Source organism: Eublepharis macularius, chromosome 11 (assembly GCF_028583425.1).
Source record: "Eublepharis macularius isolate TG4126 chromosome 11, MPM_Emac_v1.0, whole genome shotgun sequence".
NCBI lineage: Eukaryota > Metazoa > Chordata > Lepidosauria > Squamata > Eublepharidae > Eublepharis > Eublepharis macularius.
In genome coordinates this window covers 59,026,669-59,098,757 of record NC_072800.1, presented here as the reverse complement: position 1 = coordinate 59,098,757, position 72,089 = coordinate 59,026,669, and the positions used below count along the sequence as shown (strand labels likewise).

The following is a 72,089-nucleotide window of genomic DNA, read 5'->3' as shown; positions in this document are numbered from 1 at the left end:
TCATGGAATTCCAAATAAAAGGGAAAGAGACCATTCCTTATTTACAAGCAGAGCTAGATTATGAGGAATGATCATACTCAAATTACTCTGGAATAGTGGTTGTCCCAAATACTAGTTTAAAGAGCTGTCTAGACATTAAATGGTCCCCAAAATATCTGCATCAGTTAGTGATCCCTTAGCTCTTCGGAGATTCAGGCTGAGCATGTTCTCCTCCAAAATTGTCATCAGATTGAATGCTGAGAACGTTCCTTCCTTTCAAACCATGTACTATAATTTGCAGTACCTTAAAGAGGCTATCAAGGCTTTTGCAGACAGAGCACAAGTGCTGCTATGATTGCCCAACTCAGCTTCCCTTTTTGTCCTCTTCTGGAGATGCAATATGCATGGAGACAGATTGAAGTTGGCAGCCAGCTGAGTTAGTAATGACAGGCCCTGAACCAATACTGGGCAAGACCTATGGCCGCCCACGTCTTCCTTAAACAAAGTTGTTGTTTTTTATAAAGGTCTTATCACAGTTCCTTTCAGGTGCTTAGGAAATTTTCCTCAAACCCACAACATATTCATCATCTAGACTTAAAGGCATGGGAGCTTTTCCCTGGCATGATTTAAATAGGGCAGGAAACCAGTGAGCAGGAGGTTGCCACAACTCCAACCATCCTGTCAACATCAGTCAGTGAAATAACCCCAACCCACCCATAAAATTCTGACAAGCACATACTTCTGATTCTCGTGTCACAGAATAAACTGGCCTCTAGGTTGAATCCAATAGGTACCTTATTAGCAAAGAACCCAACAAAATCACCACAGCTAATTTCCACACCAGATTCTACAGGAGACTCAAATCTAGATGTCACTAGACCATTAACCACCTTACATAATTATGCTAGATGGAATCCAGCTGATGCAATGGTCAAGACAGCAAACAAGCTTTCTTCATTGCCCTCACCACCATGCCATCGGTTTGCAAATGGGGTTTATGGCAGGCTTGGCCTAATTCAGCATGTGTCTTCTACCAACAATCCTCCTGCCGTTTTCTAGCTCTCTATAAATCCTCAAACTCATCAGTAAATCCTAGAGCTGGAACTTTACTTAGAAGCCTTTAGGAGCAAGTCTGTCTATTGCCTCCTGTAAACAAGCATTCCATGCTGTGACCAAGGCCGTACCTGGAAATAACAGCCATGGAGTTGGTGTGGAGAGTGCCATTAAGTCATAGCTAACTTATGGCGACCCCTGCTGGGGTTTTCAAGTAGAGTTGCCATCTGCATTCATGTGCTCCTGCCCTGTGTGATGACGTCCCTTCCAGGAAGTGACAATATTGTGCACGCCACCCTGAGAGTGTGCTTGCGCTCTGCAGGGGGCTGATCCAGGCCCAATCTGAGTCAATTCTGGCCTGATCTGGGCCGATTCTGCCCTGATTCAGGCTGTTTTGGCCTGGATCGGGCCACTGCAGAGTGTGGAGCACTGCTGCGTTCTGCAGCGGCTCAATTTGGGACTGAGCTGGGCAGTTGCAGTGTGTGGGAGCATGCATAGAGGCACATTCCCACATCTCCCCCCCCCCCCCGTTGGCCAAGTAAGTGGGGCAGGGGGTGAAGAGCAGGAGTGGGGGATCCCCCGCCCCCAGTGGGGGAGTGGCAACCGTATTTTCAAGAAACAAAAGATGGAAATATTGTTGAAGGCTTTCATGGCTGGAAAACGATGGTTGTTGTGGATTTTCCGGGCTGTATAGTCCTGGTCTTGGCATTGTAGTTCCTGACATTTCACCAGCAGCTGTGACTGGCATCTTCAGAGGTGTAGCACCAAAAGACAGAGATCTCTCAGTGTCACAGTGTGGAGAAGATGTTGGCAGGTAATTTATATCTACTCAGGAAGGTAGGTTTGGGCTGAGTCATCCTGTAAGAGTCAGGGCCGGATCGAGGGGGGGCAGGGGGTAGTCTGCCCCCGGCGCCGCCAGGGAGGGGGTGCCGGGAGCAGCAACCAGCTGCTGGAGCGCGGGCAGCAGCGTGGGCAGCCTCGCAGCCCCCCACACTGTCTTTCGCCTGCTCCGCAGGACAGGGGGTGGCTGGCTTGCCGCGCAGCCCCTGACCTGCAGGGCAGGCAAAGGGCAGTGCAGCCGCCCATGCCATTCACCTGCCCCACAGGAGAGGGGGCAGCCAGCCGCCTCCTGTCCTGCCGGGCAGGCGCATGGCGCGGGCAGCCTCGCAGCTCCCCGTGCTGCCTTTTGCCTGCCCTGCAGGACAGGGGGTGCATGGCAAGCCGGCCGCCTGTGGGCAGGCGAATGGCGTGGGTGGCTTCCCAGCCCCGCACGCTGCTTCCGCCACCCTGAGTGATAACATCATCAAAATGATGTCATTTTGCATCATGCAGGACTAGGGTTGCCCCGGGCGCCGGCAACCCTAGATCCAGCCCTGGTAAGTTTCCCAGGGTGTGGAATGCTAATGGAGGGAGGCATCACTGTATCTTGAGGAGGTTCTTTTGCACATGGATTGGTGCTTGATATGCTAATCTTCTCTGCAGGGCTATTGTATGGTATAGAGTATTTTGGTAGCCTGGTGTTTTTCAGGACTGGAAGCCATGCTCTATTCATTCTTAAAGTCTCTTCTTTCCTGTTGAAATTGTGCTTATGCTTATGAATTTCAATGGCTTCCCTGTGCAATCTGATGAAGTAGTTGGAAGTGTTGTCCAGTATTTTAGTGTCCTGGAATAGGATACTGTGTCCTGTTTGAGTTAGGCTATGTTCAGCCACTGCTGATTTTTCTGGATGGCCAAGTCTGCAGTGTCTTTCATGTTCTTTTATTTTTGTCTGGATGCTACGCTGTGTGTCCACAGCTGCAGGGTATGCGATATACTCCGGCAGAAGTGAGGGGGTCTCTACTGTCTTTTGCTGATCATAGCATCTGTTGTACTTTTCTGGTGGTTCTGAATACTGTTTGTAAGTTGTGCTTTTCATAAGCTTTCCCATCTGATCAGTGATTCCTTTGATATATGGCAAAAACACTTTTCCTGTGGGAGACTGTTTTTCCTTAGTTGTTTGATTTATCCTTGGTTTAATCACTTCCCGTCTGGCAGCAGCTGAATCCTGGCCATTTTTGCCTACTCAAGGGGCATGGCATATGCTAATGATTTATGCTAATGAGTTCTTGCAGCTCTTTTTCTACAAAATGACCCCTGCTGATAAATATGCAAAGATCATGTATTAAGTAGCCTTAGCATGTTTAAACATTTCTGAATAAGAGCCTCCTTTTTCATACCCAGAAACTCTCTTTTCTCTCTTTTAATTGTATTTCCTTCTACAATTGTACTAAACTTCACCAGATTATGTTCTCTCTTATAAATCCTACTAGTTCTTCTGTGTCTCTTTCCTTTCTACCAGTTCTATTTTCCTTATAGAATTTAACTGAACACTGTCTCCTTGGCTATCTGTCCTCTCAGAATGCTTTTCTCTCAGAGTGTTCCTTCCTTCCAGGATAGTCTATCCCACTTAAAATATTTTCTCCTCCTCAGGATGTTTGATATCCCACCACTAAGCCTCCACTTGTTACGACTAGAGATGGGCACGAACAGCAATACGAACAAAAAAAAGCCATGAACAACCCCATCTGCTGTTCGCAAACAGTTAGTGAGGCCTCATTCTAAATGAACAAGTGGTCGTTCATTGCGTTCGTCAGCTGTTCGTCAAGCCAGACAGTTTGGCACCTGCAATCAATTCCCATGGCAACATAGGCATGGACTCTCTGAACTCTGAACTCCTTCTGGCTTTCCTTCTGGCTTGTAAGTTAACCCCTCAAAGTAGCTTCCAGCAGACAGTCCAGCTTTTCCACTGTGAAAAGAAAATGATAGGAAAGGGAGGGACCCATGGATCCTATGGAGATTCTTCCCGCCCCTCTCACACTGGGCAGCAGCAGCCCAGTGGTGCTGGCTCTCCCGGTGCAAGAGGGATGGGGAGAATCTCCCTGCCCCTCTCGCACTGGGCTGCAGCAGCCCAGGAAACTGGAAATCCCCCCTGCCGCCTGCCTGCTGATAGTTTAAAGGGATCTTTAAAGGGCCACAAACAACAAACAACGAACATGTTCGGTAACAGGTCAGGTTCATCAATGTTCATTGTTCATTGATGTAAGCGTGCCGACACTGGTTTTGTGCCAGCACACTTACATCTAGGGTCTGGTCTGGGGACACTCTAGCATTTTACAAAACCATAGAGTGTTGGTAAATCCAAGAGCCTCTAACGATGCCACTTCCAGTTTTAACCAGAAATTACATCAGTGCCACCAGCACAATGCTGGCACAGCAGGCCCCGCCCCCAATTCCCCCCAGAGGTGGCAACCCTACTGCCAGTGGATATAGTGATGGCCAAGTGTACAGATGACTTTAAAAGTGGATTAGAACCAAATTTAAAGGCAATATATATTTTACTTCTAGTTGTAAGGTTAAGTAATGACAGTATTTTGGAGTTAAAACATTTGTAAACAACTTTCTTGTTTCTATACGACATTACCTTCTGTTTTCACTGTATACCTTTTAATGTCTAGTAATGTTTATTATTGTTTAAAATAAAAAATATTTTTTTAAAAAAAGCAGATTAGACAGATCCATGAAAGATGGGTCCATCAATGGCTACTATGGTCTAGTAGAAAGAGCCTTCTACTGGAGACCAAGATGGCTACACACCTGAAATTATAAACCATAAGTGGTTGTATTTTGGGTACTTTGTGTCATAATGTGCAAAAGCCCCTTCTCCATGCATTTTGCCAAAATTACTGAGGAAGAATTACACTCCAGAAAATTGGTATTAACATATTTATTTTACCTTTTTTTGAGGACGGGGGGCTTTCCTCTTTATTTTTCTCAGCCACTTCTGCTCAGAGCCAAAATGGTTAGGCTGTGCCTTGAGAAATATGCCTTGAGAGCTACAAGAGCTATATCAGGTGGGCTGCCAGATTACAGTTTCCTAATTCAGCTATTTAAAATCCTATCCACTTGTCAATTTTTCCTCCTGTTTCCTTTCATTTTTCACTCTGTCCCTCAATTAGTATATTATTTTCTCATGGATATCCCCCCCACTCCACCCCATGCGTGAAATAAATTAAACTCAATTTTTTTCTTATAAAAATACCAAGGGCCCTCAAAATGCAGATTTTATTTTGTTCGTCTGTCTCTCCATATATAATACCTGATGTCTGCTTTACCTTCTGTTCACTCACTCTGTTAAAATTCTTCAGACATACAGTCACAATGTTCATAATCTTCTGTTCATTATCTTAATTAGATCTGCCCTATATTGTCCTGCTGTTCATTCTCATTAGTTTAAAGGTGATCAGCCTCCGAAAGGAATGTGAACAGAATTCACTGAAATCTATTGTGGCTGCTTTGCTGTCATCTGTTTTGGGATCTTTCAGGTGTAGTAATGATAGTGAGGCTGGTACATTTAATTAAAAGTTGCTTTCAAATGATTTGAATATTCTTTCTGGAAAATGAAGACAAAATTAACTTGAGGGTGTAAAGATGCCTGTAATGGCCTGAGAGCCTGAACTTCATTGGGCTCCATATTAAAATATAAATGATGAGACATTTAAAAATGACGTAAAACTAAATTCGCAGACCTATAAATGTTCATTCATGTCTTGCCTAGGCTGAGAGTACTTGCAACTCTTCTCTTGTGTTAATGTCGGGGTGGCTTGGGAGGTTAAAATGATCCAGAAACAAGCCAAGATGAGTGACCCCAGCAAGATTGGAAGTACTGCTGGGGTGACTCAACTCTGACATGGTGGGGGGGGCACAAGATGATTGACAGGAGTGAGCCTATGCCACTCATCATTGCATCCATATGAGTCCAGTAGACACCAGTGGCACTGCCAGCTCCAGCCAGCAGCCCTATAGGCATCATCCTACCAGGAAATTTCCTGATAGAGATCAATCTCCCCCTAAATATTATGAGGTGTGGTGGTGTGAATATCAGATTAGCATCTGAGGGATCCAGCTTCCAATTTCCGATGGTATGATGCAGTCAAGGTTTTCCAGAGAATATCAGTCTTACTTTCCATCAGAGAAAAAGTCAGCCATCTAGGATCAGGAGATCTTGGCTGGACATGCCTTGGAGTGCATTTGAATGATGCTGACATTTACACTTAAGTAGCTTAATATTTATTTATTTGTGTGGGAAATTTTTCTGCTGCCTCTCCAGCTGGCAAGTAAGAACAACACCACAAAGTCATCCTGAATAATCTATAATTTGTGCCATTTTGTACAATCTTAGATGCTGAAATGCTTCTGTCCTCTTTAAAAGAGGACAGAAGCATCTGGTGAGTAAAAAGGTAAAGGTAGTCCCCTATGCAAGCACCGAGTAATTACTGAACCATGGGGGGACGTCACATCATGATGTTTTCTTGGCAGACTTTTGTTACAGGGTGGTTTGCCATTGCCTTCTCCAGTCATCTACACTTTACCCCCAGGAAACTGGGTATTCATTTTACCGACCTCGGAAGGATGGAAGGCTGAGTCAACCTTGAGCCGGCTACTCGAACCCGGCTTCCGCTGGGATCGAACACAGGTCATGAACAGAGCTTGGACTGCAGTACTGCTGCTTACCACTCTGTGCCACAGGGCTCTTATCTGGTGAGTACTGCCACACACAAAAAAGCGCTGTTCCTTTGTTTTTCCAAGTTTCTTTCCAGTGCGACCATTACATAAAGAGATGAATGTGATTAGCCTACTTGTTTTGAGACAGGACTTCTCTCTGCTTTTTAGACTTAGATTATTACATTTCTGACTGGACCAGATTGCCCATTGCCTGACAGTTACTGTCGAGTGCACAATTGAATAAAATGAGACTATAAAAAAGACCGCAAGGTTGCATCATGACTAGGATTGCATTGCATGAAAAGAAGTCTTTTTGTTTCTTCTCTGAACCTGGCGATAGAGAACTTTGATTTCCCTTTGCCAAGTGGCACTTGCAAGTGTTTATAGCATTGAGACAAGAGTCACTTTAAAGACAATATCTGGGTTTTCCCCATTGACCGCTGCCAGAAGAGACTGAAGTTGTACAGCCAGAGGATGAAATTTTCTTCTTGACAGTTGTTGAAAAAAGCATTGAAAAAACACTTGTGAGGTCATATGTCACAAAAGCTTCTTCCAAAGACTTGCACTACATGCAAAGGAAGATGATTGCTAATATTTTGAAAATGTGAAAAATGTGCAGTTGGATGAATTTTTTCCTCAAACTTTGTTAATTTCAGCTGTGAAAAATGCTTTCTTCCACCTTCATGTAACCCAGATGATCACTCTGTACCTTAATCCAGCTGATCTGGCCACATTGATCCATTCTGTAGTAACCTAAACTATTGAAATGCAGTCTACATGGATCTGCCGTTGAAGACAACATATAAACACTTGCTGCTACAGAATGCTATGAATCAATTACGATTTTAGCTAGGCCGAGTATGCATATTAGACTTATTCTTCAATCACTGCATTGGTTACCAATTAGTTTCTAGACTCAGTTCAAGGCACTGGTTATCATCTATGAAAACCTTTATGGCCTGCAAAATCATCTTTCCCAATACGTTCCACCATGACCACTTCATTCATTTTAACTGTTTTAATGGCCTTGATTTATTTTTAGTGGCTTGTTTTAATGGTGTCTCCTAATTTTAATGGCTTGGTTAATGGCTTTATTTTTAACTATTGTGCTTTATTGTTGTAAGCCACCTCAAGCATGTCTCTAGAGAGGTGGCATATACATTTTCTAAATGAATAATGAACAATGCTTTTTCAACAAGTCAACATGCAAAGGGGCAAGATCAACTGCTGCCCATATCTGAATGTTCTCTGTTGTTCCTCCCACCTTGTGAAGTGACCTGCCTGATGAATATGTAAAATAGAATTCTTCGGGCCAGGCAGAAATTCTTATGAAGTGAATAAGGTTGTAGTTAATGTCTGTGGAATTTGAGGAAGTTTCATTGTGCATATTGTGCTATTTTTTCTTGCATTGTTCTCTAATTTTGTAATCTAGCTTTATTACTCTGTTTATTATGTGCAATATAATGTTTCACTGTAGTATTTTCCAATTTTGTATTTGCTGCTGTATTATACTTTGTTTTTATGGGATCTCTGATTTTGTTGGTTGTATGTACCATGCCGTTCTTACCGTTTTTAGTTGTAGTCCACCCTGAGTCTCAGTGAGATGGACGAACTGTAAAGGAAAAAACAAACAAATGCACCTTCCTATATTTTGTTCTAGGATTATCTTTTCAGAATTGGAGATGGGTTGGGGGAGATAAAGATTTCATCAGAGATGGGAAGATTCTCAGGAAAGACTACTTTTGGATATGTTCAAGATGAAACTGTAACATTTTTTAAAAAGGAGAATTTATGTTTATGTTATATCATATAAAGGCAGCTGTTTTGATCAGTGGTTGGAGTGTTTGACTGGGTTTTGTGAAGACTTTGTTTAAAACGTTATTCTGCCATGAAACTCACTAAGTGACCTTGGTCCAGTTCCTTCCTCTCAGTCTAATTGCTAGATTGTTGTGATGATAACATGGAAATTATTAATGATGCATGCTTCCCTGAATTCCTGGGAGGAATTGTGGGATAAAATGTGCTAGCTGGGTAGATATACCTTATACCAACAATATACAATATACAGTGCCTTTTTCTGTTTTTTAAAAGCAAAAGAAATTTTGCCTTTGGCAGGCATACCAAGCTCATTTAAAATTGAATAGGCCTGGGTGACTTTGGCTTACGATTGCCAAGCTAAGCAATGCTGTCAAAAGGGGGTGTGTCATCTTCCCCGTGCCAGGGATGAGGATGCCCATGGGTCAAAACAGAAGCAAAGTTACAAACTTGCCAATGAAAGACTAAACTCACAACAGCTCTGATAGATGCCACCAGTCCTTTTTGTCTATCCCAACAGCACAGGAGCAAAAGGACAAATTAACCAGAAAGTCTACCCTGCAAAGTTGGTTTGCAAGTAGAATTTCTCTACAAAGTTTACCTGGTAAGTAATTTTTGGGACAAAATACTGATTCAGCCTTTTGAGGTTAGGAAGTCAAGAACCACAACAAGTTAAAAATATAATTATTTATTTGGTGCAAAGATATTCAAAAAGATAAGACAGACTGTGGGGAACAAAATAACAAAACTTAGTAGTTACCTCGAACTACACAATTCACATCAGCAGTAATTCAGAAGGCAGTCACAATCAGGCACAGATTCAAATTACCTCAGGTTCTCTTTCCATAGAGACAAACAGAAACATTGCTTTAAGTCCATATCAGCAAACAAGATGATGGCTGCATTGAGGTAGCCATCTTCAAAGGGAAGCTAGTTTCTCTCTCTACTTCTCCTAGTCTCTAGCTTATGGTATTGCTAACTAACATTGAGGGTCTTAATTGGCTCAGGCCTGTTAGCCAATCAGAACCCCCAGAATTGATGTCACTGTTGCTAGCATGGAATACATGAGTGGGAAGAAACAAAACCTATCTGCAGCTTAAGCCCACCTCTCTTTCCCACAGGCTCAAGGATATGTGCTCGGTTCTCAGGCATATTAATTGGTGCAAGGCACTTGGGAGTAGAGATGGGCACGAACTGGAAAAAAAATGAACAATGTGGTTCGTGGTTCGTCAAATTTCATGAACCACGAACCATGAACTTTCACGAACCTGCCCCTGGTTCACGAACCGGTTGATTTGGTTCGTGAAAACATCACATCTGGGTTAGAAAAATGTCACTTCTGGGCCAGCAGAAGGTCACTTCCAGGTCAGCAGAAGGTCTGCAGGAAGTCCATCCCCTGTTGCCTAGAAAACTGATAGATTGGCACCAGGCTATCTTCAGTCACGAACCAAAAAACGAACCAAACAAACCAACCTAAAAGTTCATGGTGGTTCGTCAGAAATGGGATCTGACAAACTACAGTTCGCGAACCGTGAACTGGCCTGGTTCATGCTTAATTTTGGTTCGTATTTCAGTTCGTGCCCATCTCTACTTGGGAGAGCCTCCCCAGCAATCTCTTATCTGCAAGGTCACTGTGTACTGGTCTTCTAACAAGCTAGGCCTTTCTCCTCTTGAACCAAAGATTTTAAGATAGTCACAGTTTTACAGGGAAGCCATTTTATTTACACCAGCAACTACCAGAATGGTTGAGGATGGGGACATGCTGGAGGCGGTGCCATGGACATGATGACATCATTTCTGGGAAACCTGAAAGTGACAGTGGGTAATTCTAACAATCATCAGAAAACCTATGGTTTTACCACAGAGTTTCTGGAAATTCCTAGAGATACACACTGTCACTTCCAGGTTTTCCTCAGAAGTAATGTCATCATGCCTGCAACACTGCTGGTTTTGAAAATCCTACCACCACCACCACTTGGAGAGGCAGTGGGCAACAGGAGCTCAGAGTAGGGGATCCCCAGCCCCAACTGGGACTTGACAGCCCTACTTTGGCTTCCTCCCCCATACAATCATCCGTTGAGCTTATGCCTCAAACTCAGATTGCTGCTTCCTTTTTGCCCCTCCCCCTTCAGGTAGTCTTAGGGTTACCAACCTCAAGGTTGGGCTGGGAGTTTTCCTGGAATTACAACTGATCTCCAATCTACAGCAATCAGTTCCCCTGGAGGAAATGGCAGCTTTGGAGGACTGACTCTATGGTTATACTATAGAATCTAACAGGAATGGAAGTCCTAGACTGACATCATATCTCCACTGAGCTCCCTCCCCACCCCAAACTTTGTACTCTCTAGGCACCACTCCTAATGTCCAGGAATTTCCCAAGCCAGAGCTGGCAATGCTAGGCAGGCTGTCTGCTTGTGTTTTGTGTTATGTGCGTGTTTTATTGGTTTCCTCTTCAAATTATCTGGCATGTTAATTGAATCAAATATTTGTTCAGCACTTTAAAAAACCCTTTAAAGGCTTTATATTATATGTTTCTATGTTCAGAAAATGTCACAGAGTGAAAGAAATTGTATTTATGTGACACAGGGCACTAGCCAATCAGTGCAGGGCAAGTCCATCTTCTAAAAATATAAAAGGTTCCCAGCTATTCCAGACTGTGTCTGCTTAAAAAGCTCCTACAAAATAAATGGCATCTTCTGTTATTTTTTGTGCATTTATAGAATTGTGGCATACACACAAAACCCTAATATAACCACTCATGAGGAATAATCACACAAGGTCTGTTTTTCTTAAATTGCATTCCTGCTGGTTTTGTGGCAACCACGAATATGTGGCAACCATGTTTTACCTGACACCCTAAGATTAATGTGTACTGAATATCATCTCTGCTACAGCATGTATTTTATTTTTCAAAAATTGTATTCTGCCTTTCTGCCATAACAAGGGCCACTAAGGTGGCTAAAAATTAAAACATACACAAAAAATAACATTTAAAAACCATTAAAACCACCTCCAAACATCATCAAAACAATCAAAACCAGAGCTAAAATACATGCCAAACATAAAAACATTAAAAATATTGTATACACTTACTATAATAAAACTGAGCAGATGTGTGGGGCGAGATAGGAAACAGCTTGTTGTAGTGGTAGTTGCACTCACTGCATCTATGCATCTAACAATGAAGCCTCCTTCTTAGAAGTTTGATGGCAGATTTGGGGTTTCATCGAGGTAGAATGTCTCTTGAACTGGCCAGATCAGAATCCAGTAGAGATACTAGAACATTCTGATTTCAGAATGTTCGCAGGCATTGCTACGAGTGAATGCCTCTGCTATGTCATATAGGACACTGGTTTGGAGGTCTCTGTGTGCATAGCTACAAAAATCGGGCATGTTGAAAATGTTCTGCTTCATCTTGACTTTAAAAACTTTTATAAAACCTGTGTTCTCTCTAAACGCCTCACTTTCTACACTGGATTTGCACTGCTAACTTTCTCTTTCTTAGCTAGAAGAAGATAACAGCTGAGTGAATCCAATGACCTATCTGTCAGGATGGAAACTGTTAACTCAAATATGCGACTTGGTGCTTTGAAAGGATGAAAATGCCATTCAACTAAAGAAGACCATTGCCCTTGTGGTGAACATAATGACAAATCTATTGTGAACAGGCTTTGCACTGTCTGGTCTGATGATAGTTCATGTGACTTTGACCCACTGAGGATTTTGGAGACAAAGTTAAGATCAGCAAATGGCATGAAAGCAAATGCCCTATTTACCATTTAAAAATGGGAGGGGGAACTATTGTGTACTCATTCAAACCAGCTCTGCAAGGATAAAAAAAAGTTTGATCACCATGCAAGGAAAATATCAAGATGGATAGAATGAAGAGATGAACACTAAATGTCAGTCTCTGGACTATAATTTAAATGGGCTGCATTCGTATTATTTCCTGTCCTTGAGTCTCATTATACTCATTTTCCCAATGAATACATACCTAGTATGCCATTTCCTTTTCTCATTACCATCTTTTTCATGGAAAGGAGGCTATCAGAATCTTAATGACTCCGTTATTTAAGCCATTTCTGTATTCTTTATATTTTGAACAACCTCTCTGTTTCACTTCTTCCCCACAGGTTATTAATGCTGAGAATAGGAATTGCCATCAAATTGCTGAACAATGAAAAGGCCAAAAGATCAGGACTGCTATTATCTCTGCAACAAAGAATGTAACAAGAGCGAGAAGAGAGCCTCTAGAATGAACTGAGCCTGTGCCTTCCCAAGGCAAAGGACAAATATTAGCAAATATTATAAAAGGCCAGATCAAAAGTCCATGGAAGTGAATGGAAAGTCTTCCAAGGTTCCCAAGTCACTCTCTGTGTTGTCATTCACGCAGTACTTGTTAGTCCATAATATCTGAAAATGGTAGCAATGCTACTGTAGTAAAGAATAACAAAGGAAGATGCAGTTAAGTTAATATTTGGAGGAGAGGACATCTGCCTCCTAGTGGTATCTGGGAAGAAATGTTTGATTAGGAGTGTGTGTACCAAGAAAATTTCTGTTTCAATTCCAGGGGTTTGGGAGTAATTATTTTTCATTACTAGTTTGTTCTGAGTTGGCGGGTGCTAGCCCAGAACTGATCTGTTTGGGTTTTTTATTTTCATGAGTTTCAGGCCATTTTCACATTCCTGTAAGCCTCCGGAAAATCGCGCAAAACTTACTGCATGACAGCATCTTCATAGCACGATTTCCCATCATGATCCTGTTTAATGGCGTGAATCGTGAATTTTCCGGAGGCTTACAGGAGTGTGAAAATGGCCTCAGTCTGTTGCATGCTTTGGCTGCACATGCACAAACGCACACTGTTCTTTTCAGGAGGTGTGGGGGAATGAGGCTCCTGGGCAACTTTGTAGAATTATGTGCTGTGCCTTGCACCAAGGTTGTTCCCTACAATAAGGACATTTGCTCAAAAATGTATACAGACAGAAATGAAGCAAAGGAGCAATAATCAAATATCTTCCTTTTTACCTGTCCCCATCTTGATTTGCATAAATAAAGAGTTATCTTGGGCAATGCTGCTGTATTACTAATAAGTTTGCAAGTCATTTTCATGCTGGTGTATTTCACCTGGTACAGTTTGCCTCTCAAATGGAATTAGAAATATACTGTCATTGCTTTCCTTTCTGCACTGATAGCCTCTGTGTTGTGGGTTCCATGTCACAGGAAACAGTCTGAGTCTATATCTCAGTGCATGGTTCAAATTATGCCATCCTTAATGACTTGTAATCTAACCTGTCCTATTTGGTAATGAAACATAACATGTTTTTCAGAACTGAATATATATTTATGTTCATTTCACACTCTGGTAACATGAAAATATCCTAAATTTGTATTCAAGGTTATTCTACTCATGCATTTTGCTTGGCCTAAAAGAGCCTGCAGATGTATATTCCTAATAACATCTGGCAGAGCGTAGTTACTCTGGTCAGGTTCCCTATCTGTAGTAATATCATGGCAGGTTCAAGATATATGTTAGGGTTAAATGTACTAACGATAGAAACAGTATTACTTAGATGTTATTCTTACTGTGCAATGCAGTCCTTGTCTCTTGACTGAATTGGGTCATTGGTCCATCTAGCCCAGTATTGCCCATTCCAGCTGGCTGTGGCTTTCTAGAGTCAAAGACAAAGAGAGGTCCTCCCTAGCACCTGCATTTTGAGCTCCTTTAACTGGAAATGCAAAGGATATAAATCTGGGATGTTCTGCTTTTAAATCAGGTGCTTTACCGCTGAGCAATTGCTTCTCCACCTGGGATGACTCGTCTCGACACCAGAAAGATGGGTTAATAGGCAAGAGTCCGCTGGGATTTAAGTGGTTAGCTAGAATTGTCATGGGTTGAGCCCTTTGTGCATCCTTGAATAGTTGGAGGGCTCTCCTGGCAAGGCCTGGCATCAACTCCACTCTCTGGTAGTAGCCATACTATAGCCTTGGTTGGGAGTGTCTCCTTTCCTCCTCTTTCATCTCCTAGCATGGGACAAAGATAGCAAACATGAACATTACACTCAACACTAAAACAAGATAGGTATTATGGCAGACAGGACAGCTTCCAAAAACAGCAGCCTCATGCCATCACCTTCACTCTCCCTTTAGCAGAGTTTTATCCCAGCTTTCCTCCAGGGCGGTAGCTATGGCTCCCCTTTCCTCCATTTTGTCTTCACAGCAATCCTGTGAAGTAGGTTAGGCTGAGAGAGATGCAGAGGCAGAGAGACTGGCTCCCACTCACCCAGCAAGCTTCTTTGGCAGAGGGATGATTTGAATCCAGTTCTCCTAGATCCTACAGCAACACTAACCACCACATCAGACTTTCTTTCATAATGTCAAGGGATATGATATGCATGATGTGATATCATGCTGCAAATTTTCCTTCTCTCCCATTCTGTTTATTTGGCTGCTGCTGAAGGCAGGAAAGGTGGAGTGATGATATCACATTCTTTGTATCACTAGATGCTTCTTGTAACAATATGTTGTGTAACAGTTAGCTGGAGGAGGGAAGGCTTGAGTTCAAAAACCACTTCCTAGCTCATCCTGCAGCCAAATCCTATGAACCAATCATATAGGCAACATTTCTCACCTGACTAAATAAAACCATACCATGGACTGAGTTGTGCCTGTGTTGATTATTGGCAGTGTTAATGCTTTGCATCGGGAGGACAGTGGGAGCTAAAAATGATGACTTTGATCTTTCGGTTCTCAGCATTAGGACTAGTTTAGATGCATCAGATAATCAGCTTTTGAAAACCCTCTAATAAAGAAAAATTTAAAAAAATGCTAGCACATCAGTCTTACCCTCCACTAAACCATGTGCTCCAAAGGTCACATCAGGACTCAGAGTAGATCGTGTTGACGTTAATGAGTCAGCAGTTTGGGTGTTAGATTGTCAGTGGATGAGAAGAACATCTGCAATGCCTGCTGCAATGTGAAATCCAAATGAGCCCTTGGGCTCTTCATGCATGGCTTGCCGTGCAAATTTGTTAAAACTTGCTCTCTGGTTGTGAATCTGCTGAAGAGTTGCAATCACCACCAGAACTTTAATGCCACATTGTAGATCTGAAAAAGGAGGATGCTGAAATTAAAAGTGACATTTTAAAAACCCTTCTTGTATTATCCAAATGTATATGTAGAGAATTTAATTAGTATCATAATTTTTCTAAGTTCAAACCATCCCCCGAGTAACCTTAATGTAACTTCTGAAATTAATTAGAGCATATTAATTCTCAGAGAAATAACCATTTCTCTTTGCAGTCACTGTTTCTTCATATTATCTTTTAAATATCTTCCTGATCTTCAATGGAAATACCAAATAATAAAGTTCTTAATATCAAGTGAGGCCCGCTGAATCCTGTCTACATTATTTCTGTATCCTTGCTAAGTAGGAGTTGCTGAAATTCTTATTAAAAGGGTTAGAAAATGAGAAAGAAATCAATGAGTCTATTATGAAAAGGATTTCCTCCCCCCTCTTCAAATTCTTCTAATGAAGCACCATTTATCATTTCCAACCCTTTATTTCCCTTGAAACTCAGTCGTAATTCAGTTATCTATTTAACTCACACTTTAGAACATGCACTTTCCTTGATGGCAATAATAATCAAATGACATAAATTAAATTAATAACTTTATTGAGGTAATAAATTAAATAACTTTGCCAGTAACTGTCTCTCTTTATCTGTCATCAGAGTACAATAACGTACTCTAGCATATGAAAATCTAAACAAATATTCGTTTTGGTGTCAGAGATTCATATGTTAAGTTTTAACCATTGCTCATTTAAGCACATAAATAGTAACTAGAAGGCTTTATTTTGTGTCCTTTTCAGTTACATGAGTTCAGTTTTCCAAGAGATGCATAAGACAACACTGGGGATCTTGCACTACGAAAGGAGCCGAGGCTTTGTTGTGTGGATTAGGTATAAGAGTGGAACATCCTTCTCCTTTCAAGATAATGACTATATCTAATGGTAAAGTGTATGGCTCATGCCAGTCACCAAAATAATTAAACTAGGGCTGTCATCCTAAAAATGCTTTCCTGGGAGTAAACAGCATTGAACAAAATGGAATTACTTCCAAGTAGATCAGTTTAGGATTGCTCTCCAGGCCATCCACAAGTAACATAGTGGGTTATACAGAAAACTGTTAAGTGTGTAAATAAATAAAGTTGCTAATTTTTGATCTGGCTTCTCTAGCTGTTTCGATGATATCTATTTATCAGGTGATATTATTTAACTTCATGCCATGAAAAACTTCACTAGCTCATTTCCACTCATTAAACTTCTGTTTAAGGAATGGGACATTTTTTCCTCCTCTCTGCCAGCTGGCAACCTTACAAATAATTCAAAAGAAAGGATAATTGTACCATGGTTTTGTAACTGATAAATTCTTCTGAGTGATTTAAACATATGTACAAGTACTGATAGTAACCAATAATATAAAATGGTGTATGTATATGGATTAAGTGTATTGGTTGCAGTTGTGCTACTTAAGCATTAGTGGTCTTTTTATCTTTTAGTCATTGAAAGCTAAATGGGGAAAAAAGGGAAAGAGTGAAACTTCTGAGTGCTTACAGAATCCTGGAGTGGGAGGTTTAGTTGTGTTTGGAGTGGGAAAATCTTATTTCTAAACTTCATGGCTGAGTATCTATCATAGAATCATAGAATCGTAGGGTTAGAAGGGACCTCTAGGGTCATCAACCCTCTGCACAATGCAGGAAATTCACAAATAGCTCCACACACACCTAGTGACCCTTACTCCATTACCAGAGTGAAGTCAGACAGCAAATGGCAGGATCCACAGACACGGAAGGGATGTCTGGCCACTTATGTTCCTCCCCACAAATGCAGAAAGATCATGACTTCGTAAATGAACCAAAGGGGGAAAAATTCAAGACAGCTTTATGAGAACTAACCATGCTCAACACCCTTTAGGAATGTGGAATGTTGAGAATAGTTGAGCATCTGTTAAGGACAAAAGAAAAACAGAGGCGGATGGGGGAAATTGGTCTCCTGACGTGCATTAAAGCTGATAGTATTCTGAAGGAAGAGATTTCAACTGGAAGTAAATTTTTCAGTCAGTTATCCTGGAATGGCGATGAAATTAAGACTGGAGGCTCTGTGATGTGAAGAATATGTTCTTCAGTTCCAGTTCTCTTGCTCTAATTCTCTTACAGAGCACAAGAAAAAAAAAGATGTAAACCCCCCACATCCCTTTTTTATGTCCGGGGCTAACTTGCTGTTCATTTAGCCCAAAACCTGAGCAGACAGGGCATTTATTCTATGACACTAAACTGCCTAATGTTCGGTGATTGAGTAGATTGAGCTTACCCTGGCACTCCGCTGAGCAGTGCTTTTGCACAGTTGAGTGGTGTTTTGCATCGTTTTTACCCCAATTCTTTGTGGGCCTTCATCTTGTACATGTCTGTTTTCTAATGGAAAATGGGGGCTCCAACTTTCTTGCTTACATTTTCTCTCAATGGCTCAAATTGAGAAGAAGGATAAGAGATGAAGACAAGCAATAAGAATTTCTTTAAATATGTCAGAAGCAGGAAACTGAGCCATGGAGGTGATAGAGCCCTTGGATGATAAAGGGGTGAAAGGATTACTAAAGAAAGGAAGGTAGATGGCAGAGAAAATGAGTAAATTATTTGTGTCAGGGTTCGCTGTGGAAAATGTCAGGCAGGTTCCCATGAAAGAGTTGTTGGTTTCAAAAAAGCTATTGGAATACTCAGTCAAAGAGAGGTGATAAGAGATGAAGTTCTAGGACCAATGACCAAATTAAAATTTAACAAGTCACTGAGTCTGGATGATAAGATCCAAGGGTTGTTAAGGAATTCCAGCATGAAATTCTTTTTTTTTTTTATATATATATAATTTTTTATTTTCAATATCTAACATACAACTACTACATACATACATACCCTACAGAACAGTAACTACAAACCAGCATGAAATTCTTGATCGTCTAACAAAAGTATGCAATGTCAGTAAAATAAGCCTCTCTTTCAGAAGACTAGAAGACAGTAAATTTAATTCCTATTTTAAAGAAAGGGATCCAGAGAAGGTCCAGGAAATTACAGTCTGTTAGCCTAACATCTGTTTGGGTAAACTGATGGAAGCTGTTGTTAAAGATAGGATAAGCATGTAGAAGGACAAAGCCTACTGAAGGAAGAATCAGCATAGCTTCCGTGACGAGACGGTCTTATCAACCTTTTGGAGTTTCCTGAGAGGGTTATATGGCCAAGACCGACCCAGTAGATGTTATATATTTGCACATCCAAAAAGCTTTTGAAAAAGTGTCTCACCAAAGACTCTTTAGGGAATGTAGTGTTGGGGATATTAGTTAACATAGCAAAGTTGCACAGTCAGGAAAGCATGGAATAACACTCTTCAAACCTGTATATTACAACAGATAAAACTGACTTTTATTGAAGCTGATTCACATTCATTTGTATTTATGTAGTCCTATCCGATCCAAGCCACACAGTCGCGGCCGACCCTCGGCTACTCTGTAGATCGTCCCCCTCCAGGCCTTTCTGTCCTATAGCGCGTCGAGAGAGATCTGCAGAGTCTCGCAGTGAAGTTTTTACAGGGTAGTTCACCATTGCTTTCCCCAACCCAACACACTTAGCTGCACAACAGCCACGAATGGTAAGTCATACGTTGTCACCCCCTTGGCACTTTGAGCCGGTGTGGGATAAGGGGGATTTATGTAGTAGCAGAAGAAAAATAAAACTAATCTAAATAACACTATTCCCTATTACAAATGGCCAGCCAATCTGGCTCCATGTGAATGTAAGTATGGGTATGCCTCTTGTAAGCTTGCAAGAGCTCTGCAGAACCATCTTGCTTTTTGCAAGACTATGAAGAGAGAGAGAACAAAGGGTCTCAGAAAAAGGAGGAAGAGTCAGGTGCTTCTAGATCAGACAAAGAGAGGCATAACACAATACACAGTCTGCTTCTAAGAGCCAAGCTACAAGTGACGAATTACACTTGAATGGCAAGTGAACAGACTCATATGTATTTCTCCCTGTTCACTTGCCACTCACTTGCGCTCCACTTGATCACTATGCGGTCAAGTGGAGCGCAAGTGAATGGCAAGTGAACAGGGAGGAATACACGTGAGTCTGTTCACTTGCCATTCAAGTGTAATTCACCACTTGTAGCTTGGCTCTAAGATAAAGGGGGAAATAGTGCCCCCCCCATGTCCAGGCATGCTGAGTCACTTCCATTCCAACACTACCAGTCTTTTTGTGAATTTGTAATTGGTTGAACAAGAGGGAACTGGAGTAAATGAACAGTTTGCACAATGGAGGGAATTAAGCAGTGGGTCTCCATAGGGACTGAGACAGGTGCTACTTAATTTGTTCCTGTTATCTTGAATCAGGGATGAGCAGTCATGCAGCCAAATTTGTAGATGACACCAAATTATTCAGGATGGTGGAAATGAAAACAAACTGTGAAGAGTTACAAAAGGATTTTTCCAAACTATGTGAGAAACAAATGGGAAATGAAGTTGTGTGAATAAGTGTAAAGTGAGGCACACTGGGTAAAAAACTACAAACTTTTAATATGTCCTGATGTGGTCTGAATTGGTGGTGAAGGACTAGGAAAGCAATCTTGGGGTTTTAATGGGTAGCTTAATGAATGTCCGCTCAGAAGTGAAAAGGGCAAATTCCTGGTCTTGAACACTATGACATCGTAGGAAAAGGACAGCAAGAAAAATGGGCCATAGTACTTTGATGTCCCTGCCTCAGGGTTGATGTCAGCATACCATGAGATGGGGCAGCTGCCAGAGCCCAGGACTTCTTGTGAAGCCATTGCCATGGACCTCCCCTTTCACCCATCTACATGCTCTTTGCTAACTTTGCATGAAGTGCCTTGCCATTTGTGTTCCCCGGTGCCCAGTATCATTGGGAATGGGGATGTGCAGGGGTCATTGCGTAGAAAAAGAGCTGGAGGAACTCATTAGCATAACTCATTAGCATATGCTACGCCCCTTGACATCACCAGAAATGTGTCATTAGCATAACTGATTTGCATATGCCACACCCCCTGACATCACCTATCCTGGCTACTTTGGACTCAATCCTGGCCATTCAGGGCCGAAATTGGGCCCAAAATGGCAAAAGGGGCTGAAAATGGCCAAAAAGGCCCCCAAAATGGTCAGGATTGGGCTGCTGCTGAACAGGAGAGTGATCCACCACCTGTCAGAGGCCCGATCCGGGCCGTTTCGGCCCCAATCCAGGACAAAACAGACTCAAATTGGCTGAGAGTCAGGTGGGCAGGGCCACCTGACGTGACCTCTGTGGGGAACTGCCGGAACTGCATTCCTGCATGTCCCCCCTTGAAATAAGTCCTGGGGACGTGAGTAGTGCTCAGTGGTGACACTCCTGCTGTAGCATAGTAATTAAGTGGCTTGACTACTAATCAGCACTCCGCTGGTTCGACTCCCCTTACTGCCATGAACACTGGAGGTGGCAGAGCTGAAACTACCTTTTAGCTCTGGCTCCCCAGCTTTATTGCGGGGATAATAATAACACTGACTTTGTTCACTGAGTGTAGCACTGATCTGCCCAGAAGGGTAGTATATAAACAAATATGGTGATGATGATGATTTGCCATGACAGCAGCATTTCCATCTGCATGCATTGGCCAGTGCTGTCTGGGAAAGGATGTGCAGATGGTGCTGGCAACTGAGCATGGGTGGTGGGAGGACTTACAAGAGGGACAAAAGTTTTCAGCCAGGTGGAGGGTAGAAAGAAAAGCATGAGGGGGGCCTGGTGGTGGACAAACTGGGGGCCCTGGGTACTGTCTACCTAGGACCTCCTAAAACCTGGAACTGTCCCTGCCCTGCCCTGGTTGTAGGCCTCCTGGGTTCATCTGGTTTCACAGGTGAAATGGGATGCTGGACTAGATGGACCATTGATGTGATCCAGCTTAGTTACAATTGTGATCTTATCAAATTAAAAGAGGAGTTGATTTTATTCCTCGCGCTTGTCACTATGTAACACCTCCTCTCTCAATAAACAGGAAAGGTCTTTGAAAGGGAATAATCTTTTTTGCTACAGAAAAAAAAATCAAATGCTTGCAGCATAAGGAACACAGTCTTTTTCGAGCTGTTTCTCTCTCCAGATCCCATTACGGAGTGTGAAGGAAGAAATGGGCATGCTATTCTGTCTAGTATTCAATGGATTTAAAATAGAAGCAGAAGACTAAGTTTAAATAAGTGTCCCATGTGCCAAAATAGAAAGACTGAAGAGCTTGTTTTCATGGAAATGTTCAAGAAGTGATTTTCAGGAACAATATAGAAAGAGTGATGAGATTATTAATGAGTTAGACTCTCACAGCTGGGTCTGAAAAAAGAGACTCAAACACTTTCCATTTTAAGATGATGTCTCTTTCCGTTAAGCTGGCTTGGGAAGGATTGTTTGGGGAGAAATGTCTCTGTGTTGGATGTTCTCATTTATTTCCGTGAAGCCTTACCTGATTCTGTGATCCTAAGTAGGTTTCTATGTTGCAGCAAAATTAGCAAAAATATTTTCATGGACGTGTCACCCGCCCCATCCCTGTCCTCACAAGGACAAAACAGACTCCAGAGCAGCTACTCTTTGAATATCCTGCCACTCAGAGATGTGGAAATAGCATACGAAACAATGGACGATGATGTTCCAGGCAAACCTAGTCCTTTTACACCCATGTCATCTTTATCTTCTCAACTAACTGCTTATCCATTGATATTTCTGATCCATTCTTTGACCAAATGAACAATACATCTTCTCCAGCTAGTTAGTCATATGACTTCTAGGGCTCTCACCTGCTTGGACAAACCTTAGAAACAAAGCTTCAGAGGCAGGGAGGAGAAGGAAAGCTGCAAAAGACACCAAACTTCCTAATGTCATGAACCCTGCCAGGGGGCATCCACTGACACAGTCATCCTCCTGGAGATCACAACAGAGGATCTAAGCAGCTTTCTCTGCTCAGTCCATCCAGGACTGTTTGGCCAATCATTAGCAGATGATTTATGATTTAGATTACTGTGTTTACGCAATATGCATGACTTAGATGATTGTAGACAATGGCAGTAGTGGATGACTGTAGATGTATGATTTAGATGATTGTATGATTGTAGCTCAAGATATGATTTTAAAAAATGCCTTACAATATATTTGAGACCATTGAGGAAACTAGATTACTTGTTTTGTCATATTTTGCTGGTGCTTTAAACTCAGTAATGAAAGGGAGCTGGTACTTTGTACCTGGATGCATGAACACATGAAGTTAGACCATTGGTCTACCAAGGTCAGTATCATCTAGTCTGACCATCTGTGGCTCTGCAAAATATATCCAGAATCTCAAGCAGAGGTCTTTCACATCATCTGCTTAGTGTTCCTCTTAACTGGAGACACCTGAGTTTGAATCTGCATGCGAAACAGGTGCTCTACCACTGAGCCATGGCCCCTCCTTTTGAGGGGTCCATTCCTGACCTCTTTTACCACTATTTGGGAACTGCTGTAACAACAAAGAGCACATGGTGGTGATGAGAAGGCATAGGAGGAAAGGAACGGGAGAGGAGAAAATGTAAACAAATGTGTGCATTTGATAACTTTTTGAATGGGACAAGGAGGCTTATAAGAAAATCTGCATTTGGCTAAGAAGGGTCACAGTGATCTCATTTGCTTTTCTTTGATGTTGCAGTTCAAATCTCTCCTATCAAGTCTTCTGACACACAGCCAGATGGAAGAGCAAAAAAGTCAGCCCATGTATTGATTTTGAAAGCCCTGGCAGGTCCCAGGGATTCATACCTAGAGGGAAGCGTTGCAACAAATTTCTCCGACTAGCAGCCTTCAGAAACTGATGGGCAGATGCACAAAGAGATTGCATAGTGCCAACTGCTAATAAGGGTTCGGAGCCAAAGAAAGGTCATTATACAGAAGAACAACAAAGTGCTGTGTTGGAAAATTAGACAGCAGGAATGTTCTGGCCATGGGGCCCCTTCCTGCAAAATGAGCCTGATATCAAAGGAGAAAGTGGCCAAAGAAATAGATTTCTGTTGGTTGTGGCATCTCTAAGTGCTCAGATGTGATTCAAGTTCTATCTGCCAACATGCACCGCAAGTGCTGGTAGATGTATGTTGCCACCAGTCCTCAGAGCCACCTGGCCTCAGTCATACAACAAGCTGTTGCCGAACAACATTTTGGACTGTGAGAGTATTGAGGAGGGAGAGCTACATGAGAGCCCGCATGGTGTAGTAGTCAGAGCATCAGTCGAGGATCTGGCAGACCCAGGTTCAAATCCCCAGGCTGTCACGGGTGACCTTGCTGGGAGACCATGAGCCAATCTCATACTCTTAGCACAAACCATCTCACAGGGTTGTTGTGAGGATAAAATGGAGGCGAGGAGAATGATGTAAGCTGCTTCGGGTCTCCATTGGAGAGAAAGGCAGGTTATAAAGGAAGCAAGCACAAACACAATGATGCAAAGTAAAGAGCTTCATGGATTCCAGGGGCTGGGAACTGTTGTATCGGGTGGCATTTTTCACGCATTTGTTTTGTGCCAGAATGCTTCTTGCTAGCACTTCTGACTTCAAGCGGTTTTGCAGCATTTGTGATTTAAAGTGCATTCTGCTTTCAGGCAGTAGCTAGTTCTGCTTTCATCTAAAGGACACAAAAAAGCTAGCCCCAAAGACAAGGTGGCATAAGATATCTGTTTTGTTATTTGATTTCATCATCTACATTTTTTTTAAAAAAACAGTAACTTTCACTGAAACTTTTGGACACAATTAACAAGCCATAAAGCATAGTATGGGATTAGCATAGGCGGACAGGTGATAACTGAGACAAGAGTTAGATTGAAGGAAGGGCCATAAAACTCTTCATCATCCGGTGTGACATTATTGTTTTTGTTCTGTATTTTCCTTCTAGGTTGCCCCTATTACTGGGTAGTGAGCAATTCATCTCCTATGAATACATCTTTTAGAATTTTTTTCTAGATGGAAAAGTAAGCAGATGGTTTATTCCTTTGATCTCACATCATTATTTTCTTCTTTTTAATGCATTTGTAGTTGCTTCTCTTACTATTCCATGCTTTTGATAAACTGTAAGTGAAATGCAAGACACAAAAGTTGTGTAAAATAAATAAATTGCAGCCTGCAATTGAGACAGTCTGCTTTGGAGTAAATAAAAGTCAGATCAAAGTGCTTGGATCGAAGCATATTTAGGCCTGTAGATGTTAAATGGGCCAAAGGGGCCTAAAATGGTTTGTAGAATTTGACTGGGAATTGGACTGGGAGGAGGTTTGTGATATGAACAATTAAAATACAAGTAGAAGACAAACAAGGCATACCTGAACAAATGAGATACGGTTGGTATACATGATATGGTTTTTGCTGATTAGATTTTAAAAGTGAGATTGACCTTTAAGAAATAAATGTATTTAACCCTTCGACAGAAAACGGTGGATGATGGTCAGAAAAAGCTTGCTTTTGAAAAATAGTGTCTATATGGGGGGGGGGGGAATCTCACTTTCTCTCTGGATCTTTTCTTCATGGAGCAAAGGATTCTGGCACAAGGCACGTCTCATGCTCTGCACTCTTTTATATTCGGGAGCTGAAAGCCAAACTCTTAGTATGGACTTCTTCTTTGTTCCAGACCAGACACTCTATTTCTCCTTGGTAACAGCTAGCCTAATAGACCCTTATTATCTCTCTCTTTCTCTGGAAATTATGCCAGGGCTCCTTCAGAGTTGGCCGAGAGCTGTGCTGAATCAATGAGACAGCTGGCACCCTCCCCGGAGACGGAATGTTTTACCTTTTTGATTCATGCAGTCTCTCTGCTAGCTGAGATCCTGGATGCCGTGAGTGATTTCTCTTTAAGACAGGTGAGAACAAAAGACCTTTGTAAACCCAATTCAATAGAGACTGGAGACATGGTGCTCTATTGATTACAAAAATATATACACAGTCCAGAAGCATTTTCTCCGTAATTGATTTCTGTGTGAGATGGAGCTGAGAGTCCTATCAAATAAAGCATTGCATACTAGGATTGTCCTACATATATATCAGCATGTGTGGAAGCTCTCAGCAGTGGTAACTCATCAACCAAGCTTTTGGATTACTTGTTCATCAAAATTTGTCTGCTGGAGGATGTATATTTTGTCTCAGAGACAATCGCTCAAGGGGCATATATACATTTGCATCTATTACCGTACAAGTTGCTTATTTTCAGTCTACATAAAGTGACTCAGAGAGGAGAAACAGAACCATTTGTTTACTTGTTAAAGCAATCTAATCCACATTTTTTCAGGGGACCTTGAAACGATCATGTGAGTACTTTGATGTGTGTCCAGTAGGCAATCCAAAACGGCACAGTTCAAGTCACTTCTGATTTTTCAGGCTATGCTGGATGGCAGTATGTAGATGAGTCCAGCATGCTGTTTCACACAGTTGCCCTGGAGGGCCAATGATCAGTGAAATAGAGGCCTAGGCCTACCCCTCATGTTGCCTCGTATTCAGAGGTTGACTGCCTCTGAATGTGGAGGTTTACTTTGATCATCATAGCTAGAAGCCACTGATGGGTCCATCCTCCAGGAATCTGTCTAACTCCCTTTAAAACCATCTGTGCTAGTGCCTGCCACTATGACCACAAGCTGTCTCCAGCAAAAACTGTACAAATAACACTTGTTCCAGGTCTTTTGTTAGATCAAGATGGGTAGCCGTGTTCGCCTGTAGCTGTAGAAAAGAGCAAGAGTCCAGTAGCACCTATAAGACTATAAAGAGGTCGGGAGGCTATGCACATGATCCGGAGTTTCTTGGAAGAAGAATGGGATTAAGAAATGTGATCAAGAAACAAATGTAATTATTGCATTGCATTTTTATCCTCACTGCAGCAATCCTGGGAGGGAAGTTAGGCTGAGAAAGTGCAACTGGCCCAAGGTCACCCAGAGAGTTTTCTCAGTCAAGTGGGGACTTGAACCTGGATTTCCCAGATCCTAGTCTGACCCTCTATCCACTACACCATGCTGGCTCAGATCCATTCCATCTGCACAACCTCAGTTCTTAATTTGCATATCTCTGCCTTCTCTTTAAAGTAGTTCTGTACAAAGACATGTGCCAGGACAGGGTAAACATGAGGAGAGGGGGGTTGGGAGGGAGTGTGTTGTCAGTATACTTGTGACAAAGCATACCGACTGTGCCGCCTCCTATGTGCATGTGTGTAGGCATGGTTCCTACCCAGGTGCAAACTGTACACACATAGAGCCAAGCTACAAGTGACACCTTACACAGGTTGGACACTTGTCAGCTTCCCTCAAGTTTTGATGGGAAATGTAGGCATCCTGGTTTTACAGCTTGGCTCTCCATTACAGCTGCAAGACCAAGACACCTACATTTCCCATCAAAACTTGAGGGAAGTTGACAAGTGTCCAACCTGTGTAAGGCGTCACTTGTAGTTTGGCTCATAGTCTTCATCTGCACAACCAGGAGATTAGAAACTCAGCATTCCTGATCGCAGGGATAGTGTCAACAACATGTGTATGGTAGGGTGCATGTAGGATGCTGTGTCCACATTTGGTCACAAAATTACACAGGTGTGGACAAGTCCTGCGTATATAGTTGTGAGCAGGAGATGATGCCACATTCTCATCCCCCCCCCCCCCCGGTACGCAAATTGGATCTCCCTTGTATGTATCATCTGTGCAGGGCTTGTGTGATGCAGTTTTAAAAACCACCCTGTCTGTGTCCTGTGGTTCTAAGGTATAGTTGATAAAGCCCCTTACTGAAGGTAAGCTGGTCTCAGGGTCTGGCCAGTACATGACTGGGAGGCCCACCTTGGTTTCCCTGATATAAGAAGGCTAGAAATAAACAGAAATTAAACTGAGATTGATTATCTCAGTTCAAGGAAGCATGTTGTGTATTATTCTCATGTCAGGATTAAGGGGTTTGCAGTTGGTCATTGCACAGAGATCTGCAGATGCGGGAGGCCCTGGAAGCGGTCCCGCGTCAATGCCAGCTGCAATCGCTCAGTAGGCACCAAAGAGATAAGGTAACCAAACAATGAAATATGACTGGGTCACATTTGACTGAATAGGCCAGGCCTGTAAGAGGGAGGTGGCGGGCAAAGAGTAAATACTTCCTGTCTTTTAGCAATGTTTGCCTATTCTCTGGAAAGAAGCCCCAAACAGCTGCCGGAACCATCTCTCTTTTTTGTTCATCCCACATCCTTAGTTTCTGGACAAGATTTATAAAACGGCTCGTGTATGGGCTTGGCAACTTTTAAGGCTGCCCTTTAGATTAGTATTATGAGGCTGTTCGTGCAGTGTGAAGGTGCGGCAACAGCAATGACTCAGTGCTGTTGGACAGAGAAGCAAGGAGAATAAACAAGTGCAGTCCTAAGCAAAGTTACACCCTCTTCAGTTCATTGAAGTCAGGACTGTGCTGTAACTAAGAGCCAAACTACAAGTGACGTCTTACACAGGTTGGACACTAGTCGGCTTCCCTCAAGTTTTGATGGGAAATGTAGGCGCCCTGGTTTTACAGCTTGGCTCTCCATTACAGCTGCAAGACCAGGATGCCTACATTTCCCATCAAAACTTGAGGGAAGCCGACTAGTGTCCAACCTGTGTAAGACGTCACTTTTAGTTTGGCTCTAACTACCGTCTGTTGGTTAGGGCATCCGTTCTCCTGTGGGCTGTGGGAGACAGAAAGCAAGGGGCCTCAGGATGCTGAAGGCTGACATTTTGGTGTGGGGCATAATTTTCACACTCTGGGGGCCTCTCACTGCTGTTCCAACAAGTTTACTTTTGACTCACGTAATCCGTTAATAGGCATTTAGCAAAAGACTTTGAGAGTATATAAAGGATGCTAAACAGAAATTCTTAAAAAATCCTTTTGCTCCTTTCTTTATTATGAAAATTTAAGCTGAAAGAACAAAAAATAAAATAAAATCTCCTATCGGCAATTAGTCAGGACTCACAATAGGGCTTTTATTGCCTCCTTCCTTTAAATTATACACTTAGTTGTGACCTTTGTGCTTGTTATTTACAGTAAGTGTTCGTTTGTCTTGGACTTCAGATGTAGGTGTTGTGCACAAGATACAATACAAAAAAGGAACTTCGGGGAAACACTATTACCTACTCTCCCACTTGAATAGCTAAGCTACCGTTTAGTAAGGATACTTCTGAATGTTGTGGACATACTCTTTCAATCCAAAAGTTACAGTTTCTACCATGGTTTCTTCTTCCTTGGGATGAAACCAGATTTTTTTTACACGTTGACCATAAAGAACATAAAAGGGCAAACATACTGGAATTACTGGCAACTATTTATTGTTATTTACCCTTCCCTCCAATGTGGTCAGGACATGGTACATAGTTTTTTATCCCCTCATTTTATCCTCACAACACCCCTGTGAGGTAGATGAGGCTGAGAGTGGGCGTAGCTGGCCCACGTCACCTGGTGAGCATCAAGCCCAGTGGGGATTTGATCCCCCATCTCCCAGGTCCTGTTTCGACATTCTAACCATTCTACCACACTGGTAGTGAAAAATGAGGTGAAGGAAAAGGCTGACAATGTCAACTTGTGAAAATGGAAAAAAGATATGCAGACATCATTACTTTTTAGACAAACTGGCATTAAATCACTGCCATAAGATGCCACAGTGAGCACTAGCTTAGATGTATGATTGCTCCATGAATATCTTGACTAGACATGGGCACGAACAGAAAAAAACCCCGAACATGGTGTTCGTTGTTTGTTGCCATCCACGAACAACAAACAACGAACATTGATGAACATGATCCTGTTCATGAACATGTTCGTTGTTCATTGTTCGTGGGGGCCCTCAGGCTCTCCTCCAGCCATCCAGATCCCTACTGCACCCCTCCCAGAAATCCAACCTGACCAGGCAGCAGGAAATGTACCAATAATAAATAATAGCTTGGCCCCAGAGCCTGGCAGCAGCCCTGGAACCTGCAGGGGTAGATCCCTATCTCACCACATGCAAAGAAAATTCAAGCCCTAATGCACTCACCCTGTCTCTCTAACAGCAGCTGTCTCTCCCTGAAAGCCAGAGCTGGGAGCCCCCCTCCCCTGGTCTTTGTTATCTTGTAACAAATTTGGAGCGCCAGTCCACACTTGGAAGGAAGACCTGCCTATCAAGATAAATTGGGCTTAGATTGGGGTTTCCAGGGCAACAGCAGGAGTGCAGAAAGAGTTCAGACAACCCCTGCCTGAGTTGCCATGGGAATTGATTGCAGGTGCAAGACTGTCTGGCTTGACGAACAGCAATGAACGAGGCTTAAAACGACCACCTGTTCGTTTAGAATGGGGCCTCATGAACAGTTTGTTCGTGAACAGCAGATTGGGCTGTTCGTGGTTTTTTTTTAGTTCATATTGCTGTTTGTGCCCATATCTAATCTTGACTGAGCTGTCCTCTGCCATGTTCCATTCCAGTTAATTCAAAGTAATATTCTCTCAATTGTTTTACTATTTATTTATTTATGTTATTTATATTCCGCCTTTCTGACTGAGACTCAAGGTGGATTACATAGTGTGAGATTAATACAATTAGCAGCAAGGAAAAGGGCAGGCATTTCCATACAGCGTCAAGAACATTTCCATAAACAGTGTCATGGGGTAAAAGAATATAAGTTTACAAAGATATAGTATTAGCAAGGATCCAGTATGGGGTTGAGGAATTGCTGAAACAGAACATAATCAATTCTAGGACTTACACTGAACAACATAAAGCACAGGTAGGATATAGGAGTACATATTTAAAGCAACGGATAATATGCAAGGCAACATAATGGTGAAATCTATGGTTTCTAACTCATTAATGAAACATCTGGGATCCCTTTCCTACAATACCACCCTCTTAGCTGAGAAAAAAGGTCTTTTTGAATAATTCAGTTTTGCATTGTTTGCGGAAAGCCAGGAGGGTGGGGGCTCTCCTGACCTCCTCAGGCAGGCCGTTCCATAGGGTAGGGGCCACCACAGAGAAAGCCCATGTATGGGCTGCTGTTGATTTCACCCATGTACAGGTTGGCACCTGCAAGTGACCCTGTTCAGGTGAGCGAAGCTGCTGGGGGAGGGGGGACATAGGGAGAGAGGCAGTCCTGTAGGTATGCTGAACCAAGGCCGCAAAGGGCTTTGTATGTAATAACCATTACCTTGAACTGAGCACGGTAATTGATAGGTAGCCAACAGAGCGACTGTAGGATGGGAGTGATGTTCAAACTCCTGCTCACTCCTGATAATAGTAGAGCCGCAGCATTCTGCACCAATTGGAGCCTCCTAGATAACTTAGATGGGAGACCAACGTATAGTGCATTACAATAGTCAAGTTTTGATGTTACCATAGCATGGATCCAGGTGGCCAGGTTGGCCGAGTTGAGGTAAGAAGCCATTTTCCAGGCTAGAGTGAGATTGTAGTAAGCGTTTTTTGCAGCTGCCTTAACTTGGTTTTCTAGTAGTAGCGCTGGATCCAGTATAACCCCTAGGCTCTTAACCAAGTCTGCAAAGGTCAAACGAACTCCATCAAAGGTGGGGAGTACAATGTTTTTCAAGATCCCTGACTTCCCAACAAGCATTACTTCAGTCTTGTCTGGGTTCAACTATGCCAAAATTAAGTTCTGGACATAAATCCTGAAGTAGCCTCCATCTCTAAACAAGGATTTCCTCTCCTGCTAAATGCAATGTTTGTATTTTCTATGGTTCCATCACTCATTCAGTGTGGTGCAGTGGTTCCAGTGTTGGACCAAGATCTGGGTTAGAACACGGTTAGAATCTCTCCTCTGCCATGGAAGCTTGCTGCGTGACCCTGGGCTAGTCATATACTCACAGCCTAATCTGCCTCACAGGGTCTTGTGAGGATAACATGGAAGGGAGGAGTCAATTGCTGTCTTCAAGCAAACCTATACTTGACAGCTGCATTTCGTCCCTATTTTTTAATTTCATTTCCTACCTAATCCCCCTTTGCCAGTGTATCTTTCGTCTACATCATTGCCATCACCCACTCTCCTATCGACTGAGCAGTGATGGGACAACAGATGTTTTCATTTGCAGTCTTCTGCTGTTGTCCGTAACAGAACACCGTTCATTACACAGCATTCCTTTTTGTCAGTGTAAGTCGCTGCTTCCCTTTTGCTCCTGCCCATCACAATGAGCCTGTTTGCAGTCCCCAAACAACTGCTGCCCACTGGGTCATCTGTCTCTCTCATTTCCACTGCTTGCCTTTGCTAGGGCTCTTTCTTGTCCTGTTAAGTTGTTGCAGCTTTATTCAAAATGCCTCTCCTTTTAAAATGTCCATAGGACAATCTTTCCATTGACACCTTTTAGAGTTTCCTGGCAGTGATGTAATTTCAGGGGTGGCTGGTCAGAATGAGAGAGAGGAGCACCCAGAAGATACTTCCTGCTGGATCATTAGAATATCAGAAGAAACCTTCAGGGTTAACCATGGCGGCTTGGAGGAGTCTGGCGGGCGTGCAAAGGTTGCTGGGGTTACCGGGCCTGGCGGCCCGTGCGGCCTCCTCCGGGGGAGCTGTCAACACCGCCGCCCTCCAGGTGCCCCCGGGCTCGACCCCGGCCCGAGTGGCGCCTGCGCACGAGGAAGACGACGAAGAGGTCCCTCTTTTTGCTAAGAATCCAGATTACCATGGCTTTGACAGCGATCCTGTCATCGATGTGTGGAACATGAGAGTGGCGTTCTTTTTCGGCATATCCCTTGCCATTGTGGTGGGCACTGCCTTTGTACACTACCTGCCTGACTGTGGGATGGACAAGTGGGCCCGCCGAGAAGCCGAACGAAAGATAAAGGAGCGGGAAGCACAAGGGCTCCCCCTCCTTGACGCCAATTACTACGACCCCAGCAAGATTGTGCTACCCCCGGAAGATGAGGAATGAACCTGTTAGTGTCTGTACGCTGAGAATAAACCTTCCAGATTGTCAAAAAAAAAAAAGAAGAAACCTTCAGAGATAGATCAAACTGCTGTCTTGTCAATGGAAGGACAATGGAAGGAAAAACACAACTTGTCACCATTTCCCATAGCCTGCGGGGAGCTTGACCAACCTGTGGTTTTTCGCACACCCAGGCATGCAGCAAAGCATCGTCTGGGGGCCTCTATTCAAGTCACTGCAACCAAGGGTGGGAACTAACTGAGAATCTATTGATTAATTGCATAGAGAGTGACTTTGATGTGCTGACTGGAAAGCTCAGATTTAGACCGAAGGAAAAAGCACAGAATGGGAGCTGAACTACATGATACATTTGTTTAGTGAGTTGGGTCAGTGTTCCTGTAGTCACACAGCAGCTCCAGGGAACTTGTTTTCTCCAAGCACTGCAGGGTCCAGTTTGGATCAGGACACAGTGTGGGTGGAGGAGGGGCTTCTATCGTGCCCACTGTGCCATTTTCCCAGGCTGAAATGACCTGGGGCACACTCTTTGTCCCACTGTGGGGCTGCATGTGCACTGAATACTACAGCCCTCAACCAGGCATATAATGCAGCTGCTGGGGGGAAACGTATCATGTAGTTCAGGCCTAGGACATAGGGATTTTTTTGTGTGTGTGGGGGGGAAGGGGGGTGAATCAAACGCCCACTCCCAACTGATCAGGTGGTTAGCTGGGAATTGGCTTCTGCTCCTCCTACATCAGCCTGTGCTGGAAATCAGAAGCTGGTTCCAAACCAACTCCTGAATCAGCTGATAGTTAGCTTCTGAAAAACAGTGCGACTGCAAACATGTTCACTGATGCTTAAGTATGGGATGAGCTGAACACCCTTCCTTAGTCACATTGCCTCCCATCTGATTGTGAGTGTTGAGCAAAATATCTTTGGCTGCAAAATTGATGGCATCCCTAATTTAAAAAAAGCAGCCTGCACAGTTGTCTTTCCCCACAATCGGAAATGTTCAAGATGCTTGGATGGAGGTGAAACTGAACATTCAGCTCCCACAATCACTACCCCTAAGAAGGGCATTAGCCTCACTCACAGGCACCAGAGCACCCCTGGCATACAACCGGCAACACAGAGAGGTGTCTCCTTTTCTGGAAAACCATTTAGAATGTTGCTGGTTCAACACTTAACTGTTTAATGGCCAGAATTTTGTCATGGAACAAAGTTAGTTCTAAGAATTTCCCCCCACTTTAGCTCATATACTCAAGTATATGGGGAGGGGAGGATTTTCAGATTAAGAATCAGCACAGTATATCAACTAAGTATTTTATGGAGCGTAACCACCTAGGTACAATGCATTTAAATTGCATTAAGTGATCAATCCTCTGGAACAGACAATAAAGCAAATAAGAACAGCATCATGAAACTTGAGACTGTTAAAAAAAAAGGACCTTCCACAGTGCTCTCCTCCATCCTTGCATGCAGCTTCTTCTTCATATTTTCTTTTTCTGCAGAAGCAGCTCCAGAGAGGAGCACCTGCTCCAAAACGCCACTCTTTTCGATGCGTCTCTAGTATCCACCTGCAGTGGCGCTTCTCCTCCATACTTTGCATTAGCAATTTCCTGCTTGGTTGCTCCTCCACTATAAAACAAGCTTGGAGATTTAGCGATCTCGGAGTACAGTTGAGTAACAGCACTTCCATTTCCTTTCTTTTTGAAAAAAAAGTTGGCACTTCTCTTGCCTTACAAGCGCCTCAACCCTTGTCACTCAGACTTCAGAAGCACGGAGAGCCAAGCAGCAATGAAATTCAGGGTGAGGGGAGGGGGGAGCAGCGTCAGCCATTTAGCAATAGCTTCTTTCATTTCCATCCATATCTCTTCCATGCCATGGGGGGACTCTACAATGTGGTTCTAATTGCCTAAGCACCTGCAGTATGAAAAGAGAGAGATTTTCTGTTCTGGCGGGCTATATGTAGCAAATTCACAAATATTGACCAAGTGCAGTTGCTGAATGAAGCACAATTTCATTCATAATGCGGCTTGTCTTCTGCAGCTGAAGTCACACCTTGTGTTTGCAAATGTGTTAGACAGAACCTCTCTGATTATTTGTCTGTGTGTGTGTGTGTGTGTGTGAGAGAGAGAGAGAGAGAGAGAGAAAATGTGTGAGTGTGCGCCAGAGATAGGCTTGCTAACTCTGGCTTAGGAAATTCCCCAAAATTTGAGAGTGGTGCTTGGGTGAGTAGAATTTGAGGAAGGCACTTTGTGGGGATGCAATGCCTTAGAGCCCACTCTTTGAAGCTGCTATTTGCTCCAGGGGAATTGGTCTCTACAGTCTGGAGATCACCTGGAATCCTTGGAGGCTGGATGAATATTTGTCAGGGATGCTTTAGGCTCATCCTGCATTGGGCAGGGGGTTGGACTAGAAGGTCTGGATGGCCCCTTCGAACTCTGTGATTCTGTGAGAACTCTGGGCCCCACCTGGAGGTTGGCAACCCTAGCCAGAAGTCAAGTGACCTGCTTCTGTGCAACCCAGGATCTCTTGTGGATTCTGGGTTCCTTATTTCCACTGGTGGATTTACTAAATCCAGCAACCTCTACTTTTTCGTGTGTGGGTCAGCAGGGGTGTGATGTCATCATGACATCAGTGTAGGAGGCCTCTGACAAAGCATTTCAGAAGCATGAAAGGAACTCTCCTTCTCTTCTAAATCTCAGGGTATTGAAAAATTCTGCTTGGAACCCAGTTCAGTGGCACATTCAGCTGTGGCTCAAATATTCTCAGTCCCAAAACGAAATACATGGAACTGCTGTTCTCTCATAGCTGCGCGCACCCATTTATTTCAAAATAGCTTGTGGGAATAGTATTTCAATTTGGTACTATATAAGAACTAATCTGGGAAGCTTTAGTTTTTTAAATTTTTTCTCATTAGATGGTAATTGTAGGTGGATCTAGAGATGCAAAAAAAGGGGGGAAACGCATGAGTAATATTTATTACATTATCCTCAAGGGACTCTTTGCTTCATAATCTCACACATCAGCCAGAAATAGCCTCTTGATTATTCTGTTTGCTGCACCAGTCAAAGATTTGCACATCAGCACTTAACAACAACAACATTCAATTTATATACCATCCTTCAGGACAACTTAATGCCCACTCAGAGTGGTTTACAAAATGTGTTATTATTATCCCCACAACAATCCCCCTGTGAGATGTGTGGGGCTGAGAGAGCTCTGAGAGAGCTGTGACTAACCCAAAGTCACCCAGCCCGCTTCAAGTGGAGGAGTGGGGAATCAAACTCGGTTCTCCAGATTAGAGTCCTGCTGCTCCTAACCACTACACCAAGCTGGCTCACACTGAATAGGACATTAAGCAAACCTTTAGAGTTAAGCCTTTGGTCACTGCAACACAAGAGAGTTTTGTGCAAACATGGAGGAGTTAGAACCCATGCTTGGCTTCTGGGAAATGGGAGAAACCGGCAGGCTGTTATTTATTTCAGACAATTCATGTCTTGCTTTTCTCCCCATTGGGGACATGAAGTGGCTTTCAAAATATGTCAACACAATCTAAATTAAAAAAAAATACAGTGTAAATAAACAAACAGAAAAAAAGATACACTAACCATCCTGGTGTGGTCTGGGATACACTAAGGTGGTCCATCGAGGCCACAGTCTTTGAGCCACAGGCCAAGAATCCTTTGGCTTTTGCCTTTCAGCTCTGGCCAGAAGGCTCGCAATTCTGGTCACACCCATGTATCGCAACAGGAAGAAAAGAAAAGCTCCGCCTTAAACAGCCATGTTCCCATAGTTCTCCTCGCAATGTCCCCTTTGCCTTTTAAAGTACTCGCATACGGGATTCCACTGGGGTCACTGGACCTTGCATAGCAGAGGTAGTATTAGCCCTGAAACCCCAAGAGAGTCAAGGATCTTAGAACACTCGACCATATATAGAATTATTCCTCTTTCCTCAAGAACAGCTCTACTCACACTGTTTAAGATCCAAAGCCATCTTGTCTCAAAATATATAATATTTTCATCTGACCATTCCGCATGATATTGGTAACTTCCGGAGAAAGGTTTCATTTGGGGTCTCTTTTGCACCACTCAACTCCAAACATCATATAAAAACAAATTACCTGACATGCCAAGCTCCATGGGCCCTCAGAATTTTGTCCCCCTAGATTCCCCCCACCCCTGTGACCCTCTACAGGAGTATTTGCTGCAACCATAGAAGATTCATAACTCTTCCCATTTGCTTTTTAGTAAGAGTAGATAAGTAGCTGTGATACTTATGAGAAGGTTTAGCCAAACTGACAGGGTCTAAGCTTCACAATTCAATGCCGGTATCTTAGACATCCTAAAGACATTTTTTGCTCTTTAAAATTTAATCTTCTCCATTCTAGCTACAACATTACGCAAGCATTCATAGGAGAATTTATAGGAAAGAGCAAGCCCAGCGTTCTCTGAATCCAAGGGGTCCCATTGGAAGCATATTTTAAAGACTTTTACAAGGCAAAGCTTGAGCAACCTGTTATAATTACCTATAGCCAATTCCCCCCCGCCCCCATTTCAGTAATGGAATGTGAGTGAGAGAGGAGCTTCTTGGACTGAGCAAAGGATCCAATTCTAGTGAACTTCTCAATCAAGTGATACCATCTGCCTCCACATTTTAGCTCCATAAAAGGATTTGAAGATGTAATTTGGCCACAAGGATGTTTATGATGGGAGATAGCTCTTTGTTCGCCCATCCCACCTCCAGAAGCTTAAGATGGTATTAACAGACTATGCTGCCTTCAATACAACAGAGTGAAAAAGGTGATGACATCAGTTAGTTTTAGAAAATAACACATTAACCCCCATCAACTTGTTATATCATCTGGCTGTACATGTTTAGAAACTCCTACCCCAAACATCATAGTTGAACTTCAGCTGGTCTTATGTGCAAATAATTCATCAAAGCTGAATGGAGAAATCTCTTGTCACTGCAGAGGCAAATATATTTCAATTTGGAATTGACCTTATTTACATAAAATGTGCAGAAGAAAGAAGCCCAAATGAGCCTCCATTTTATATTTCCGTCATTTGAATTTAGAGCCATTTTCTTTGTACAATGTTCTGATCTGTGATCAATGATAGGGGTCGCCCCCCCCCTTATGATTCAGGGACACCTGAATTGTAATCCATTTCTCTTCTCTGCCTAAGATTCTGGAAAACAATTGCCAATCAGTTCAGGCAATGCTGGGCTAAAACGGGCCAATAATATGACATGGTACAGGCAGTTTTCTAGAGCTAGAATCTAGATAATTTAGAGCTGGAATCTAAATAATTCAATGTCTATTCCACTCAGCCCCTAAGATTTGGGGCTCTCAAGATGGTTCAGATAGAAAGACAACACAGACAGGGAAGATGGATTTTGCAGTATTCTAAGTCCACACAAGATGGCGGTAGAGGATTATAATCATGGCCAGCAATTAAGGCCTGCGTTGTAAATCACATCATTGTCAAAGTTAAAATAAAAAAGGACTTTTACATTAAATGATGCAAACCATGAAAATTGGTCATTTCTTTCTTCAGATGTGGCTTCACTGCCTTGAATTTTCTTTGTGAAAAAAGTGCTGTCAAAGCGAGCCTGAGACTGAGCAACATACAATGTGGAACACTTCCATGTCTACCCTTCGTTTGTAGAAGTGTCATAATTCATTGCTCTTTAACTGAGGACCAGAGTATGAGCCTAGCAGTTTCCTTTGAAACCGTGCATACCATTTGCCCTTGCCTTGTGCTGAGAACCTGTTCGGCGTCTGGATATTAGGCTTCAGCATGGGAAAAAATGAGCTTAGATCTTTGCTTGCTGGCCTTGGGAATCACAGTCGCCCAAGGAGTGGCTGCAGTTTAATGCTAGAGCCTGAGTTTTGCATGTGGAAACCGCAGGTTCTGTCTTCGATGCTGCTAGTTAAAGGCTCTCAGGCAGCAGGTTACAGCAAAAACTTTTCTCTGCTCGAGACCCTGGACAGCCAGTCAGAGTGGACACCGATGAACTAGCAGGACCAATGATCTGGTTTGTTTAAGCCTACCAGCCACAGAGCCCTGCATCTGGTTTGTGGTGCTTGCTCCATTGCTATGCCTTGCGTTTGGGCTGCCAGTCTTCTAAAGAGTGTACAAGCAAGACAGAGGGTCCAAAGGAAGATTGTATGCATAGGGTTGGATCCAGTGCAACGTTTCTGCAGCTGCAAGGACTTCTGTTCATGAGGTGAGATGTTCGTTGCTCCCCCCTCCCTTGGCAGCCCCAAATGCCCCCCAAATCCTGCTCATGGGCTAGAGAGGACCCCACGAACAGGATGTGGGAGACATTTTAGGCAGGAGGGAGGAGCTATGAAAGGTGCTCTGGGGAAGGAGTCCTTTGCACCTGTGGAAATGCTGCACTGGATCCAACCAATATGTTGGAGATTATCTCTGTAGCTATATCTGTTGGGTAAATACCTCATACAGAAAGATATTAAAACATACAGATTCTAATATGTGAATGCTGTATACATTCAAACATAATTAGATTTTGTATGCATAATGAATTTCCCACAGATTCATACAAGACACAAAGGACATGAACTGCAAGAAGAATCTCATTTTGGGTCCAAAATCTGCACCAGATGCAAAGCAGAAGGAAAAAGAGATCCAAGTGATCAGGTCACCAAAATAGGATTGAATTTCAAAGTGGAAAATCCTACATTTGTAATTGTAACCATCTAGTCCAGGTTGGAACAGTAAATCAATCTGGGCTGTTCCCAAGGCAGAGACTCCATTGAATGAAGCTAGTCCAGTTATGCCCTCGATTGCATTTTATCCCTGACTTCCTCCCTTGTATCTTAAGAACAACCTTGTGTAGGCTGAGAGAATGAGTCTGACCCCAAGTCACCCAGCAAGCTTCATGATTGAGTGGGGATTCGACCTTGAGTTTTGCCATCCTGAACTGAACATGCTATCTATTATACCACACTGGGCTTAAACCAGTGGTGGGCAGAAGATCTCTTGGGAATGACCAGGCGGGCACTCTTAAAAGCAGCTCTCTATTCCTCCTGCTGTGCTACTGAACCACTTCCTTATCCTTCTGATTAAAACTACCGCAGCAGCTACTCTCCTCTTTCTCTTTCACTCACTGATTATGACTATAGACCGTGGACACTCGCAAATGCAGCTACATGCATAGACTGAAGTTACTGGACACATGCAGGACACGTGCTCAGCTTGGGGAAAAGCTGACATGGGCATGTTGGAGCACATGTAATTCTGCTCACTTGCACAATCTCGTGTAATTCATCTTGTGTAGTTCAGCTCTCAGAGGAGAAAGAAAGACACACAATGCTCGCCTCTTCTGGTTGGGAAAACAACAACACCAGCAAGGCACCCTTTTCCACCTGCCTCTCCTCCTCCTCCATGTATGCAGACACTGCACCCTTGCTCTGGATGGGAACGAAGTGTACAAACTACTCTTTCCCCTTCCATTAAAGCCACTATTTGCCTATTCCAGAGAAAACCAAGAGGTAATTATCTTTTCCCCAGCAGGGCAAGTTGTAAATTGGGTGGTGATGGTGGTTTGCTTTGGGAAAACAGCAAAAAGAAAAGTTTCCTTACAGGAGCACTGCAGGAGTCCTCCGAAATGCTGAAATTTTTATATAAGCTATCATTTTGTCATTGGCTCCACCCACAGAGCTGCCATTTTGAGACTGGTAGCTCCTAAGGCTCTTGAAAAAAAAATTAAGTAACTCTCAGAAAGATAAATCTGCCTTCCTCTGCTCTAAACCAGCTGATGGTCAGCAAAGGACTTGGATCATTGCCTCTATGAATGCATGCAACTAGCATTTACATTAAAATATCCAGTAAAATGATCTTTTTAATGTGTGGCATTCAACCATGAAAAGGACATTGTACGCTCTAAAAATTAGAAATGCAATTTCAAAGTCAGTGTAGAAGAGCAGGATGTTAAGTGTGATTCCCCCACCCCCTGTAATTAAAATTGTTTTCATAAATTCAATTAAAAACAAGCAGGAGGCAAAAACATGTTGCTGTAATCCCCCCCCCCCCACACACACATTTAACCAAATGTTCTGCGCTTCAATAAGAAGCCCTAAATATGTCAGTGGATTTATGAGGTGGTCACTATTGACCTAAACAGGGAGTTGAAGTAGCCGAATGGTCAACGACGGACATAAAAGAGGAAGAATGCATATTGTGGCCAAACTGCATTACAAAGATTCTGCACCGCGGCTTCCCATTGAGAGCAATCCATGGAATTAGTTCCATCAATAACAGCAGTGGGCACAGGACAAAACAGACCCCATTCGTCCTGATCTATATCCTTGTTAGAGCAAAGTGCTAGGATTTCAGATAGCTAAGGGCATTTTCACAAGGGATGCTAAAAACGCTCTTCAGGCGACATCCAGAAGGCAGCTTCCCCCAGGGCAGATATAATGTTGTATAACTAAATCTGAAATTGCAAAAAAGGTGAAGCAAAGAAAAGGTACCAGCTAGAACAGGAGCGTTGTACTGTTTTGGGCTGTGTTAGCAATACTTTCAATTTTTTTAAATCCCTGCTCTTTCAACCCTCAAATCTCCAATTAAATCTCTCTTCTCCTGGGTGTGCATTGAATCCCTGATGGGTTGTTGTCTTTGCATGAGGCTGTTTAAAATCTCAAGCCAACTCAAAACTATAAAAACAGCAGCAAATATATCAATAAAAGCAGTTACAAAAAGCACAAATCAAAAAGAAAAGGAACAGGGAAAAATGGATTAATATTAAACTATGCAAAACTGAATAGTGGGACAGCCAATTATTAAAACACAGAAAACAATAATAAAAAACCTCAATGGCTTTCTAACAAAGATCTTAGGTGCATGTCTTAGGGGAGGCATCTCCATAAGCTGAGTGGATGTTTGAGGACACTGATAATGACACTAGGATATTTAAATCTCCCTCATCCTGAGCTATAGCCTCAGTCAGCTTCCTGTAGCTGCTATTTACAAACAAACAAAACAATCCACTGGAGATATGGTCGAAGAGCTTCCAGCTTTTGACCGTGCTGCTGATCCATCTGTGCCAGCGTGGTGGGGTAGTTAGGGGATTAGACTGGGGAGACCAGATGCAAATAGCATACTGGATAGGTAACTGTGGACCAAGCCTCAGCCTAGCTTACTTTGCAGGGTGCTTATGAAGATAAACCCAGTCTCCTGGGGGTAAAGTGTAGATGACTGGGGAAGGCAATGGCAAACCACCCCAGAAAAAGTCTGCCAAGAAAATGTCGTGATGCGACGTCCCCCCATGGGTCAGTAATGACTCGGTGCTTGCACAGGGGGCTACCTTTACCTTTATATAAAGATAAAATGGAGCAGGGAAGAACCCTGAACTTCTTGGAAGAAAGACAGGATTTTAAAAATGTGTAATAAAAACAACAACTGTAACTAGTCTCTAATGTGCTTCTGAATGATGTTAATGAAACATACAAAGGGTCATTAAAGATGTCATATTTAATTACTTATGTTCTGTTTCAGCAATGTTTCATCTCTGTATTCAGATTTATGCTGCTTTCAAATTTCTACAACTCATACCCTATTGTATTTGCTCATGGCATGTCCTGGCTGTTGACTTATTGACGTGCACTGTGTAATCCATGTTTAGTCTCTGTGAGAAAGGTGGGCTGTTAAATAAACAGAGTCATCATCTTCCATTCTGGCCACTATGGTTTCTCCATTAAGTTAACAGGCAAAGGAAATTCAAACAGCAGTTTGGAAGTCACTCAAACACAGGAACACAGAAGAAACTGCCTGACACTGATTCAGACCCCTGGTCTATCACGGTCAGCATTGTTTCCGCTGATGGGCAGTGGCTCTCCAGGGTCTCAGGTTGAGGTCTGTCACATCACCTGGGCCATTTCCACACACGTCGAATAATGCACTTTCAATGCACTTTTGCCATCCTTTTGAAGTGGATTTTTTGTCCCACACATGGAAAATCAGTTTCAAATGTTCACTAAAGAGTATTGAAAGTGGATTATCCAACGTGTGTGGAAGCAGCCCTGATCCTTTTAACTTGAGATGCTGGGGACTGAACCTGGGACCTTCTTCGTGCAAAGAAGCTGTAACTATCAAGAAGCTGTAACCCCACCCCAGTTTTGACAAACTCACCCAGTGGGGCAACCCTATGGCTCTGCTTTCAGCACCAACATTGGTAAGAATCATTTATTTTATTTATTTCTTGCACTGATATCCCATCTTTCTCCCATGATGGTTTCAAGGGTAATTTGAATAGGAAGTCCCCCATCTTAAGTTTAGTTGCCTACCACCCATATCCTAGGAACCTATAATGCAGACATAATCCTATGATCACCCACCAGAAGAAGCAACATCACAACAAACACTGTAGAAATTAAAAGCCATCGTATTAATATTGCTCACTTACCTAATTTACATCCTGCCTTTCTCCACAATAGGGACCCAAAGTGAATTACATTGTTCTCTTCTCCTCCATTTTATCCTCATTACAACCACCCTGTGAGGTAGGTCAGGCAGAAAGTGCATGACTAGCCCAGTATTTATACCCTGGCTTTACTCTTGGCTTAATGTAAGTAAAATAAATAAATAAATAATGCTGCCTTCACCCACCAATCATGAGGACTTTTTTTCCTGATGACTTTTCCCTCCACCATTAATCCTGGGTGCAAGGCACCAGTCATGCTTAGCTAGAGTCTAATGATTCCTCATGGCACCTTTATGGACAGCCAGGCAGAGACACCTCCCTGATATGGACCAACATGGCAGGAGACCAGCAGCTGACACCTACAGCTACCAACACCAGGCTTCCCAACAGCACACAAAAAGCAAGTAGCAGGTAGCCTTCCTTTGCCCAGACCTACCGCCAGAGCCTGACAAGGAAATAAGAAGTGCCATTAAATTCACAGCCCCTCCTTCCCTGCAGTCTCCATAGCCTAATACCGAGGATTCAGGCATGGAGAATCTAGGCACATCACGGAAGGGGAATGATGCTCCAACACAGAAATGTGTCAGAATATTCCAAGCACTGGACAGAACCTCCCATTTTGCTTTAGGGGTTTAAGTAGAGTCTTGACGGAGGAGACGTTAGTCAGATCTCTTGGGCCAGGTCTATTGAAAATTCATAACCAGAAATCCACTGAAGTAAAACCCACCAGCCACAATTAGATAAAACCCACACATTTCTGACTAGCTGTTAGAATGATTTATTTTAAAAAGTATACCCCATCCTCAAAAGCACTCAGGGCAGCTTCCAACAAAACTACTCATTCTTGAAAAAATAAAAAACAATAAATTTTACAATATAAAAATCAAACCAACCAGCAATAAAAAACCCCGAAGCAGCAATAGCTATGAATTCACCCCACTTCATACTTAAAAATCACTGGGCTTAATCAGAAAATCACCAACTAGGCAATACTACCCAAGCCACAAAAGTGAAATGCCAGGAACTGAAGTTGTGTCTCTGATCACCATCCACCTTGCCACTGCAGAACAGAGGTTGCAAACCTTGTTTCAGAGGGTAGACTGGCCAATATCGGAGGAGGAAGTCCTACAGGTATCCCCTGTCCCATGTTGGGGTTGCTACCTTCCCCTGTATTTGTAGGTAACATAGCATCACCAAAATGTCTCCATGACTCTGGAAGTAGAGCCTCCAGAATAAAGGGACCAGATTTCAAGACAAAGCAACGAAGGAAAGCCCAGAGTGCAGAGAGAAGGAAAGCAGGAGCTTCAAATGAACATTCAGCCCCTGAGAGGCTCTTCCAAAGAGCCTGGACACACCTGTTATGTCACTGTTTGTCAGGTGCACCCTAGACATTCAAAGGGACCCAGGGGAATGGAAGTGTCCATCCCACAGAGACACAGGGGACTTATCAATCATTAGCAGCTGCTGCCACTACTGTGGAGTTTTCTGGGGACTTGAGGTAAGGAACATTCTTGAACATCCTTACCACCCGTGTGGCAATTTCCCCCACACTATTTTTGGCCCATCTCCCCACTACTTCCACCCCCCCCCCCATGCCACCGGAAGTCATTTCGAGGCTTTAAAAATGGTAATTGACCTGTTGCTATATTGTTAAGCTATAGCAGTATGTTAATTTCCATTTATTTTAAAGGCCTGAAAAAGACTTCTAGTGGTACCGGGGGTGGTGAATAGCAGTCTCCAGATTCTGGGGCAAGAAAAATGGCATTAATGTGCTGCAAAAATATGCCCCTTCCTGTCCACACAGCATGCAAATGTGCTTGTCTGTGATCTTTCCAAACCATGGTACCAAACCAGGTTTGAGAAAGATTGCAGAAAGGCACAGGGATAACATAGAATGTGAGCAATTAGATGATGACGTTGTGTGGATACTCCAAAAAACCTCTATTCCAGTTTAGACACAAAATGAAAGGAAACCTTTTACGTGGAGGCAGCCCAAACTGGCTTTTACTCGATCACCTTGGCTTAACTAGGCTGATTATCAGGCTGAAAAAATTATGAATATAACTTTTGTTATCAACTTTTCTGTCTTAAGCAATTTTGCCTTGGGGAATCTGTCAATTAAATATCCCCTAGGGTGACCAACATAAAGAATTCTACTAATTGGATTTTAATGACAAACTTCACTTTAGTCACACAGCAATTTTTGAAATCTCATTATCTCTTTAGGAGAACCACCCAATTCATTGCTTCTCGGCAAAGTACTATTTGCTCGCTCACCACAGGCCTTGCAACTTTGCTGCAAGGTATTTTCTTGTACAAGGGGTGTGTGTGTGTGTGTGCGAGTAATTAGAGCCGTTGCCTTCCCTTGAGCACCGTATCAGAAGACCTCGAGTATTTGGTCAATTAAGTATGGGAGATGCAAAAACAAAGATTTATTATGCATTTTACACAGTATTTTTTTTTTTTTGTAAATGCTTTCCAGTGAAAAAAGACTACAATGTTAGTGCTAGGAATGGATTAGTTTTTATTACAGCTGATGAAAGAAAGCTCAGTTGATTAATCAAACAAGTTTTAGGTGATTCATTGGTTAAATTTGTACATAAGAAGTAACCATTATTTTGAAGAAGAAAAGATATTTACTTTTGTTTCTAGCTGACGCATGCACATTTGACAGTAGGGTTCTCTCTCACCCAGAAGGAGGACACTCTTGCAAAATAGTGCTTGTGAACTGTAATTTTTATAAGATGTTGTTTTAAAAGTGATAAGAAATTACCAATCCACTGTCCAATTATTAGTAACCAATTATTTTGAAGAAGATATTTACTTTTGTTTCTAGCTGACGCATGCACATTTGACCATAGGGTTCTCTCTCACGCAGAAGGAGGACACTCTTGCAAAATAGTGCTTGTGAACTGTAATTTTTATAAAATGCTGTTTTAAAAGTGAGAAGAAATTACCAATCCACTGTCCAATTAACTGAGCGCATTTTTTATGCAGTCACAGTCCATGTTTGTCAATGAATCTGCCTGATTATTCCTCTAAACATTGCTTCCCTAATACATGATTTCGGCATCTACTCTTTCTTTTCAATTATTATTCCCCCCTGCAATGCTTCCTGATTTTGCCGTCCTGGAGCCTGTGAGTATGGTGTAGCAATTAGAACACTGGGATTGGCAAGGTTGGGGTTCAAGTCCCCCTCAGCCATAAATCTCACTGGTTGACCTTGGGCCAGTCACACTCTCAGCCTAGCCCTGTTCATGGGTTGTTGTGAGGATAAATGGAGAATCATGTAAAACACCCTGAGCTCCTCTGATGAAAGGCAGGATAGCTTGTGATAGGTTGTCCACCTAAATATCCAAACTCTTTTTGTTTTGCTCATCTGAATCTGGCCATCTTCCCTTGCAAGCAGCGAAACATCACGTTGGCCCTTCACCTTCTCTAGCCATCCCTCTCATACAGCCTTGCACCCTTTCAAGGTCCAGAGTTACTTACTATGGAGGAGCTACAAAAGTGTCATTGAGAAAATAAGAATCTTGGGGACTTGATACTGCATGGTAGAGCATCAAGAAGGTAGTGAATCTGAGTTAACTTTGGCGTCAGCTGTGGGTGAATTGAGTCTTGATCAGTGGGAACAATTTTGCTCTTTCTTGTTTTATGGACATGTGTGATGGACAGGACTGACTCCAGCTCTGCCTTTCCTGAGACACAGCCAATAGGAGCAAGCAGAATGCTGGGCCAATGAAAGTTAGTGTCCCTTGGAGGTAAAGAAGGCTTTTGGGGAGCTGCTGAGGGAGAAGGGTTTTGACTTTGCTGAGGAGAGGCAGCAGAGATATTGCTGGCTAATTCCAAACTTGTTCTGTACATTGAAAAATTCTCTGTTTAACTCCATTTTGTTTATTAGTTTAAAACCTGTTCACTCCTATGTTCCATCTTGTAAATAAAGTTCATTTTTGTTTTATTTAACCCTGGATGGCTTGAAATCATTAGCTGAGGGGAAATAAGACACACACAGGCCTCAAACGCTCTAGTCACATTAAATGGGCAAAGTTTAAATGGCGGCAGCCAGGGCTCATTTTGAGGGGGAACATGCCGGAACACTGTTCCGGCAGTTCTCGAAAGAGGTCACTTGTCTGGTGGCCCTGCCCAACTGATTATTGGCCATTCTGGGCCTGTTTTTGCCTGGATGGGAGTTGAAACGACCTGGATCGGGCCAGTGCTGGGAGGGGGAACCCTACCCTGCCCAGCACTGACCCAGTCTTGGCCATTTCGGTCCCAATTCGGGCCCATACGGGTGCAAAATGGTCAGGATCGGGCCCAAAACAGCCAAGTTCCCTTTTAACCCAATAGCCCTGGGCTGTAGCTGGGTAAGGAGAGGTACATACAGGGAACTGGCTGCCTGTCTTGTGAAGCCTCGGGAAGAGGAGAGAGGGGACCCTGTGATGATTTGGGTCAGGGCTCTGCCTGCTATAGTGGAGGCTAGACAGATGGCATGTGGTGACGCAGCCTTTAGCTGCCCAGGAGACCACAAACCTGTGGAGGTTTAACATGGGTAGCAAGGAATGTGAAAGTCTGTGAGAGGGTCATCTCCATAAGATGTTTGACTTTTAAAGGAAAAATGTTAATTAATAGTATTTTTTTTCAAGTCTGTCAGTGGAATGAACCACCGTGGGAAAAGATTCTAATAGAAAAAGTGAAATTTGCAGTTCAAGCTGTAGTCAGTAAATTGGACCCACATAACTTATGGCCCATCAAACCAACCTGATGGAAACCTATCAGTAAACCCCCTTTCTTTTGCTGATTGCTTGGACCTGAAAAAAATCAAGCACTTGACAGATCACAGCGTATAGCTTGTAAGTTGCAAGCTTGCTTATAAACTGCATTTGGTTTGATGGATCTAAGTCAACGTCTTTGAGCCTAAACCTTTTACAGCTTGAGCTACTATATGTAGATATTTGGGCCTCTTATCAAGTCTGAAACCAGAACTTTTAGAGAGGGGGAATATTTTGCATTTAAATTGTTCTTCGGATAATAGAGAGTTTTGACTGTAACGAACAGAGAATAGTAGAACTGTGTATGGTTGGAATAAACATAGTGCCTGAATACAGTAAGACTGGCTGTTCTGGCTTTGTTGTAAACCGTCAGTTAAAATATGCTGTGGCTCAGTGGTAGAGCATCTGCTTGGCATGCAGAATATACTAGGTTCAGTTGCTGGCATCTCCAGTTAAAAGATCAGCAGGGGTGGCCAAACTGTGGCTCAGGAGCCACATGTGGCTCTTCTAGACATATTGTGCAGCTCCCAGAGGTCTCTGAGTATTGCCATGGCCATACATTTTATTTTATTTTATTTTCCTCCCTTCCCTCCCTTTCCTTCTTTCTATCCATGTCTTTCCCTTCCTCCCTTTCCTTCTTTCTTTCCATGTCTTTCTCTCCCTTTTCCTTTTTTCCTTCCTTCCTTCTTTCCATGACTTTAATATAAAAATGTCGGAAGTGACGTCACTTCCAAGTTAAAGGTCAGGTGATGGCTCTTCCCAAGCTCCACCCCTTCCAATGATGTCACTTTCAGGACACTCCCCCAAACTCACCTCTTCATCTGAAGTCACTTCAATGCATCATGTCTTGCGGCTCTCAAACATTTCACGTTTATTCTACGTGGCTCTTACATTAAGCAAGTTTGGCCACCCCTGAGCTAGTAGGTAATGTGAACGATCTCTACTTAACACCCTAAAGAGCTGCTGCCAGTCTAAGTAGACAATACTGACCTTGATGGACCAGTGGTCTGATTCAGTATTAGGCAGCTGCATGTGTTCACTTCATGGGTTGGCAACATCTGGTTTTCCAAAGATGCTCAGATTAAGCTGAGGTAGACCTGGTGAGTCATTTGTGTGAGAATCCTTTGGGAAGTGCAGATCAAAGCTGCCTAAGAGTATAATAAATACATATATATTTTTTTAAAAAATGTGACTTCAGTAATAATGCAGGCAGAATTCAAAGTACTTTGCTCACTTCCCAATATTGTTTTTTTTAAAGATAAGACTGAGAAGTTATTCTAGACTGTCACACCATTTAGCTTTCCAGATGCTTCATTGTTGTAGTCCCTCTCGAAGTCAATGAAGCTAAACTGATTTAAATCAGGTCTGTTGTTCAGAATTATATTCCTTATCTCATCTTTCCTTCTTCCTGAGCTCACTTCAGAGACCAATTTAAGTCAGAGTGCCTAGAAATAAGATGATATGGATGTACTTTAGCAATGGTCCATTGAAATCAACGGAGCCTGTTTCCAAGTAAATACCCCCGATCCTCATCTCCAAAGGCCCTCTGAGGCAAGGCATACCTATTTACTTCACTAGAGGGGATAGCTCAGTGAGGAAAGAGGCGCACATTGCAGTTGACCGTTCCATGTAAATTAATGGGGAAGCCACCTTGCATATCCCTTGCTTGCATTAGCAGTCTCGTGCATTCAAGGTAAGGAACTCCTGTGGGGCTGAAGGTACTCCTAGACACCTCGGGTCTATTAGGACAAAACCTAATCTTAAAACTATTTTAGGAAGCCTTATGCAAAAGGGTAGGATAGAGATTTCTTTAACAACAATATATGATTTCCAATGAAATTTTGCTTACTGCCAGAGCCTATATTAGTATAAATGCAAGTTTCCTCCCTTCCTTCTGGCTTATCGAGTAGACCTTTTAGGAGCTCCTTCCTTAGTTTGAACAGCTACAGTTGGATTAAGGAAAGTGGGATGTAAATACTGGCTTTGGCTATTTAATTTGTAACATTACTTTCTTTATTTGACACCACCAAGTCTTAGAGGCTGCAGCTCCTCCTCTTCCTGTCAAATGACTGTGATGTCATGTGACTTCCTACAATGTACTTGTAGCTCATTGTGTCTCATTCTGCTGCCTGGAGTTAAAGGTGGGTCCCAGATCTAGAAAGATTGAAAGCTACTGGCACATATGATTGTACATTGCACAAACTTGTTGAAAGAGTCACTGTAAAATATTTTGAACTCCAAAGAAAAATGCTATGTGCCTATTAAATATTGATATTATCATGAGATATGAAACACTGGTGGATCCAACATCAGTCATAATGCCTTTATAGGGCTTGGATTTTGGGCAGCTCAGGAAAGAAAAAAGCAGGCAACATAGTCAGAGGAGAGGACAATTTGCGAGATTTGCCTGTGACAATTAGTGGGACTGTATCCACACATAGCTACACTATTATAACTATCCACAACTGAATTTTCCTGTATGGGTGAGCAGCTAATTCAGACGTGAATGATTGCCACAGTGCAGGAATCTGCAAGAACCAGATGTGGTGAAAACCAAATCTTTGAATTTAAAGTACATTGGAGGGATAGGTGTGATGCTAGAACACCTAGTATGTGAAGGCAGTAACATTTCTATGGGACTAAAGAGCTTCTGTGAAATGTTTAACAGAAGAGTATAAAGGTGAACAGCTGCTAGTGATCCAAGCACAAAACATGTACAGGTTTATGCCAATGCTCTAAAACAGTTGCCCAGGGGGCTCTTGCATATATTTATTACTTATTGCAAGATCTTGCACGTTCCTCTCGTAATAAAGGACTTGTCACCAACAGTGTTTGGGCTATGGAAATTAACATGTCAGCGACTGGTTAGCATGGTTAGTAAATGATAACTATTCAGTCATGCCAATGGGCTTTCTTATACTGGCTCTTTGTCGATCCTTTGCTCTGGACTTGGATATTGGTTGGCTCTTTAGTTATAAAAGGATGCTAACCCCTGATCTATGGTATAACCATAGTATAGTATACAACCATGTGTGGTGGAAGCAGCCGGGAAGTAATTTCACCCGTTGAAGATACCCAGTGGGACAAGAGTACTTTCTTTGTTGGGAATTTACTCTGACCCACCATCTTTCCCCTTCCTACTGTGGCTTACAGTCATGGGCACTCCCTTCTCCTGAAATCACTGGGCAACTCCAGTGGCTGGAAGTATGGTTGGCAGCAGGGGTGTCCTGTGGGGAGGACAGCATGGGGAGCAGCATGGGGAGGGGCATGGGGAAGTCCTGGGCCACAGCAGCTGCCAATGCCAGACCTGGACTGACAGCTCTCACTTGGCCTTTACACCAGGTGCTAGGCTTGCCCTTAGAGTGTGGCAGACCCAAGGCTGGGCCCTGGCTTCTGACATGAGTGATTCTATTCCCCTGACCTCCAGGGAGCCCAGAGCCCTAGAACAAGAGCCACAGGATCATCACGGAGGCTTACCAAGTATCCACTATGCCCTCCATCATGGTCACATCCAGGCTCCAGTGCAGTTTATTGAAAGGCATTTAATCACCAATCAGCTTTTTATTACAATGTTCTAAAACAAGGCCTCTGAGTTGAAACAATATTTTAGAGATTAGTATCAAAATGTCAGGCGGCTGTATTAATCACCCGGACGTGTTCCTAGGGAGCAGGTACTTGGCAGGACAAATGGAGTCCTTTTCTTTTTCCGCCAGAGCATTCATGGGGTTGATTGTCTCCCTGTTTCCTCCTTTGGAAGATGATAAATCACAGCCTTCATCACCCAGTCAGGGGAGGAGGCTCAGCGCTGCTTGTTAGGCTCCCTTCTCCCCAAATGCCAGGGTCCTGCAGTTGCAGGCACCTTGGAAAAGGCTGGCCTCTCCCTCCTGCCTTCCCCACTCCCCCTTGTTTGGAAGTTATTCTGTTTTAAAGTCGCAGCGCAGACTGCCCTAGATTGTGGCGGGAAAGAAAGCTGGTCCCTGGCGCAGAATCACAGCACAGGTGCCGAAGGTCATATTGCATGCAGGTTTGTGGGTGCAATATAGGAGGGCACGCCCCAGGAAAAGACAGGCCCCTGCGCGCGCTCTCTCTCTTGCCCTTCCAGCCTGGTGGGAGCTCTCCAAGGTATCAACGGCAGAGACGGCTAGGAGGGTTGAAGGCAGGATCATCTGTATGCCCGAGAGCGTGATGGATCCCTTTTGACCTCAGGGCACTGCCATGTGCGAAAAGTCATTGGTGTTAACTGTACAGACCACGAGGTCCGTTTCTATCAGAGGGGAGTGGCTGGTGCAAAATCTAGATTGAGAAGGGCCGGAAAAAGCACCCCTGCTTCCAATTAGCCAAACGAAGAGAGGCGATGAGAACAAGCTCCAGAACTTAGACCCGAACATAGAGAATTCCTTTTTCAAAAGGGTGAGGGGGCTTTGTCTCCCCCACCGCCAGCAGGATTTTGGATACTGATCAGCTGCCCAGATGCATGTTGAGCTCCCACAAGGCTTGAAAAGGCGAGCCCGGGAAGCAAGGAGAAATCACCTCTTGACATACGTTTAGAACTCCGGTGATCTTTCTGTCACTCCCACGCTTACTCGTACCCCGCAGAGCCCTTCGTTTCCGGTTTCCTAATGCTTTCACTCCCACTAGGCACCTAAGCCTGTGTTCAGATGTGAGTGTGTGTGGTGGAAGGGTGTCACACTTTAGCACGAGGGTCGCCGGGAGTCGGGGCAGCACATCCCGAGCACGTGCTCTCTTGCAACAACTTCTTTGCATTAAATTGAAGGGCGGGGGGAGGTATGTCAAATGAACGGCAAAAGGACCGGGGTTTCCTTTCGCTGCCGTCCTTCCACTGCACGCCAATGGCCGAAGTGGGGATGGCATTGCTCCTGACGGAATGAAGTATGGAATCAAGCCGGGGAGGGGAATGATCCGGAATTAACTAATCCGGAGTAAGGAGAGAGAAAGAGACACGCTGCTCTGCGGACGTCGAGAGGGGGGAAGGAGGCTGGGAGAGCGGCGGCGCTTTCCCAACTCCGGTTCCCGCCTGGCGCCCGCCCCCTCCTCGCAGGCAGCTCCTGCATCTAGACCGGGGGCGGCGGCCGGGCGGGGGACGCCTCTGCGCGCCAGGCGGCGCTCCCCCCCCACAGCCCCACAGCCCAACGCCGCTTATCTCGGGTGCCAGACTTCACGCCCCATTTCTCCAGCCAGCTCAGGCAAGCCCCCGCAGTCATCGCCAGGAAGCCATCGGAAGACATCGAGCGCTTTCAAGTGCTTTATTATTTGTGCGGGAGCCAAGGGCGACACCATTATTCATATTCATGGGATATTAATTGGTATTGAAGGAGGAGGAGGAAAGGGAAGGAGGAAGGAAGGGAAGCGGTGGCGGGAAGGAGGGAGGAAGAGGAGGGAAGCCAAGCCAAGCCACGCCAAGCCAGCCGAACCCGCCGCTGCCGACGCCGCGCCAAGTGAGCTGCGGAGGGAGCCCCCTGGCGGCAGGGCAGCACGCTGCAGAGCGCCTCGGGAGGGCTGTGAGTCGCCGCCCAGCCGGGCGAGAGGCTGGAGCTGCCGCCGCTTCTCTCCTTCGGAGCGGGAATGACTCTCGGACGGCGCTCGGGGCTCCTCTCCCGCCTCGCCGCGCCGCGCCTCTCTTCTTGGCGTGCGCCGCCCGCCTGCCCGCCCGCCTCCCCCCGGAGATGATCGGCCAAGGTCTTGGCAGCCGCAGCTGATCGAAAGTTCAGGAGCGCCCAGCGCCGCTCGCCGCCCAGAAGTCAGTCGTGTAATAGAGACAAATCGCTGCCGCCGCCGCCGCCACAGCCGAGAGCCGCGCGCGGGCGGTCCGGCCTCGCCTCGCCTCGCCTCCTGCGCGCAAGTTTCCTGCGGTCGCGCCAGTCCCTCGGCGCCCCCTCCGCATGCCGGCTCCTCGGCGGCACCTGTTTCCGCGGGCCACCTCTGGCCAGAGCATGGAGGTGCCGCGCCGAGGGGACCCCCGCTTCGCCCTGGCGGCCGCCGAGCCTTTGTAGCTGCCCCATGGACTCCTCCCGGGTGCCGGCGCTCGCTAGCCGACTCGCCAGCCAGTAGGTAGCCCCGGCGCCTCTTCCTCCGCCGCTCTTTTGAAGGGGGGGGGGCGGATCGGATTGTTGCGACGAGGGGGGTGGGGAGGTGCCGAGGAGGGGCCCGGGACGCCGCGGTCGGGGCCCGCCGAGGGCGAATTCGGGCCGGGGCCGGGGCGTGCGTGCGAGTCGGGGGGGCGGGGGGGGGGTGCGCGGCCGCGAGCAGCACCGCGGGCGCCTGGGCTGTGCCGAGCAGCCAGCTGCGCGTCAGGCTTGGCTCGGGCTTGATCCGCCACCCCGGGCGAATGCCCGCCCCCCTCCCGCGCTCTGGTGTGTGCGGCTCCCTCTCCCCTGCGCTGAGTGGCGCGTCTCGGGCGGCGGTGAGCGCACCGCCGTCTCCTCTCGCAGCCTCCTGACAGCCCCGAGTCAGCGCCAGACGCTCAAAGAGCCCCGGCGGCCGACCGCCTCCTTTGTTCCGGAGTCACTCCGCAGCCGCCCCGCCGCCCTCTGCGCTCTACCTGGACTGACTCCCTTTGAGTCGTTTCTCGCTCCCCCCTCACGAGTTGCCTCCAAGTCTAACCTTGTTTTGTGGTCATGGAGTCTATAATTTCATTTCTGTCTAGGCTGGCGCGAGCCCTCCTTGCCCTCTAAAGTCGATGCCCGGTGGATCTATGTTCCTAGAGGAGCCAAGAGCCACAGAAGGCGCCGCCGAGGAACTTTGAGCCGGGAGAATGCAGCCCGTGTACTGGTACGCCGCGCTCCTGCTACAACCGGCTCTCTACCTGGTAAGTTTCAGGCGCCTTGGTTTTGGCTGGCAGCAGGAGAACTCCTCCAGCAAAGGCCTCGATCCTCAAGCCACTGACTCCAAAGTAGCCTCATTGGCCTTAGCAGGCTTCCTCCGAAGTCAAGTGCCTTGAGGCTGGAAGCCTCAGCTCAGGTGTTCAGCAACTTCGAGGAGGGGTGCGCACCTTGGGGTGCGTGCTCATATTTTGGGGATCGCGAAGGAGTTGTGACGGGATGCGTTTGCTTATGTGCTGGACCAAGATATGCGGTCTTTCTGCTAGGTATGCGTGGTAGGAGAAATGCAAAAGGCCAGTTTCTCTATATAAGCTGAGTTGGGGGAGGCTGTAGAAAGTGAGGCCGGCAAACTTTCCTTCCTCCAGTGGAGCGTCGCGAGTCGCGTTCCTTCACACGACCGAAGGGAACATCCAGGGCATATAAAGGGCATAGAATGGAAGGTGTCAAACTCGGCACCTCCCCGTTACAGACTCGAGATTTATCGCAGGCAGCTAAAATGCTCCCCCGCCCTCCAGATGCCACCCACCAGCAGATCGTAAAGTCTCCGAACTGACACTTGGGGTGGACTTCTTGTCTCCCACGAATCAGTGCCCTGTCCGTCTTCAGTTGTGACCGCTGGATGTCAGCTGGTCTGTCCCCAGGGTGCCCTGAGCGCTGATCGGGACTGGAGGGGACTTCGGGGTTGCTCCCGGCAGTGCTGGCGATCCATCACCAGAAAGGAGGGATCCGCTTTACCTGCGCCACAAGACCAACCTTTTTTGAAGGTGGTGGTCCCTAACAGAATACGATGTATTTTATACACGTCCTAAGCAAGATCACTCCGGCCTTCCAGTGGCAAACCCCCTTTAGGGGACGGGACCTGGGGACGGGACCTTTCTGCAGGATCCCTGTCTCTGTATGGTCGCCAACTAAGGAACCAGACTTGCTTCTCTGCATTCTAAGCTCGGGAGTGGATAGGGCTCGATTTTTAGGTGGGAAAGGCAGTGGAAGGGGCTTCAGAGCAGGGGCCGGACGAAGCGCCTAATCGTGGCCGAACCCAGTGAGGATCCCGACACAGGCGCGACTCTCGAGCTTAACCCCGAGGCGAAGCATTGGCTTTGCGCGGTTGACCCGTAATGACAAGGCTTGGCCGCTTGAGGGCGCTGCGCGCCAGTCTCAGCGCGGCTGGCCACTTCGGGGGTGAGCAGGTGAACACGCCGGGCAACCCCTCCAGATGGGATGGGAATCGGCGCTCTTGGATTCCATCACCTGCTCGCGTGTGCAACCCTCCCCTACACCTGAGGAGTCCCAGCTGGGAGGGGGGAGAGTCTCGGAGATGTAATAGTTAAAGGAAGAAGAAAGGAGAGAACGATTGGCACCTGCGCCTTCCTTTTCCAACGGGACCTCAAAGGGGATCGGAGGTTCCAACTAGGAGTCACAGAGCTATTTCAACCATACCGATGATGGTTGAGCCAGGGACCCAGGAAGGCTTGGCTGACTACGGATCCGTGTATGGGTCAAATCTCTTTCCCCACTCTCCCAAATCGCTGTTGCAGCGCCATTGCGTTTCTCTGGTTGGGAGAAGAGACGGTCTGACGCGAGAGCGCACGATCGCTCTCCTGCAGGCGCAAGATCGAGGCACGCCTTGCTCCCTACCCCCGCCCCGCCCGCCTGCCCGCCTGCCTGCATGGTGTTCGCTGGCACTTCAACTCTTCCCCACTCCTGGCAACAACAGCGCGGGATTTATTCTAATGCGCGGCAGGCTGAAAACAAGCGCATTAATTCTCCTTTAATTGTAAACGGGGAGCGTTTGAAAAGCGTTCAGTGTGCAAATTATGCTGATTCAATTACCGTTTAGTTACAGACTTCATTACCTGAACGCCGCTCTTTCTCTCCAACCGCCCCCCCCCCCCGCCCCGCCACACACACCCCGCCGGATTTGGCAAGCGGGAGGGGGGTGGGGGAACAAGAGAACTCTCGAGAGGAGGCGAAATACGATGCAATGAAACGGGGACGATCATTGAAGAAAGTTCGAATTTGATCCAGGATGAGGGGTGGGGGTGACGCAGGAGCCCCCAGGCTCTGGTAACCCATATTTGCAAGTCAGCCCGCCTGCCCTAGCCTTGTGCTTTCTACTCCGCCAGAGGTAGCCTAGGCTTAGCTGTCTATGACTAGTCCTGAACCACGAGGCTTCCGCGAAAGCTTGAACGCGATGCCAGGAGCCCGCGGGGCCGGCCTCTTCTGCCCGGGCCCTGTGGCTGCCAGGATAGACGTGTCTTTAAACACGAGGACCGAAACGGGGGGGGGGCGGGGCGTGTAACCCAAAGGTCGCTGGATCTGGCTTCTGCCCTTAAGCCGAGGGTTCAGGGGACGCTCTCTGCAAGTTTCTAGCTAAAACAAAAGAAGCGTCTGCTACAGCCCACAAGTAACTGGTCCGACTCGTTCGCCTCGCACCTCTCGCGCCCCTACTCCAGCACGGCCGCCTCCCCGGTTGGCTTTGGGGCGAGAAGGCACTGCGGAGGCGAACGGACCTCAGAGGGCCGGGAGCTTCGGACCGGCTGCCTTCGTGAGCTGCAGCCAGCGAAACCAAAGAGGTTTCGGCTCGGGCGGCTCGCTGCGCCCTGTTTTGAAGGGAGTCGCGGAAGGTCTGTTTGGCCAGCAGGAGCCCGCGCCCCTCTTTGGCCTAGTCAGGGGCCCCTCTCAGTGTCAGCTCGGGGATATTAAAGCTTTTTTTGGGGGGGGGGATATTAAAGATTTCTGATTCCTTTACACAGCATACTATACTAGGGCCTTATCATAAGGACAGGCGTCTTTCTTTCCTCCCTCGCCACCCCTCAGTAATTTTTGGACTGCTTTAAAATCATTTTGAAGAAAAACGCAGAAACGTTGCTGGTTGTATAGAACTAAATATTCCTTAATTACACACACCGTTTACCTTGGAGTGGTGAAAGAGAGGGATGGATTGTTAGAGCACCAACAGAGTTTGGGAACAATTCCTAGGCACAGACCTGAGGTCTGATGTCATTTTTGGACCTTTTCCAGTAGGCTCACAGTATGGAGCAAACACCGGGGTGTGATCCATAAGAGCAGCCCTAAATATACGTTAAATACACTAATGTGTGACTAAGTGATGTAGCTAGATATCTGGACATCAGTTTAAGGTATAAAGATACATGCAAACGAGCACTTCTGTACAGAGAGTAGGCAGAAGTGGTTATACCTGTGATGATATATTTGATAGGTATAGCTATAGTAATGTATACTGACATGCACACACGCACACACACACGATTGCACATTACATGCATATGATTCTGTCCGTATAAACATGGGCCCTATTTCCCAGATCCTACGTTACATTACTTGAAATAAGGTTCCTTGAAATGGAGTGCGTGGCCGCGATCTACACACCAGATAACTGCCAGATCCCAAGCACGTTTGCTCGGTAATACCGAGTAAGCAGGCATAGGAGCACAGGTCAAGGAACTGATTTACAGCTGAGCGGTGCTGATCCTAAACATACAAGCAGATTGCTTTGAAATAAACTGGATATATTGTGTGTATGTGAGTGTGTGTGTAAATGTATTCAGGATCGGGGCGCCTGCCTTCTGAATTTAACGGGATTCCGTCGAAGTGCGCACCAGTGCCTCGGTATATCTGCCTGTTTGCAATGGTTGGGTTCGAGCAGCATGTCACAAGTGGAGAAAACCCTACTTTTCCGGGGTGGGGGTCAAAACAGCGATCCTGCTAAAAGAATTTCTTCCGAAAGGGACTGGCTGTCCCACCCGCTCCGCCATTCATCAACGGGAACAGTTTTTAGAAGCAAATCCAAACGGTGGAGCGAATTAGCCGCTTCCAGATACCTAAAACATCTTCCTGCTCTTTTCCAAGTGGCGCTAGAATAACTGTCGGGGGCAGTGGTGGAAGGCGTACGAGAGGGACAGAAGAAGACGCACCAGAGTCTCTACCTTTGGGGCGGATTTCATGCAGATCACCCCCGGGCTGGGTCATGAGGCCGCCCTGTTCCAGGAAGGAAGGAGGGCCGTGAGAAGGCAGCTGGCTCTTAGGAGGGAATTTTTTTGAAACGCCTGGGTTGCCTTGTAGATTCTGTTCGGGGGCGATCGTGTGGATAAGGATCCCCGGGAATTTCCTTGGGATTCTGGGACCTGTCCAAACCAGATAAACCCGCTACATGCCAGACGGGATTGTTCACAGGGAGGTGGCAAAATGCCTTTGATTCTCTCCTTCCCCCTTTTTCTTCTAGCGCAGGCAAGTTTTTCACAAGACGCTCAAGACAATGGACTTGGCTCATTTGTTTCAGGCGATTCAGGTTCGTTCCCACTTTAGACTGTACCTTTCCAAGCGCCGAGGACTGAATGGTTGTCTGGCTCGGTCCATGACCCAGAGAAGCCCAGGGCTGGTTCTAGTCCATCTGCCGTTTCTCTCCTGGGTTGCCATCCCCAACGCCCTGACACGAGAAGCAAGGCGCGTTGAAATCAATGAGCCAGGCGCTTCCAGTTCTTAGGCAACTTTACTTGGAAGTAAGTTCCAGGAATTCAGTTCTTGCAACGGCACTGGGAATCGCATTTGAAGTTTTGAAGTAATAAGACACAGGAGCAGCTCTAATCTGGCTCCCTTCAGACCCTTGGAGAGGCTTAAATTGCAGATCAGGCTATACTTTTAAAAATTTTAATTCAGATTCAGAAAGCGGAGTAGAAAGGGACAGAAGGGGAGTGGCGTGCCCGAAAACAGCCCGTCCTCACAGATTTCCGATGGGGGTATGGTTTGCGGGTATGCATTTTTAACAGCCCTTCTATCTTCAGGAATACTGAAGGTTAACAGATCTGTTAAGGTCGGTGTTTGAAGGTCGGGGATCGTGTGTGTTACTGCTCAAGGTATTGGGGCCTGTTGCTGAAGGCGTGACGAAAATGCCTGGTTTCCTCTGGACCTAAGAGACGGGCCTCGGTTATTTTCTGCTCCACGGCCTTCGGTTCTGGACTTGTCGGAGCCGCGCTCTGATCCGCTTCGCCCCGCCGTGGTGCTTTGCTTCCTGTTCAGGCAAACAGAAGGGCGGATTCTTCCAGGGATGGTCAGCAGCACTTCCGTAGGCTGCAGCATTGTTGTGCACCCCCCCCCTCGACTAGATTTGTCAAAGGACATCTCTGTGGACGCTCCTGGCTTTTAGTGGCTGTGTGAAGCGGCTGGCAGGTGGAGGGAGAGCGACGCAGACAAGTTGGTCGCGCCGGGCGTGTGTGCCACAACTCAGAGCCGGTTGAAATAATTCATGGAGGGGGGGGGGGGAGGAAAAAAACCCAAGATACTCCGTGGGTATGCCGTACTTTCACATCGGAAGACATATATGCAGAGTAGACTAGAGACAGCTTTCCAACAGGTATGCACACATGCGACAATTTTGCGTCGATGCACATAAGTGAATTGGATACGTAGGTAGTGTGTATGGCACGCATATGTACATACGCATATGTAGGGTGCTCGTCAGTGGTAGTGTATACATTGCAAAGACGCTGCGTATATCTTGAACAATATACAGTATTTCTATATGTTCTCAATGGGTACCTGGGATCAGTGTACAAAAAATACACCTGTTAGCCTGATGACAATCTAACTAGATCGTATCCCTATGCAATCGAGTCTTTCTGGCTAAATTTTACTCATTCTTCTCAGTCTTGTTCACTCTCCCGCTCTGCGGAAGTGATATTGTGGTATAAACTTTCCTCCCAGTTCTAGAAGCGCTCCTGGAGAACAGCCCACAGATTTCAGCGGAGCTTGCGTCTTCAGAACACTATTTAGGATCGCCAGTGTGCAGTCTGCTCCTAGGCATGTTACCTGGAAGTAAACCCCACTATTCCATGGGCCATACTTTCAGGTAAGCGTTCGTGGACCTGCCGCCTAAGTTCCCCTCCAGTCCTCGCACGTACAATATGGACACGGAGGGGGAATGCAGCCTGGCGCTCGCCCCTCTGTCCCCCCAAATTCGCTCCATCTCAAGGACAGGCGAGGCAATTCAGAGGTCCGGATCGGCTGGTTCCGAGAGCATCCTAAGCAGGCCTCCTCCGTGGGCCTTGCTTCCAGGCAAGTGTTCTTAGGATCGCCCTGTCAGTCTTCATCCCCCTGGGTCGTGGCTGTATTTGGGGATTCGGGAAGGCGGCTCGCCGTTGCTCCAGCCGCCTGCCAACTTGCCAAGGCGGGACCTCTGCTCGGAGGGGGGCACGGATGGAAAGCCCTCAATCGCCGCCATTTTCAACGGCTTGCTTTGGCAGGCTGGCAGTGGGAGGCCGGCGGGTCAGCCGACCCCTTGCCGGGCGGAGGCCTGTCTCCCGCGGCCCCAGCCCTGCCCACCCCCCGGGCTGGCTCCCGTCCTTCTCCCCCTCGCCCCGCCATTGTCTTCCGGGCGCAGCTCGCCTGGTGATTTGCCAGCTAGTTTAACTCACAACCGGCGCTTGTAAGTCAGCATCGAAAGCACCCCCCTGGGGGCCTGGTAAATAGGGCTTTAGCCATTTTTTATGTAGCGGATTGACGTGTTGACGACTCTGCTGGAAGGCAGCCTCGGCTCCCCCCACCCTCGCCCGAGCCTGGCACGCACTTCATCAAGGATAAAAAGGCTCTGCCGTAAGGATGTCACTCAATTTATTGTGAAAGTCGAATGAATTATGTTAAATGAAAGCGCTCCCCCGATGAATATTAGCAGCCGTTTCCCGAGTCTGGGCTCCGTCAGATTGATCGGAGGAAATGCCAGGCCGGCTCCCTCCAAAGATCTCCAAGCGGGAGCGGTTTTGACAGATTAGGACGGGAGGAAGGGGGCAGGAGACGCGGATGCCCGGCGCGGAGGGCAAGGTTATTCCCCCATCCCCACCCGCCCACCTTCAGGCTCCCGCCCTGCAGATCGTCTGCGGTGATGGCAAGTTCAACTTGCCTGCAACTATTTTGACTCTAGAGGGAACACAAGTACACACACTCACACGGTCTCTCTCTCTCCCTCTCTCACACACACATACATGTGCGGCTGACACTTGGCAACAGAGCCAGCCGGCTCCTACATAAACCGAGACTTGGCCCCAAGCCTAAAAAATAAATAATATATATATATTTAAATCAAATAATTTGATAAGAGCTCAGGTCTCATTTATGCTTGAATCAGACTCGAGCTTGTTCAGAAAAGAACCAGGACCGACGGGCAGCTCACCCTGCGCGTGAGCGAAGCGGCTCCCCCGACTTCCAGTAGCTCCGCCCTAAGGGACAAGGGGGAGGGGCTTCGTGCTCGGAGGGTGTGGCTCCCAGCAAGCCTTTCTCCAAACCCGGCGAAAGAGTGTGGCTGGAGGTGTACCTTCCTTCAGGCCTCTAACCCTGGCACACCTTCTGTTAACCCTTTCAGGCACGGAAGGAAAGGAACTGGGCGGGAGAATCCCCGTCCTTACGAACATTTTGTAGGGGACTTTCGTCATTGTCATTCTGTTTGGATTCCCATTTGGGAGTCGGTTTTTGGCTGCCAAGCAGGGCGGAAGCAAACAAGCAAATGCCTGGAAGGGAGTCCTGATGAAGTGGGGGAGGACCCTGGAGCAAGGCTGGGAATAAAAAGCGATTCAAGGATAGGGAGGGCCTGCCGCCACCAGAGGCACCCAGATCCAAATGCAACTCCTGGACCCCTGGGGGTCACGATAAGCGTAAATCACACTCCCTTTCGATGAGTCGATCTGGATCATTCGTTACGGGGCTCGGTCCGCTTGTGTCTAGGATCGTCCCTGTCGGTTTTATTGATTCTGTGGGACTTGGCACCTCCACCTTAAACACTTTTCTGGCGAGTGAATCCTTCTGCTCCTTTCTGCCACTTAAGATGGGACCCTCCCCCCCTCCCCATTTTCGTGCGGAAGGGAGCCGAGAGTACAGATTTCAGCCTCCCCCCCACTCCCGGGGTTTCTTTAGCTCAGAGGGGCCTGAGACTAGCACTTCCGTGGCCTCCCTTTGATTTAAGATGACCACCCTCGCGATCTTCAGGGCACTGAAGTCACAGGCTTCAAAACACTTTGGGAACAGCCCCGGTCATTTTGATGGATTCACCGTTATCTCCAATCGCTAAATAATTTCATTGAGCTGTGTAATCTCGGGAGATTAGGGCTGCAATCCTAAAGATACTGTCCTGGGAGCACGCCGATGGAAGAGCATAGGACTTACTTCTGAGTAGATCTGTTTAGACCTGTTCAGGGTTGCTCCCTAGGGCGTTCCTGGGTCGGGGACTTTTTTATTTCGAATTAGGGCTGCAATCGGGAATAAACCCCAATGAAATCAGTGAGACTGGCTTTTGAATAAACATGAACACGATCGGGCTGCACGCCTTACGCTGTGTAATACTAGGCACGTTTATACCACTATGTGTTCATATAAGTGTATGTATGTAGGGGCGTGTAAATTCCACTTAGTTCAATGGAATTTTCTCCTGAGTAAATTTGTAGCGTTCGAGCTCTTGTATTTTTTAGTTATAAATTCTACTTTGTTCGATAGCACTTATTTCCAAAATAGTAAAGAGTCCAGTAGCACCTTTAAGACTAACCAACTTGCTTTCGAGAGCCACAGCTCTCTTCGTCAGATGAATGGGTTGGCTGCCGCCAATATGACGAAGAGAGCTGTGGCTCTCGAAAGCTTATGCTACAATAAAGTTGGCTAGTCTTAAAGGTGCTACTGGACCCTTTACTATTTGGCTGCTACAGACTAACATGGCTAACTCCTCTGGATCTATGACTTATTTCCAAGTAAGCAAGCCTTCAGCTACAGCCTTAGATACTAGAACATACTTCCATGCAAGTGTGTTTAGGACTTAATTTGCAAGTAAGTGAATGTAGGATTGCTGCTTTGAGTGGAAGTAAATCTTACTGTGCTCCGGGGGTCGTGCGTTCAAGTCAATATGTTTAGGACTCTGCTTAAACACAAGTGCTCCTGTTGAACTGGTTTATTGGTCTGGCAGGGGAAAAGAAGACTGTACAGTAATATTTAAATATCTTCCTGTCCCGTCATTGTTGATGATGTGATTTAGTGTGATTTAGGGCGACTTCCTAGGACCCGTCTACTTAGTCCTACTGAAAATAATGGAGCCATACTTTCAAAAAAAGAACTTTAAGACTGGGACATTAGTATGCCCCCTCTCTGAAATACATTTATGTATTTAGAATATCCACTAAAGCACGGTTGTCCTGAGCCACATCACCCTAACAGTCTTAATGGAAAGGGATTTTACTGTTACAGCGAAGTGAGGGTAGGATTGATGATACCAAGATAATCAGTGGCAGAGCTGCAGACCTCTTCTTCTGAGGTTTCTCCAAATCTTAGGAGACAGAAAAGGCCGTTCAGCCTCCGAATTCCGCCTAAATGGACCTATGGACTTTGCATATTAAGAAAGCTTCACATTTGTACCTGCCTCCCTCCCTTAATCCTCGTTTCCGAGGGGACCGACTCAATCCACAATCCCCTTAACCGTGGCACAGGTGTTTCCAGGCTAAATCCCTTCAAGCTAGTCTTAACCAGGTGGCACTGGAGGAATACTGAAAAGCAAGTTGGAGCGCAATGTAAATATCGGTTCGCTGTTAGGAATGCCTGACTGAGGAACCAATGAATGAGTTAAACTTACTCAAGTTATTAAAACGATAAACTACTCAGCCACCGCTGCCCCTTTTCAGTCTTTATGTTCCCATTCTTGATTGGAAATGAGAAACAGGTTTTTCCAATTTGAAACTATCATTTTTTAAAGAAGAAAAACCCTTTAGAATATTAAGAACTAATCCTGGGGGTTTTTAGGCCAGAAGAGGATAGTGGACTAAAATCCTTATCTTCAGCCTTACTCTTGTTTCTGCTTAACAAAAATGGCCAGCCAATGTCTTCTAGTAAAACTAAACTTAACCTTCGGTGGCAAGAATTCCCATGGCATTCTGATCTATCCAGAGCCAACTCCTTGTCCGTGAAAGAACCTCTTTTTTTAATGTTCCAGTTTGGTAGCTGTTTATAAGTATCCATCAAAAGCATTTTGCTTTATTCATAGCCTACATTCAGCATGAATCCAAAGAGATACAAAATAGGTAACAAGTTTCGAGGAAAGTTTCAAGCTACCGGGACCTCTTCACCATGTCTCTGAGGAGTAGAGAAACTTGAAAAACTGGAAACCTTTGTACAACAAGTCATTTTTTTAAAGAAGAAACTACTACATCTAAATTTGTCTTCTTTTCTAAGACACTGATCGTCACCTCAACGTAATACTCTTTTCTGCCATATCTAGAGCTGGCCAGGTCTAGTGCATTATAATTTATTGGCAACACAAGCTTTCAGACAGGGATGGAGCTCGAGTATAAGGAGTACAGAAGAAATGTGGACTACACTCCACTTTGAGGTTTGATCTATGGTATTTTAGTCGTTAGTATCTCTGCGCTAGCAATCCTGTCTTCTTTCTTGCCATCCTTTAGTCACGATTAAATGCAGATGAAATGATACTTAAAAAACAAGTTTCGAGTTCTTAGCGTTGGGCAACAAGGTCGATCAATCTGTTAGACCGTCACAACGCTCATTCTTCCCGATTAACATAAATTTGGTCCAGTAAATGGTACAGACAGGTTTCAAACCGCAACGCCTACTCGTGGCTCTGTTCTGGACCTTGGACAGTTCCACGCTCCCTCTCCCCTGAGCTCGGTTCTTTGCTCCTCATTAGGACCCTGGACAGCGTTTAAGCCTTCCTGAACGCCCATCCATTCAGCCTCTGCAACTATAGCGGCCCTTATAAATAGCCTTCCTTGCAGGTGGCGTCTTCTAACCCATCGCCTATAACTCCGGCGAGTTAACAGAGTAGCGCTCCAGCGCTCTCTGTCGCTTCGGAAACAAAGAAAGCGAATAACTGAGATTGATGTCTCGTTAACGATCGATGCTATTTTATGTGAAGCTACTTGAATAAAACATTTCTCTTTTAAGGCAGCTCCCCTTCCCTCATTCGACAAAAATGAATGCCTTTGGGAACATTTTAAAGACATTAGAGCAGGATTTGATTTCCAAGTAAAGGTTCAACGCGAAGAGATGGACCAGTTATGCGGACACCCCTCCCCATGTATAACGACACTTTCGAGGATAGCTTATCTATCTTTTGAGGGCCAAAGAGAAGGGCTGTTCTTCACACGTATTAGAATAACCCTTTCTAGCAAGCAGGTCATTTATTTCTTGCCTTTCTTGACTGACTGGCTGGCCCTAAAGGTAGACAGATGGGAAGCTGGGCTCATTATTTGCTATGGACAGTGTCTATGGAAAGAAAAAGACCGACCGAGAGAGTGGAAGGAATCTTTTTTATATTTATCATCATCATCAGAACAGTGGAAAAATCAGAATATCGTGTTAGGAGTTGTAGAAAGGCTAGTTTCCCTGCAGTCTTTTTTGACTATTGTTCCCCCCCCCCATCAAAAAGATTCACTTGGAAGGTTATAGGCAATGAAACAGCTGCAAATAACTGCAGACAGAGAATATTCAATACCGCAAAGAAAGTTAATGAGTGACCTTTCTAGTGACCCTTCCCAAACCATCCTTTCTGCTTGATCCAGTAAATAAGAACAATGATTAATTAATTAATTAATCGATCGATCAATCTAGGGCTTTTAATCAAGAAGCAGTGTAACAAATCTAATTTGATTCCACGCCAGACCCTAGGAATTGTGCCATCAGGAAGCTATTGTAATCGGCCAGCCATAGTGATCGGTGTCAAAAAACATTAAGCGTTTGCCCAATTAACTTAAACATAAACGATAGTTTTGGCGTTCCTACGAGCTTGCCTTCCCCCGGTTAAGTAAGAGATAATCATTGACTTTGCCCCTCGATCTCATAAATCCCCACTTAATATTGACAGAGCAGTCCCTCAGGGTTTCGCTCGCAGGGAAGTGGTTGTCGATAAAACACAAGAAAGTTGACAAGAAAGGTGTAACTGGATGAGTGATGGGGAGCCTTACAATAAAGAACGGTGATGGGAATAGATTGGGTCGTGGCGACACTTTAAATCAGAGTTATTCAAACACCCACCAGCAATATGCAAAGGATCGGTGTGTGTATGCGCAAAGGCGGGAGGGTGGGGGGCGATGAAAAGACCTTCGCTCCTTCTTGGCGCTTGTTGTACTTGGCTCTGGGACCGAATAGTAGATTTAACGCTGGTAGGTCCAGGTTCAAGGCCTATCCCTATCTATTCCTCCTGTGGCCTTAGACACATCGCCTTCTTTTAGACTCAGTTCGTGGTTTGGGAAACTGGTATCCGAGTGGCCAGCATGGCAGGGTTGTTGTGAAGACCCTGGCAGCTGAAGTGTCTCTAAATTAATAAGTCTCACGGTGCACCGCGCAGTTCTTAGTTGGAGATTATATTCAATCTTTTAAAGAGACAGGAAAAATGTTTTACGCATCCTATCACATTCTTACAGTATTCCTATGAGGCAAATTTGTAAATGGTGCATTTTTATAGGAGCTGAACCTAGGGACATGCAAGGTCGGACCGGACCCTAGGTCCTCCCTACCGAATTTTAGCACTTTATGTAGGGCGTCAGGCCCTTATATCGCTCCTAGAGGGGGGAGGTGGTGATGCACCTATAGCTTTGGCACTCCAAGCAGCCCCTTCTCGCTTCTCTCCGTCAAGGGCCTGCCGTCTCCAGTGAGCCCCCCCCCCCCCGCTTTCTGTTCCCGACCAGCGTTCCCTCCGTGGGGTCAGCCGGCGAGTCTGCAGATTGTCTTTCATTGTTGACGAGGCCTGTCACTTGGGAAGGAGGGAGCCGTTGCAGTTGCTCCAGTGCATGCTGGTTTCCCAGTCCTGGTGTTATTAGCAGCAGCATCCCGTCGCTAGATGGTTGGCGAGCCCTCGACACGCAAAAGGCGCTCTCTTTTGCATATGTGTAAAGGGCAGAAAGAACAAGGCTGCGGCAGCGCCGTGCTTTGAATTCTCGGCGCCTATTAAATGGCAAACCCGTTTGGCTTTCCTATTGCAAGTGCAATGAATGCAAAGATGATTGAAGAACAAAAGATTGGCTGACTCGTGCCCCCCCCCTCCTGATGAACTTTAAAAGTCATTCTAATGCAAATATTTCTGCATTATTTCATTGCCTATTTCCTAAAAACCAGCGGGGTGGGGGGTGGGGGAGGAAATCTTGGACTCTGAGCATTCAGTGTAGTAGCACATGCTCTGTGAAAAGAACCTCTAGTCCACACTAGAGCAAGAGCAACTTGGTGGGAGTAAGGGGAGTTGCACAGAGGTTCTGTCAGGAGAAGTTCTGAAGGAAAAGGTAGCTAAGTGATGCAATGGAAAGGATTTAAAATAAAATCTATATTTTACTTAATTTTTCCAGTATTAAAAACTTGCAGGGGTTCTAACTTGGATATATCTGTGTATCTTCACTTTAAGCGATATATATACATAAAAATTAATGAATCATCTATCAATCTCTATTCTTGCTTCAGAGATCATTTCAATACGAGAGACTTCTTGTACTAGAATGTTAGACCTATAACTAATAATAGGTCATTGAAAAGGGTGGACCAACTACTTCTGTCAACCCACGTTTGCCAACCCACTGCTCCATGGAATTTACAAGAGAAAATTTTGATAAGTGTAAAACTGTCCCTTAAGTTTAATAAAAGACAACAGATTTGTTCAGGGATGGACAATGTTTGTCATCCTTTGCAATAATATATTCCATGGTGGCATTCACTCATATGTGTTTTAAAATGTTGGAAGGTGTTGTATTCTATTTTTGAATATTATCACTCCCTCCATAAATTCACTGAGATTATACAGTTACTTGGAAATATAACCTACTATTCTATACTAAAATAAGTGCCTCGGGATCAGAGTTTACCAGTGCAATCCTAAGGAGAGATACTCCAGTCTAGGCCCATTGATTTCAATGGGTTTAGACTGGAGTAACTCTCTTTAGGATTGCACTGTACATTTAGTATATGAGAACTTTGATTGTGTGCATGGGGGTATAAATGTACATCTTAAAATAAAACAAGAATGTTAGAATTTGAGGGATCTCTTTATTTTCTCTCTGGAAGTCAGATTCTCTCCTAAACTGAGAGAATCCTGTAGATGCTGTATCTCTCTCTATTCCAAAAAGTTTTTTTATTTCATAGGAAACAGTATAACATTTGATTTATATAGTAACATTCTATTTATATACTGCCCTTCAGGACAACTTAATGCCCATTCAGAGCGGTTTACAAAGTATGCTATTATTACCCCACAACAATCACCCTGTGAGGTGGGTGGGGCTGAGAGAGCTCCAGAGAACTGTGACTCGCCCAAGGTCACCCAGCTGGCTTAAAGTAGAGGAGTGGGGAATCAAACCCGGCTCTCCAGATTAGAGCCCCGTGTTTATCATCACATGTAGTTTTTAAAGCCATTCTTGACCAAACTTTCAAAAAAACAACTCTTACTAAGCAATCTTGTCAAGAGATGCTGTCATAGGCCTTAAGGTATATAAAATAGCTCGTGCAAAATTAATGGACTGCTATATAGATTTACAAAATGACTGGCAGAAGTCTTTGCAGAGGAATATATACATTTTAAGCAGGTGCAGCTCAAAGCATGCACATTTAGGTTTGCTGCAGAATCAGTGCTCGTAAGTGATGCTATAAAGTGTTGAAAAATCAGACCCGCTGTAGTTGAACAATCATTTAGAGTTAATCATAGGGTCATTAATAACTCAGCAAAAATACTCTTTTTTCCCTGAAAAAAGTACATTTATGTAGATAATTTGGAGCACAATTAAGCAAGTTATGTGTCTTATAGTGAGCACACCTCTTCTGCTAACTCCCTACAAAATATTGCAAATTATATGAGGACCACAGCTGTTGACTTAATGGTTCTTATAAGAGCACCAAGAATAGACAGATTCAAGCCAGAGAGTTGTATTCGGTATGCAGAAAATTATAAAGAGCTAGAACAAAAATGGAATCCAAGTTTTATCAAAACACTTCTTGGAAATATTCTAGTTCTGCCAGGTAGATATGAAGAGCATTATGGGAACATTGGTCTAATTCATAGAAGTCGGTTATCCCAGGGAACCCTGAGATAATTTGATTTCTACATGTATTGGATTGAGACAAACATTTTGTTCAATCTTGCCCAGTTCCCCTCCCTATTACACTCCCTGTCATAAATGGGCATTCTCAGTGCAGATTCAATGATTTTAGGAATAGGCTTTTTGGTGGTCAAAAAGAGACCCCCATCTCCCCTTTTTCACCTGTGGAAAAACTGGTTGGATCCAACCCTAGGTATTTTTATTCCAACTTTCCTGATACCTAAGGAATGGAACTTCCTAGATACAGAAATAGCCGTTCTTGGCTTTGTGGTGCAAAGCCCCTGTAGTAGGACAGGCCAGGATTACAGGATCCAGAACAGGGGAAGGCAGCAGATGTAAACTGTGCTGGTGTAAGGAAGGGAGGGAAGTTACTATTATGTTACAGCATGTCAATGGAGCTCTGCATGCAGCTGGCTTCTCCTTAGAGAGTCTTTGAGAGTGAGAGGGCTGGCTTCACTGGTTGCATAGACTGCTATCTCCATATCATCCCAGCTGGACTGAAAACTTGCTAGCAGATTCTTGTGCTCCTAAAGGTCTTTAGGCATTGCATGGAGGTCACAGTTGTGTGAACCAGTCACAGGTTGTCAATCTTCCATGCACACATCAGTCCTTTCTGACAAAGGTGTGCCAACTGGAGGCTTAGTATCGAGGATGTTACTTTTCTCATGCCATTTAAGACTAGGTTCTTTATATTATCATGGGTGACATTTGCTAAGTAACCCCTATTGTGCTGAGTTTGTATGAAAGCAGCTACTGGTGGAATGTGGCTAGGGAAGATTTGCTTAAGTATATTTCATGAGTGTCAGTGAGCCTAAATGCGCTAAATCTTTCTCTAGTTTAGACAAACTCTAACTGCTGTCTGCAAGAGAGTGAAGATGTGAGAGCAGGGACAGTGTTCTCTGTCACTGACAAGACGTCCAAGCATTACTGAAAGGTGGTGCACCCCCCCCCCCAACATCATGGTCAAAGGAAGGCCAACCCAACCTTTGCTATTGGCCAGATGTAGAACCCTCTGTCTCCTCCCTCAGCCTGCCAGAAAGATCTTTGCTCTGCTGCTTGTCCTGGGTCTGTAGCCAACAGGGAAATCTGTTGTACGCTAGTCAGGACAGAGTTTGATCAAAAGATTAGGATACACATATTTTGAATGGATTAATGTATTGCTAGTTGACATCAGGGCTGGAGCCAGCATATTTTCTTCATTAATGCCTTACCCTTATTCCTAATGAATACCCAAAGTAGTGTATATCATTCTTCTCTCCTCCATTTTATCCTCATGACAGCCCTGTGAGGCAGATTAGTCTGACAATGTATGACTGGCCCAAGGTCACTCAGTGATCTTCCATGGCAGAGTGGAGATTTGAACCTGGTACTCCCAGATCCTAGTCTGATATTCTAACTACTACACCACACTGGCTCAGTATACCCTAAAGCATGGCAGCTGTCACCAGTGGGGGCCACTGGCACTGCCACCTTCCCTGCCACCTGTCTGCCTGCCCTTCCTCACCAGTTTGCTTGAAGTGCTTCGTCTCCCATGCTCCCAGCTGCCCAGTGCATATTGGCAGCACTTGTCGTGGCCCTGATAGCATCCTTTCCATCTGCATGCACTGATCAGTGCTATCATGGAAAGGGTGTGCAGGGGGTGTAGACAACTGAGCATGGGTGGTGGTAGGGTGCACAACCAGGAGAAGATGTATAAGCTAGTGGGGGGTATGGGATGGAAAGGAAAGCATGAGAGGAGCCTGGTGGAGGGTAGATAGGGGGCTCCAGACACTGTCCCCAAACATGGAATTGGCCCTGGTTGAGGTGCAGGAGCTGCTTATGCACAGTCCATTCCTATTCTGCATGAATAGAGACTGTAAAAGAGAAATTACATTGGGCGAATGAATGTGGTGGGTCCCCAGTTGTATCAGCAATACCAGAGCAAGACAGAGGAACTGTGTAATTCCCATGACCTCCTTGATCCCTGACATTATTGTGGAACTGGCTCATATGAAAGTGGCAGTTATGCTGGTTGGATAACATCAATTGGGTCATCAAAGCTTGTAAGACAGTCAGGTGTATATTTTAGAATTTACTATAGATACTGAAATGTTTTATTCTTAGTCTCTGTGTTGAATGAATCTGAGCAAGGAATTTGCTTGCATAACATGCTGGCATGGGCTTCAGATATGCACATGACCCAACCTCACTTGAAGATCAAATAAACTGTGGTGATATTTGTACAGGAGGTTGAGTCCAAAGCCTTCCTTCTGTTGAGTGAGGTCTATTGTTTGGAAGAAGAGGACTTCTTTTGATAGATGAAAATTCCTCCATCATAACAGAGTTTCTTTCTCTTGAGTAAGTATCTTCCTTTATTGGAAGGAAGTCATTGGATCCATCTCACCAACAGGCCATCTTAAACTATAGGGTTGCCAATTCTGGCTTGATAAATTCTTGGAGATTTGGGAGCAATGCCTGGGGAGGGCAGTATTTGAGGAGGGGGGAGAGATGGGAATCCATATATTCTGCCCTCTGAAGCTGCCCTTTCCTCCAAGGGGACTGAACTCTGTAGTCTGGAAATCAGTTGTAATTCCAGGAGAGTGGAAGTTGGCAACTCTAAGAGAGGCCTGAGCCACCTTCAGCTTTTGAGGACC

The 72,089-nt window shown here is 45.0% G+C and overlaps 1 protein-coding gene across 1 annotated transcript; it reads left to right on the top strand.

Moving 5' to 3' along the window:
• The first annotated feature begins 31,883 nt into the window (after nucleotides 1-31,883).
• On the top strand, nucleotides 31,884-32,380 carry LOC129337945 (NADH dehydrogenase [ubiquinone] 1 beta subcomplex subunit 11, mitochondrial-like). Its single transcript, XM_054991969.1, has one exon. It carries the CDS (start codon nucleotides 31,884-31,886, stop codon nucleotides 32,328-32,330), a length of 447 nt encoding a protein of 148 aa, XP_054847944.1. The 3' UTR covers nucleotides 32,331-32,380.
• The last annotated feature ends 39,709 nt before the right edge of the window (nucleotides 32,381-72,089 follow it).

Bases quoted from the DNA above. Each gene is read 5' to 3' on its own strand.
- LOC129337945 (XM_054991969.1), top strand. From the start codon at position 31,884: ATGGCGGCTTGGAGGAGTCTGGCGGGCGTGCAAAGGTTGCTGGGGTTA.